The sequence below is a fragment of the Protopterus annectens genome, chromosome 9.part0, assembly GCF_019279795.1.
Source record: "Protopterus annectens isolate FY-2018-M chromosome 9.part0, PAN1.0, whole genome shotgun sequence".
Taxonomy (NCBI): Eukaryota; Metazoa; Chordata; order Ceratodontiformes; family Protopteridae; genus Protopterus; species Protopterus annectens.
Window position 1 is genome coordinate 121239093 of NC_056743.1, and position 72089 is coordinate 121311181.

Sequence of the window (72089 nt, forward strand, 5' to 3'; positions counted from 1 at the left end):
AGTAACAGGGATAAAACAACCCGAATTGAGATCTTTAGAAAAAGGTAGGAGCAAATTACATAGGAAAAAGGGGAATTGTGAGAACAATACATAAAGGGGAGGAATGAGGTTTAAAGGAAGGCAAGACTTAAATGAACTATTATGTCTGACTGAAAACAATTGAGTAGATTATAAGTGACATATAATGTTTGCAACTGGGAGTGTCAGTATGGTTTGTGATATAAAATGCTTGCATCTAGGACTTTGTCGGTGTGGTTTGTTTTCATTTATATAAATGTGTGACTGCTTATGTCGTAAGACATGATTTAATAAAGACGTTTCTTGTTTAAAAAAAAAAAAAGCAGGAATTAAATAATTTATGTAATGTTGCTTAGGTTATATGATATATAGCAATATATGTGAAGAATAATGTTTGTTAATTTTAATTTAATACAGTTTGATTATTTTATATAAATGTAAATGTGCCTGTGTCACAAGTGATACTTCAGTAAAGGTGTTTAAAAAGAAAAAAAAAGAACTAGTCTGGCAAATTCGGCTTGATGATTCTACTTTACCTAGACATCTTTCTATTCAGCCTGTTTTGAGAATGAGGGTTACTAAATTATGATTTTTTAATCACCCTGTTTTAAATATTGATTTAAATGCTATTAATCTCCTTAACTGATGTTTTTAATACTTTCATTATTGGTTTTATGAATGCTTGACAAACCATAATATTTCTCAATAGGAATGTTACTGAAAATGTTTTTATGACCAATTTGTTTTGCCTGTTTAGATGTTTTTTAGTTAACTGGTTGATTGATTAATTATTTCATTAAATGCAATTTGTATTTAAACCACAGATATGGATGTTAGAGTGTTGTGAGGAAGTCCCAAACAGAAGGGATGAAAGTGCCTAACTTTATTTTGAATAAACATATGGATTAATTTTATTTGAGTTTGTGCTCACTTTGGTATTTATCCAGAATTCTTTTTTTCCATCCTGTGTTTTTTGGGACTAGGTGGACCTTTTTCTATGGTTACTGATGTTTCCGTTTTAAGCATTATTGTTCACTCCAACAATACATAAATTACTTGATTCCTGCCTTCCCTTAAATATCATTCCACCCCCTGAGCATTATTATGCATATATTGTTCTCACAAATTCCATTTATTTCTATACAACTTGCCTTTTCCCTTTTCTAAAGATCGCACTTCCAATTCTTTTGATTCCTTTACAATATTCAGTTAATTCAGATTTTGATTTCCATTTTCTAGTAATTGCTTTTCTGGCCGCCAGTAACATTAAAATTAGTAAGGCCTTACTATGTCTGGGCAATTCAGACTCTCTATCCCAGCACAAAAGAATCATATCTTTAGTTAGTTATTTACTCTCCCAACATTTCTCGCAAAGTACTCTTTAGGTAATTTTTAAAATCTGCCAACTCATTACATTCTCACAAAAAACATGTTCCTAGTTGCCTCTCTTTTGACCTTCACATCTCCAGCATTTACAGTCTACCTGAGGAAACATTCTCTGTTTAGCTGGCTGTGAGTGATTCTCCAAACATATGGACATAAAAAGCTGATATAAGTATACTTTTTTGCACTTGTTCTGCTTCAGTGATAGTTAACGAAACTCTACTGCATGTATTTGTTTCATTGACTATTGATTGAATATTGGTGCTCTCTCTCTCTCTGCAGTTTGTTGTTCCCATCCTCCTGCCCAAGTGGCGGTGTATTTTTAAACATTGTGGCTTTGGAATTGCCCACCCCTGCTGTAAATTTGTCTATGGACACTCCTCCCAGCCACATCTCATTTGATCACTCAACTGAGTACAGTGAGATAATTTAGGAAGGAATAAACACCACCTTGCTTCTTTGATTTTGGACACTCCTACCAGTCCCATCTCATTGGCTCTGTCTACTGTGTACACAGAAAGCATTTGGGAAGGCCAACCCCCTTAGTTTCTGAATCTTGAATTATTTTCTGTTTCCTCCCTCTCCCCCTCTCCACTTTAAAAAAATACCCTTTATTCAGCTGCTCTTACTTCTACCTGGTTTATTCCCGTATTTGCTTTGCTGTTTGCTCTTAAGTGTTCAAGTGCTCTTATTCTGCTGCACTTACTACTGCTTGTTAGTAGCCTAATTAAACTTATCTGCTATTCTAAGCATCTTAGGTTTGGTTTTAGCACTTGTGATTCAGGCCAATTATTTTACATTTTAAAAGGTTTTTGTGGTCTACAAACCCTTATCAAAACCCTCTCTCCATAAGTCCGCCAAGTATTCAGAACAGTATGTCTGGACAACTTCCATCAGTTTCTCCTGGCAGCCTGGTTGACATGGGCATACTGAGACAGTGTAGCAACTGCCTCATGTTTACTGACAGCCCTCTTCTCCTAGCACATAATTTTTCTACTTGTAAGAAATGCATCTGCATCACTAACCTGGAATCCATGCTCTCTCACACCACAGTGAGTACTCCTGACAAAGAGTAGATTGCCAGCACAAATACCACACCACCCACATCACATAGCCAAGCACAACACACACCCACTTACACAGAGGTCCTCAATAAAAACTTACCAAAACTACACAGACCTACAAAACACACTCACAAACATTCCTCACACAGCACCAAACACATCACACACAGCAGACAACACACCAGTGTCTCACAAACACAGCCCATAAAGCATAACAATAAACCAACACAGCCCATAATGCATAACAAACAATAAACCAAGCATACTAGTCATTGGTGACTCAGTTGTGAAACACATCAATGTCCCCCTCACCAAGCTTGATAAGGAGAAGGTTACGGTCAGTTGTCTGTCAGGAGCCAGAATCCTCCACATAACAGACGCAATTAAGTCTCTTTTCAACAGGTACAAGTATGACTGTCATCGTCTATGTAGGTGTGAATTACTTGAGACATACCTCCCTGGACTATATGAAGAGAGACATGACTGAGCTCTCAGAGTATGTGTACCAGGCAGGTATGACCCTAGCCCTAAGCAGCATCCTACCTTCACCAAGAATGATACCACAATACCAACAAAAAATAATTGACTTCAACAATTGGCTTAATTTCTGGTGTCTTTCCAAGGGGATCCAGTATCTGTCTGCCTGGGAAGACATGGTTGACAATTCTCGATGCTTTGCCAGAGATGGCCTCCACCTGTCACCCCTGGGATTCTGGATCAAGGCCAAGGCTCCTGCCTCCCCACTGTGCCTTTTTTAGGCTATGTCCCAAAGACAAATCTTCCAACATAAAAGATCTGTCAGAAAAGCAAATTGAAGGTCATGCTGCTTAATGTTAGGAGCCTTAACCTGAAAATCCACTCACTGGAGGCTCTCCTCACGCTGGAAGATGCCAATGTCTGTGCGGTCACTGAAACTTGGTTCAGGGCTGTGGAGAGCACCCCTGCCTTACTAGGGTATACCTCATTCTTCATATTCTGATCCCAAAATGAAGTCAGGAAGACTAAGCGTGGTGGAGTCTTTATCTTCATTAAGGACAGGCACACCTCCAGACTGGTTTGCCAGCATGATGCTCTGGAATTACTCCAGGTGCAACTGACAGTTGGCAAGACACCCATCCAAGTTATAGCCAGCTATAGACCCTCCTCCATGACTCAGGACACCCACTCCTCCTACCTGGACCTACTTGACTCCATCAACATACCCCCCTAACACCCTGATCCTTGGTGACTTCAACTACCCCACCATAGATGGGGTGAACTACTCCTGCACTAATGCACTCTCCCAATTGTTCCTTGACTTCATTAGTTCTAATGCACTAGACCAGCTCATCTCATCCCCCACAAGGGGAGATAACATTCTGGACGTGGTTCTCACCAACATGGCTGACCACTGCACCACATCTATAGTATGTTCTTCCCTGGTGAGATCAGATCATCGGTCTGTCTCATTTGAAGTTTCTATCCCACCCAATCCCCCCCCCCCCCAGGCGTAACCAGGCTAAAAAACTTCTCAAAAGCTGACTACAACCTCCTAACGGAAGATATTAGTAGCTTCACACCACCACCTCCCTCAGACAATGCAGACAACTATGCTGAACAGTATGCCAGTGCAGTATACAAGCACCTGTACAACTGCATGCACTCAGTCATACCCAACAGAACTAAAACCTGCTCCTCAAAGAAGCACAAACCTGTCTGGTGGTCAGCCTCTATCAACAGGTTTTACAACAAAAGGAAGAAACTGTTGTCCAAGGGTAAAAAGGAACAAGTTCCAAATTGGAAAAACTCCCTCTTCAGCCTCAACAAGCAAATTAGATCACTGGTGAAAACCTCCAGAACCAATTATGAATTGAAGCAGGCCTCCGAAACAAATGGAAACCTCAAGGCCTTCTTCAGTTACGTCAGGGACTTTCATGGCAAAGCCCAGGTTTGTTCCGAATTAGTACTTAATGGTACCACTTACAGTTATCCTGTTGACTTAGCCAACCTGCTGGCAGATAGGGTAAGCTCAAACGTCAAAACAAACGTGAAGCAGAAATGTTTCACAAAGAAAACATACTCCACACCAGAAATTATAGAAAAAAGCTTTACTGGTGCATCCAGTACCTCGGCTTTCGCCTTCAAGGAATAGTCTTACACTAAAACAGCTTAAGCTTTATACACCGTGTAATTGAATAATCTATTACACATTCCCAATTAATCAAACAATCAATTAATTTGTTCAAATCATCAATGTATGCATAAGATTCCCTGCCTCAATTTTACATCTCTTGCACAATATCGGATGTATATAAATACATAAAAAAAATTACAACATGAAAGTACATAATATATAATAAATATGAAATATATTTCCTATCTACTGCATAAATACGTCCCAAAACTTTTATCAATGTAAACATATACTAATACAGAGAAATAACTACAAAAAGCATGACCAACTCCTATATATGTATTCTGATGTAATATAATAATTATTTCCAAAATGTTTAACTAACATTCAAATTAATGTCTAAGTTTAATCCCTTAGGATATAAAGTGCCATAATTAATAATGCTTTTGGTTTCCAGTTGAACCTGTTTATCTACAAAGTCTTCACCCTGACAAAAATAAGGCTTGGCTAACACACTGAAAAAAAGGGAAGAATCAGTGCCTTCATGATATGTGCAAAAATGTTGAGCAACTGGACTCTCCACCCTGCCCCTTCTTATATCACTAAGATGTTCCATAACCCTCTTCTTCACAGCCCTTTTAGTTTGACCAATGTACCACTTTATTATAGAACATCCACACCCCAAGATATATATAACCCCTCTGGTATCACAGTTATAATAATCTTTGGCTCTGTAGGCTTTATTTATTTTTGTTCCATCTAAATTCTTTATTCTGTTACAAACCCTACACTTACCACAGGGGAAACTGCCTATTAGACCCTTCTTCTCTACCAATGTACCCATAGACAATAATTCTCTAAGATTCTTAAACCTACTGTAGGAAAAGGTAACTCTATCCGGAAAAATGTCCCTAAGTTAGACATCATTGATTATTATGGGCCAAAATCTCCACACTAATCCTTTAAGGATTTCAAAAAAAGGAGAGTATTTATTCACAAAAACAACTTGTCTAATTCCCCATCACTTTTCCGTCTGTTACCTTTCCCCATTCCAGTAATTCTTTGTCCACTTCTTACATTGTGTGCCAAACCAAATGTATTTAATACTTTATTTTTAGCTCTACTCAAAATTTCAGGGTCATAACCTCTACTTAAGAGTTTTTGTTCAACTTTCCTCATTTCATAACCCAGCCCATTCAGATCAGAAGTATTATTAGCTATCCTCAAAAATTCCCCATATGGCAAAGCACAAACTTCACCCTCTATCCCCCAAAGGCCCATATGACATCCCTGATACTTGTCCTGCACCTCACATCTCTGTAGATCATGTTAAAGGTCCTATACAAGGCAAAGAACACAGCTTCTAAGTTACCTGATAGTATCCTAAGCTGTATTCTGCACCATCTCCAGCAAGAACCACCTTCGTTATTGAGCACCCTATTCAACCACAGCCCAAGTACTGGCTTCATTCCAGTACAGTGGAGTACTGCCATTGCCATCCCCTTGCACAAAGGTGGTGCCACTACTGACCTGGAAACTATTGCCCCATTAGCTTGACAAGTCTGATGTTTAAAGCCATGGAGCGTATTATTATGGATCTCATAAACAAGGACATAGGAAATCTCCAAGCACTTGACCCCACCCAGTTCGGATTCGTCAAGGGCAAATCTTGCCTGTTGAACTTGGTTGACTTCTTTGAGGCTGTCACCAAGGGCCTGCATGAGGGAAAATCAGTACATACAGCTTACCTTGAGTTGGCCAAGGCTTTTGACACAATCGTCCACTTGGGCATCATTGTAAAGCTAACACAACTTGGTGTAAATCCCTATCTCATTGGATGTGTGGCCAATTGGCTCACCAATAGGAACCACAAGGTCAAAATAGATGCCTGCAACTCTGACAGCAGACCTGTCACTATTGGTGTTCCACAGGGATCTGTCCTGGGACCCTTACTGTTTGGCAATTACTTCTCAGAGGTCCAGGCAAAGACAAAAAGCCTGTAGCTGACCAAGTTTGTGGATGACTGCAAGTTGGGTGCTGTCATTGACTCTCCATATGATGTTAACATACTGCGAGAAGGACTCACAGCAACAAATTACAGGTGCCAAAGTCATGGCCTTAAGTTAAATGCAAAGCAAAAAAAATGTATTATCATACCATTCAGAAAAAATATGGCCCCTACTGATTACTACATCAGTGGCAACTCCCTAAGTACACAACCTGTGGTGAGAGACCTGGGTACTCAGGTTGACAACAGTCTCACATTCGACCATCGTGTAGCGGCAGTGGTCAGAAAAGCCTTTTACTTAGTTCATCCCATAAGTAAAGAGATTGCATCCAGGAAAAAATGAGGTTATTACCTCTCTGTACTCCTCCCTCATTAGACCAACATTTGAGTATAATGCCCCATTTGGTATGTACCTGTCCAAACACTTGCACCAACTGGAAAGGCCACAGAAATACCTCAAAAAGAGAATCCATGGCCTCCAACACTTGTCCTATGTGGACAGGCTCAAATCACTATCACTCTACTCAGTATTGTACATATTGCTCAGAGGTGATCTGTGTCTTGCCTACAGGGCAATATCAGACCCTGCCCTACTAGAGATACTCCATATCCATAAGTTTAACTCCTCGCATATTACCCACTCGAAAGGCTAAGTCTAATATACGACATCAACAAAACCTGCTGGAGAGACAGGTTTGTCTCCCATAGGCTACCCCCATCTCTGGAATAGACCAAGATCCAGCCAGTATATCAAAGCCTTTACAAACTAGAATCATATTATATTAGATGTATGCTCCCTGCAAAGGTGTAGGGCATAAAGGTGATGTACAAATGCTCCCAACCCAGAACTTCATTGCCACCAGACCGAACACCATTGTCAAATGTCAGTCTGATTGCCCTTCACTGTGCTGGTTACACTGAGCCTACTCTTTCAGATAAGTACCCCGTTGGGATTCCCTTTTTTTAATACTAATTTATAGTGGGTTACATGCCATCCAAGAAAGGAAAATGTCAGTGTGGGAGACAGATTCCCCATTGGAACCACCACACTAGGTGCCTGTTTTGCTTAGGTGTGTCTAATGACCATGCTCAGTGTTCCATCTGTCAAGTTTTTGTGCCAAAGACTTTGCATAGCCATCTTTTCTCCCTTTTAGTTTATCTTGAGAACCAACTTTTCAGGTTGTAGGCCCAAGGTACCTTGGCAGAATCTGCTCACCCTAAGATACAGGCACCATTTAAAAGAAAGGCTAAGAAATCTAGGCACGAGCCTGCTGCTGCTGTTCATCCTTCACCAGATAACTCTCTTGATGTAGATAAGAACCTATTTGTTTGGCACTGCCGTGGCAGAGCTCTTTAAGACTTTGCAGGATTAGGGTAAGGTCATGAAAGATTTGAAGCACATATTTGTCTCTCCCATTCTCAAATTTCAGAGGAACTATCTTACTAATACTGCCTTTTTGTGTACACTGCCTAGACAGTCTTTCAAGGGTAAAACAGCTCCTAGATGCATTTTTTCTTATAGGTCTACTCAAATGCCTAGGCCCCAAAAGTCATCCTTTCCTAATGTCTCCAGCCATCTGACTTTCTGCCCTCCCTTCCTCTTGGCCAGGCTCTTCTTTCCCTCAGGCTTGCATTGTCTCTCCTAGTCTGGCAAAACCCACCACAGACTCTTGGATCCTGTCTGCTATCAGGCAGGGTTACTTTATGGCCTGGAAAACCCTTCCTTCATTCTCCAGTATCCCTCAACCTCCTACAGAACATCTTCTTCATTTTCCAGGATGTTGCAGGGTCTGTTGGATCAGAGTACCATTCATCTGTTTCCAAAGACCGAAATGGGTTCACAGTTTTACTCCAGGATTTCTCTTGTCCCCAAGATGAAGGGATCTTGTAGGACTGTCTTGTATCTTTCATTTCTGAGCACTTTTCTCAAAGTGCCATCTTTCCAAATGCTTTCTCTTCAGATTGAGTTTCCTCTAATGCTCCTCCAGGCTTTTCTAGTTTCCGTGAATCTAATGAATGTCTGCCTTCATATCCGTATCCATCCTCTTTTCAGGAAATGTTTGTGTTTCTCTGTTTCTTCCTCTCATTTTTAGTTCTCTGCTTTGCCCTTTGGGCTTTCAGCAGCCCCAAGGGTTTCACAAAATGCCTAGCTCCATTAGTTATTTTTTTGTAGGCTTCAGGGCATTCAGATATTTCCCTATCAGGCCTCATCCCAAGCCACACTATTGCAGGATCTTCGTTGTACCCAGCTTCAATTACACAACCTGGGGTTCACTATCAACCTACAAAAGTCAATGGTGATGCCATCTTGGGATCACATTTTTGTAGGCTTCAGGGTCAGGATGGCTCCAATGCTATCCTCTCTCCCTGCCTCCAGGGTTTTCTCTCTCATAAACTATTTTTTTGCTGCTTCCCGTATCCTGTCTTCCAGCCAGGGAGTTTCCCTGGACGCTAGGGTTCATGGTCTGTACCATCCCCATGCTTTCCTGGTCCAGGCTTCATATGAGGACGTTTCAGTGATATCTAACATCAGTTTGGCTTATTCCTCTGCTCCCGTGTCTCAAACTAGAATTTCACTAGTGGATTCAGCAGACATCTCTTAATCCAGGTGTTCCATTCCAAACACCTCAGCTGTCCCAGGAACCCTTCATGGATGCCTCAGAGCTGGAGTAGGGAGCTGCTTCAGGCACCCTAAAGGTTCAGGGCCTTTGGTTCCCTCAGCAAGGGGCAGGTCACATCAGCATCAACGAAATGAGGCTCTCATTTTGGCTTTTCAAGCTTTCCACTCACTCTGGGTGCCAGATCTCTTAAAGGTTTATACAGACAACACCACATTCATGTGGTACATGAACAAACAAGGGGGCACAAGGTCTTACATTCTTTGCAGACTGGTCTTTCAAGCATGGGAAATAGCCATCAATCTGCAAGTGATGCTACAGGTACTCTGTATACCTTCAGAGTGCAATCTTGTGGCAGATTTTCTCAGCAGGTCAAGGACACAGCCTCATGAATGGATGCTTCACAGATATGTGTTTATGGACATAGTTCATCAATAGGGTATTCCTTGCGTGGATATCTTTGCCACCCTTCTGAAGCAGCAACTCCCTCAGTGCTCTTCCAGAGTCCCAAGTCCTTTGGCTTGGAAAGTGGACATCATGTCTTTAACTTGATAGGGAATGTTCCTTTACGCCTTTCCTCCCCTTCATCTTCTTTACAAGGTCCTTCACAACATCAAGAAGGACTCTCCAAAAATCTTGTTGGTGATTCCATTTTTGGCCCAGACAGCACTCTTTTTCCCACTTATTCCATCTGGCCAGGTGCAATCATCACAAATTACCTCACTGCATGGACCTTTTCACACAGGACGGATCTCTCCTTCACTCTTACCTGTCCACACTTCAGCTGACACTTTGAGTAATAGGGCTTTGATTTCTTTCTGACACCACTTTTCTGTGGACATGCTTAGTGTCCTGCAGGAGGCCAGGAAATCCAGTACCAGAAAATTGTTTATGTCCAAGTAGAAGAGATGTTCTATCTGGTGTCTTAAACACCACCAGGATCCCTTTTCATTGGGGGTCCCCTTAGATCTTTCCTATATGTGTGAACTGCAACATGCTGGCTTGACGTATTCTTCAGTGAAAGCTCACTTGCCAGTAATTTCTGCCTGTCTGCCAATGAATCCTCCTCTGGCCTCCAGATTTGAGGTCAAGCAATTTCTTAAAGGTGTCCTTCATATCAGACCCCCAAGAAAGCCCATTGGGATCTTAACTTTAGACTTAAAAAACTGACCAAGGCTCCTTTTGAGCCTGCCCATTCTTCTTTGTGACATTGCATGTGGATTGGATGCCTTATCCTCCACCAGAAGAGTGTCTAAACACCAGGGCATGATAGTGGTCCTTCCTTTTTTGGTTTTTCATAGGGACATGATGTCTGTCTGTATGAATCCTTCTTTTATGCCCAAGGTGGTTAATGAGTTTTCCCATCATGAGTCTGTTTAGCTTCCTTCTTTTTCCCTTCTCCACAGTCTTTTAGTAAGAAGGGTCTTCATACCTTCACAAAAAGTTTCCTTAGTTATTATCATGCAGTGTATGCATATGTTTTCTTTCAATAATATTCATTCACTCCAACATAACCTAAGTTGATAATCTGCTGCCTTCCCTTAAACTTTACATCTCCTGATAATTATTCTGCAAATATTATTCACACAAATTCCATTTATGTAGATGGCATTTGCTCCTTTTCTTTTTTAAAGATCCCTCCTGCAGTTCTTTTTTGACTTTTCAATATTCAATACAACAGTTACAGCTGGTTTAGATTTTGATTTTCATTTTTTCAGTAACTGCATCTTTTGTCAGCCAGTAGCAAAATAAGGCCTTACTATGGCTAGGCAATTCAGATCTTATATCTATCCATCCATCCACAACCTCTTTTTCCCATTTTTGTATATGATCTGTGTGTCACTTCAGCAGTGACAATCATCTATGCTAGCTCAAAACAATAATTTCCTTAGTTACAACCGCTTGCTTCCCAAACACTTATGTGAAAATATTCTAGATAGATTATACCCCCCCCCAAAAATAAAAAACAAAAAACAAAAAAAAAAACATTGCTAATTAACACTCTCTTCCCCATCATACCTAAAAATTATACTATGTACCTTGTGAAAATTTCTCTAACACCTACTTGGGGTATAAAAATACTTATGTAAACACTTTTATGCAAAACTCTTATTCTTCTGGACTTTGTAGCATACTTGGGATCCTTACTAATTTCTTATAAGTTCATAGGTAAATACTAGGCAAGCTAGCCTAATGGGCCATTTTAGCCTAGCCATTTTCTCTTCTGGTGCTTAATCTGTCCCATTTGGTGTTAGCCTGGCCTTACCCATTATCTATTCCATGGTTAATAATTATTTATAACGCTAGTGAGAATAACTGGGATCATACCATAGATGATTTGAAGGGACTTGTGTATGACAAAGCATTTAGAAGCTGCTTCTGTCCATTAGTAGTACAGGGTGTACAATTTCTATTACCAGCCCATAGATCCAAGTTGCACTTGAGTATGGACAGGGATGAGCTTTGTTATGTGTGGATGAGGAGTCTATTCCAGAGCAGTGATATTCTCTGCTAGATATACCTTTCCCTCCAATTTATTCTGCTTATGTTGTAGCAGAGGTCTAGATACTTAGACAAAGTATTTCTGATGTGCAGTAGGTCCATTAGTATTGGATCAGAGGATGCCATGTAAGTAAGACACACAGGCCACCTCTTAGCAGCTATAGGATACTGGATATAGTGATAAGGCTTTGAGTTGGTCCATCTAGGACATATTGTTTAGGCCTCATATCATTTTAGTAAGGCTTCTCTGTGGGTGTTGTAGTTGGTGCATGTGTCTATACAGATGCACCCCAAAGAAGGCATTTCATTCAATGACTGGCCTAATAAAGGCTGAGTAAAAGGGGGCAATGATAGCCTTAGATCTAGACACAATCCCCTTTGTTTATAAGCTATGCAGTATAGAAGGGCTTTCTTATGACACCGGATACACTTTGGTCAAAAGTTAGGTTACTGTCCATATAAGTTTCCAAATTCCAAACAACTGGGTCAACTCTTAGGGATGTTTGTCAATGTTGTAGTTCCCCAGGGTAGATGACTTCCAAAATAAAAAGGATAAGACAATGCACATTTTGTCATTTAGTTTCAGTTCATGATGTTCACATCAATTATTTATTAAGAACAAACCTTACTGCACAACGGCTCACTCATTTGGAGATTCGGTGACTACTCCTAGCTTGCAGTCATCTGCAAACTTAGTCAGCCAGAGCACTGAGGTCTAGAATTTACTGGAGGAAGCTGGCAAAGAAACAAATGTTTTGGGAACAAATAAATAGAGAAGGAAAGATACTAGAATGGGAAAAGGCCAAGAAGACATTTGGATTGCAGGCTAGTGATTGCCCTCCGTATGAGGGATTGATGTCAAAATATAGACAAAGAGAATGGGATAGGGGAATCCTAAATGAAAGACATGCACTGGTTGAGTTTTTAATTGAATCTAGAACACAAGCTGCTGTTAAAAAGGGATAATTAGTGAGGCATATAAAATATTGCACAGTAAATATAGGAATCAATGTAAAACAATGATCCAGTCCAAAGTTCCAAATACACCACAATAAAAACTGTTTAATAGTTCCACACAGATTTAGTGCTTTTTTCTGGTTATATCCAAAGACTTCCTCAGAATCAAACAAAATTGCTAACATACACCTTTTATCCTATTAGAACAGATCACCTGACCCAACATATTTAAATGCAACTTTCCCCATTATTTAAACAATCCTTTAAAAATTCTTTGAGAATGATAGCTTAAACACCATTTCTTATACAAAACATTTAAATATATAGCACATTCCATAATTAATCACATAAAGAATGTACATAAAAGTAATAGTTAAAAAAATCATCATACATTGTATGATTTTAATTTGAGAATGCAGTTGGTACTTGCATAATCATTTAAACCAGGTGGGCTGCAAGCTGCCAATCTGATTTACCATTTTAGCTCATGGGCTTCCAATAAATCCTGCCAAGGACACCCCCTGGGATTTTTTTCCACAATATCTATTCCACAAAACACAAACTTATGTCCTAAATGTTGACTCGCATGTTTGGCCAAAGCATTGTTACATTTTTGATGTCTAATATCCAACTGATGTTCAAATATGCAATCTCTAAATCGCCTCAGGGTTTTACCTACATAAAATTCCGAACAATCAGTACATAAGGCAACATAGACTAAGCCCTTGGTGTTACAATTGCAATAAAGTTTAGGTTTCAGGGTTTTCCCATCAATACTATGGGTATCTCCCTCTTGAATGTGCATACATTGCGAACATGAGCCACATTTATAAGTGTCAAACTTCCGAGTACATATAGGGGGTTCCATTCCAAACCATCTTTAATGGTTCTACCTCTCCTACTAACTACTTTAGGGGTTGTTCCTAGTTGTTCCACTATTCCATCAAAGCAGGAGAAAATGCCCCAATTCTTTTTTTAAAATTTCAGTTATTCCATAATATTCCACACTAAAGGTGGTGACAAAAGCATGGGAGAACATACCATTATTATTGCCTAGGCGCTCCCTTGGATTCAATTCTATCTCACATCTCATGGTATCCCTCAAAATAGGTTTAAGTACACAGTTCCTTCTCTTTCTTTTATTTCTGAGAAAACATTTTGAACCAAAGATGTGGGATATCCTTTCCTGATGAACATACCTAGTAATTTTTCCCCTTCTAAATTAAAATCGTCTTCCTTGGAAATCATCCGGGCCAAGCGTACATACTGGCCTTTTATAATACCTCTCTTGTTGTGTAGTGGATGACAACCGTCAAAGTGCAACAAGCTGTTAGAGTACGTAGGATTTCTAAAGATGTTGCTCACAAACCTCCTATTAACCATATCCTTACTTATTTCAACATCTAAATAACTAATTGTTTCCACATTAGCAGTGTGGGTAAATCTAAGAAAGGTGGTACTGCTGTTGCAGTAGTCCATAAATTTTCCAATTTCATCATGTGGTCCCTGCCATGCCAAAAAAAAAGTAATTAAGAAAACGACAATACATGGCCCAGTAGTGTACAAATTCGGAACCTAGGAGAAATCTCCTCTCCCATTCTATATAACAATGTTGGAAAAAATGGGAGTGCATGCCGCTCCCATTGCCACACAAGCCTGGTGATAATACTGCCCTTCGAAATAAACATAATTGTTTTTCAATACAGCTTCCTTTAAGGTACTTAGCACATATACATCGTTATTGGAGAATTTTCCAGAATTATACAAAAAGTCCTGAAACCATTCAAGGCCAATTTTGTGATGACTGACACTAAATAAATTGACTACATCAGTGGTGAGAAATGTTAAATCTTCCCTAAATGTCAGATTGGTCCGGATGATTTCCAGGGAAGATGATTTTAATTTAGAAGGGAAAAAATTACTAGTTATGTTCATCAGGTGAGAATATCCCACATCTTTGGTTCAAAATGTTTTCTCAGAAATAAAAGAAAAGAGAAGGAACTGTGTACTTAAACCTATTTTGAGGGATACCATGAGATGTGAGATAGAATTGAATCCAAGGGACAGCCCAGGCAATAATAATGGTATGTTCTCCCATGCTTTTGTCGAGTCTATATTATAACATCGAAGTCTAAAAACATCGTATGTTATAATATCGAACCCATTCAATCGAAACACCAGAAAACCGAACAGTCAGAATAGTGAATTTTTTCCCAGGGAAACTTTTTGCTGTTCCGACAAACATATACACAACTCAAGCACACCAAAATAAATAATCCACACACATACACTTCACAAAACCCTACACTAAACCAGACATACACCACTAGCTATCCACTTACCTTAACCCAACCCTAACCCTAAGGTTCCTATCGCACACTCACCTTACCTGCTCCCTAACCCTAACTCACCTAACCCACCCTAACCCTCATGTCCACACAATTGCACATTTACCTGACCCGCGCCCTCACCCAAACTCACCTAACCCATGCCCAATCGCACACTCACCTTCATTCACATACTTACCTTAACTCGGTCCGTAACCTTCGCTCCACAGTTGAGGAAATAGTGAAGCTGCAGAAATGGCCCACTGAATACTTTCCCTAGGATAGTATTCGGTGTTCTGCAGCTTCACTATTTCAAGCATTTGCTCTACTGGGTTCGATATTATAACATTCGAAGTTTTAAGACTATGACGTTATAATATAGACCCCCTTTTGTCACCACCTTTAGTGTGGAATATTATGGAATAACTGAAATTTTAAAAAAGAATTGGGGCATTTTCTCCTGATTTGATGGAATAGTGGAACAAATAGGAGCAACCCGTAAAGTAGTTTGTAGGAGGGGTGGAACCATTAAAGATTGTTTGGAATGGAACCCCCTACATGTACTTAGAAGTTTGGCACTTATACATTTGTCTCATGTTCACAATGTATGCACATTAAAGAGGGAGATACCCAGAGTATTAATGGGAAAACCCTGAAACCTAAACCTTATTGCAATTGTAACACCAAGGGCTTAGTCTATGTTGCCTTATGTACTGATTGTTCGGGATTTTATGCAGGTAAAACCCAGAGGCAATTTAGAGATCGCATATATGAACATCAGTTGGATATTAGACATCAAAAAGGTACCAATGCTTTGGCCAAACATGTGAGTCAACATTTAGGACATAAGTTTGTGTTTTGTGGAATAGATATTATGGAAAAAAATCCCAGGGGGGGTCCTTGGCAGGATTTATTGGAAGCCCATGAGCTAAAATGGCAAATCAGATTGGCAGCTTGCAGCCCACCTGGTTTAAATGATTATGCAAGTATCAACTGCATTCTCAAATTAACATCATACAATGTATGATGATTTTTTTTTTAACTATTACTTTTAGGTACATTCTTTAAGTGATTAATTGTGGACTGCGTTATATATTTAAATGTTTTGTATAAGAAATGGTGTTTTAAACTATCGTTGTTCTCAAAGAATTTTTAAGGGATTGTTTAAATAATGGAGGACGTTACATTTAAATATGTTGGGTCCGGTGATCTGTTCTAATAGGATAAAAGGTGTATGTTAGCAATTTTGTTTGATTCTGAGGAAGTCTTTGGATATAACCAGATGAAAGCGCTAAATCTGTGTGGAACTATTAAACAGTTTTTATTGTGGTGCATTTGGATATTTGTGGTTTCATTTGGAACTTTGGACTGGATCATTGTTTTATGTTTGTCTCGCTGGTTCTCAGTTTATGAAATATAGGAATCAATTAGAAGAGATCAAAGAAGATTGTGAAGAGAGATTAGATATGCATGTCACAAAGAATCAATGGGAGGACATATGTAATGCTCCCAAATATGCAACAAAGTCAAGAAGATTTAGGATTTTTGTCTGAAAGTGTGTGCATAAGTATTTTTATACACCAAGGAATATTTCCTCAGATAGATGGCAAAGGGTAGAGGTGTGATGGGGAAGAAAGAGGTAACTGGAAACATATGTTTTAGGAGTGTAATTACTTGGCAGATTATAAACATTTCCCAAAGAGTACTCTGTCAGGAATACTGGGTGAGCACAGGAGTGTAACTAAGGATTTTTTTTTTGAGCTGGGATGCAGAATCTGAATTGCCTAGACACAGTGAGGCATTGTTAAATTTAATTCTGATGGCTGCCAAAAAAGCAATTACTAAAAAATGGAAATCAAAATCTAAACCAACTATACTTGAAGTAGTGAATATTGTAACAGAGATAAAAGAACAGGAAGTGGGATCTTTAGAAAAAGGTAGGAGTAAATTACATAGAAATAAATGGACATTGTGGGAATGATGCATGGAGAAGAATGTGTTGGAGGAGGAATCATGTTTAAAAGAAGACAGGAACTGAGTCATTTATGTAATGTTGCTTAGATTATACATCAAATATATCCTTATATGTCCTGTAGTGTTTGTAAATGTGAACTTTTTAATATGATTTGATTACTTTTATATAAATATATGTTTCCCTGTGTTACAAGTGATAATTAAATAAAGGTGTTTAAAAACTCTGACAGTGTTGGTATTTCATGTAGGACTCTCCCTATTCCTTTTCTTTGCCTATATTCTGATATCAGTCCTTGACAGGGAAAGTGATCTCTAGCCTGCAGCAGTCCAAATATTTTCTTGGCGTGTTCCCATTCTATTACCTTTCTCTCTCTAATTATTTGCTCCCAATATCTTGGTTCCTTTGCCTGTTTCCTCCAGTAAATTCCATCTGCCTCTTGCCTGTTCTCTGTACCCCTAATTGCAGTTATCCCTATCAGTAGAATCTTCTTTCTCCATTCCAGTGTTGTCTTAGTTCTTAGAATACTTTCTGCTATTGTTGGAATATAATATTCTGTATGATTTTCTGGTTTTATCAGGTACAAAATAATATCATCTGCAAATAAAGCCAACTTTTTCTTGATTACCACACCATTTATATTCTTGAATTTTTGAGTCCCTTATTTTCTTTGCCAATGATTCTACATTTAACTCAAATAACAAAGGGGAAAGAGGACACCCCATGCTTTCAAACAGAACTTATCAGAGAGGAAAACCCAACTTTAATTTTCACCTCTGAGGCCTCATATATCCTCCTAATTAACTATATTACTGTGTTAGGGAATGCAAATGTGACTATTACCTTATTTATAAAATCCAAGCTTACTCTATTGAACTATTTCTCTGCATCAAGACCCATTAACAACACTGATATTTTTCTTACATTTTTCTTCCCTCTGGAACATCATTGTATTATTGTTGTCAAATGTTTTCCTCCCATTCACAAGACCACATTGATCCATATGTATCAATTATCAGTTTTGGCATCACCTTTGCCATTCTTTTTGCCATTATAGACATAACCAATTTAAAAGCATGGTTTAGAATCAAAATGGATCTGTATGAAGGTGGATCTGATAGGTATTTACCATCTTAAGTTATTACAGCCACCACAGCTTTCTTCCAGGATGTTGGTGCTTCTCCCCCTTTTAAAATACTGTTAAACAAAACCTTCCAGATCTTTATCACTTTCTTCCCTCTTAACTTCCTGACCTCCATAGGAATACCATCTCTTAGGTTCATAGGTAAGTACTAGGCTATCTGCCCAAGGGCATTTATAAGCCTAGCCAGAATGTGTTGGCTTTCACCACCCCCTTAGATTAGTTCCCTGTGCCTCTGTCAGCAGAGCCATTAGTTCCCTGCGCCACTGTCCAGCAGAGCCACTGCAGTGATCCCCGGGGTAAATTTTCTGTTTCCCATCCACCCTTCAAGGTTTCTCTTGAAGAGTGTTAGTGAGGGGCTCTGCCTGATGTATATTGGAATCCTGTTTCAAAGCATGGGGAATCTCTGGGATAGGAATCTATCCCTCCAGCATGTCCTGTTTATCGTTGTGGTGAGGTTTATATCTCTAGCACGTGTGGCTCTCCGGGATTTGTTTTTTTTTTTAGGTGGAGCATGTCCATCAATTCTGGGTTGGACGTGGCCTTGTATGTCAGGCAGTGATCACCTCTGAGTAAGCGGTATGCAACCGAGTACAGCTGGAGTTTCTTGAGTCGGGCTGCATAGTACATCTGTTTGAGGCCAGTAATCCTCTTGGTGAGGTACTTTTGTGGTCTTTCCAGCTGTTGCAGGTGTCTTGCAAGGTACATCCCAAATGGGGCATTGTATTCTATGATGGGTCTAATGAGTGAAGAGTAGAGAGGCACAATAACCTCTTTTGTTCTAGATGCGAACCCTTTTGTGATTAGGTGGGCCACATAGTAGGATTTTCTAACCACCTTGGCAGTATGATTATCAAAGGAGAGATTACTATCTACTTGGGTCCCCAGATCCCTTATTACATTTTCTGTATTTAGGGGACTACCACGTATGTGTTAGTTCGCGGGTACTCTGTCTTTTCCAAAGGGGACGACTATTTTTGGCATTTAGCTTGAGGCCATGATTTTGACACCAGGTATCCGTCTCAGTCAGACCCATCTGGGGGTGTCTGTATCAGCCGGAGAATCAATTATGGCCCCTAGTTTGCAGTCGTCTGCGAATTTGGTCAGCTATAGTCCTCCTATGCTTGCCTGTACCTCTGAGAAGTATATACCGAACAGGAGGGGTCCTAGGACTGAGCCCTGGGGGACACCACTTGTAACCAGTTTAGAGTCGGACGTAGAGCCTGCAACTCTCACCATGTGGGTTCTATCCATGAGACAGTTGGCAACCCATCTCGTGACGTAGGGGGTTATGTTCAATCTGGTGAGCTTGTCTATAATACTAGAATGGGGAATGGTGTCAAAAGCCTTTACGAGGTCTAGGTAGGCTGTGTGGACCTCCTTTCCCTCATCTAATGCCTTGGTAACTGAATCAAAGAAGTCCACCAGGTTTAGGAGACATGATCTGCCCTTAACAAAGCCAAACTGGGTAGGGTCCAAGGTTTGGAGGTTCCCAATGTCTCTGGTTAATGAGTTCCATGATGATGCATTCCATAGCCTTGCAGACCAGGCTAGTCAGGATTATAGGGCGATAATTCCCGGGGTCCATTGTGGCTCCACCTTTGTGGAGTGGGATAACTGTTGCTGTGCATCACTCTCTGGGTACGTAGCCTGTAGAGAGGCTGAGTTTGAACAGTGTGTAGGTGAGGGGTTAGTTCATTTTGGAGCTCTTGTAAGACACAGCCTGGGACACCGTCCGGTCCCATTGAAGCTGTGTTTTTGGCTTTGAATAGGGCTGGTTTAATCTGTGTGTTGGTGATTGACGGGGCCCTACATTCTTCTGGTATGGTTATGGGCCCTTTAGGGAATGAGAGGGGATGAAGTTTGCACTAAACCTGTCTGCCAGAATGTTGCCAATATCAGTCGGTTCAGTGTATTTTGTGCCATTCTGCACTAACTCAGAGCAGATCTGAGAGTTTCCACTTAGGTTCTTGACATAGCTAAAGAACACTTTGTGGTTATCTTTGGAGTCATTGGCAATTTTTCTTTCGAAACTAGCCTTGGATGATTTAATGAGGGATTGTAGTTTCTTACTGATCAGGGATGTATTTCCTTCTTGGGATTTTACTCTTTTCTGTACTAGTTTCCTCCTTCTGTTGTATAGCTTGTTTATGGCAGGCGTCCACCAGACTGGTTTCCTTTTCTTGGAGGAGTGTGTCTTGGTTTTACTTGGGATAGCACAATCCATGCATTCCTGCAGATGCTCATAAAGTACCTTTGTAAAGGTTTCAGCAGCTTGGACAGCATTGTCCTTTAGCATGGGGGCTGTGAACCTTTCCACCTCAGTTTTAAGTAACGTGAAGTTTGCTTTTGAAAAGTTTTTCACGGTGGTTTCCTTGATTGGGAGTGGGGGCGGAATGTGGATATCCAGAGTGATTAGTCTATGGTCTGATCTAACCAGCGAGGGGTTGACCTCCAGTGTGGAACACCGGTCGCCCATGTTGGTGATGACCAGGTCCAATATGTTGTTCCCTCTGGTGGGGGTGTTGACCAGTTGATCCAGGGCGTTCGAGTTTATAAATTCTAGAAAGTGTTGGGAAAGGGAGTTAGTACTTGAGTAGTTCTCCCAGTTTATGTTTGGGTAATTGAAATCACCCAGTATTAGGGTGTTTGGTAGGACCTTCATATTTCCCAGTGTCTCCAGAAATACGGAATAGGGGTTCTGGGCCATGGTGGGTGATCTGTAACAAGCTGCAATTTGGATTGCAGTTTTGCCTGTTGTTAGTTGCACATGGATGATCTCTGATGCATTGTGCTGCACCACTAACCTGGAGGTGTGGGTATCTTTGATGAATATGGATACACCCCCCGCCTTTTTCGGTCCTGGTTCTGTGGCCGAAAGGTATGGTATGAGTTATAGCCTAGTAGTGCTGGAGTGCTCTCGGGAGCCTTAAACCAGGTGTTACTGCACAGATGTCGATGTTCTCCATACTGAGGAGTACCTCGAGTGCGTGCATTTTGAGGTTTAGACTTCTGGCGTTGAGTAGCACTACCCTCAGTTTTTGGATACTTGTGCTATTTATGGTGGTGGGTTTGTATTTTGAGCCTTGACTAAAAAAGGCACTATGGGGGTGGCAAGAGCCTTGGCCAGTATTCGAAAGGCTAAGGGTAACAGGTGCAAGACATCTATGGCGAAGCAACATGGCTTGTCGAGCAAGTCATCCGAGGTGGTCAGATACTGGATCCCCTTTGAATGACACCAGAAACTTAGCCAATTGTTGAAATTGATCATTTTTTCTTTATACTGTGGCATCATTCTTGGTGAGGGCAGCATGCTAGTCAGGGTCATACTGCCCTGGGCTACATGATCAGAGAGCTCTTCCATGTCTCTTTTCATGTAGTCCAGGGAGGTACATCTCAGGTCATTCATACCAACATGGACAATGACAGAGTCGTATTTGTATTTGTTCTGGAGTGACGTGAGTGCTTGTGTTATGTGGCAGATCCTGGCACCTGACAGGCAGCTAACTGTAACCTTCTCCTTGTCCAGCCTAGTTAGTGGGATATCAGTGTGCCTGACTATAGAGTCACCTATTACTAGTGTGTTGGGTATGTTATTTTGCGTTAAGGGCTGTGATTGTGTGGCACACTGATTATGTAAAGTATGTGTTTCATGGTTGGTGATGGGGTGTGGAGGTTGCTTGGATGTGTCCTTTGGAGGTCTCTGTTGCTTTTGAAGATTTTTATTTAGAGCCTCCGAGTATGTTTTCATGTATTCATGTGTGTTATCTGCCGGTGTTGGTTTATTAGGTCTATGTGAGACTGGTGGTGTGTTGCAAGTATTACCCTTCTCCTCTTGACTGTCAGTTCCAGTCTTGGGTTGAGAGAGCTTTGCCTCCAGTTTGGCTGTATAATTGCATCTCTCACATATATTAGTGTTTGGTGGTAGGAGGAGTGGGTTTTCTGTGTACATGAGGCAGTTGTAACATTGCCTCAAAATGCCCAGATTCACCAGTTGGACTGGAGAGTACACCGGAAACTGCCCTTTGGACATGTCTGAATTGGTAGAGTAAGCTGGTTTTCTGATTGGCTGGTGGGGATGAATAGAGAGCCTTGTCCTTCTGGACAGTATAGGGGGGGGTCTAGTGCTAGGGTTAATTGGTGCTTGCTATGAGTTTTAAGCAAGTGCTTGACGGTGAAATAAATGGTTTGAGTGCTAAAGTTGAAGGTTTGTCTAGTTCCAAGGGAAAAATTGAAGAGTAGACTTCGTGGAGCCGAGAATACTTTAGCTCTAGCAAAAACACACTGCCCAGTGCGCAAAACTGCACAAATGCGGTTTTTATAGCAGGGAAATGAAATAGATAGAAATTAGCCCAAAATGGCCGATAAACTACTAACTTCTGGACTGAAACCCCCTCCTCCAGGGACAGATAGGCTGCTCAAAGCTCCCCTCTCTCACAGGTGAACAGAGAAACTTCCTTCTATCCAAGTAAGGTATGGGCAACACAGAAACTTGTAACACAGCCCTGGATTCAGCAATAACCTGAAAACTGGACTACAGTAGTTCAGAGAGGCGGGAAAAAGTATATATTTTTGTTTTTTTGTTTTTTTTTTCAGAAAATAGAGCAGATACAATCACAATTAGCCCAAAATGGCCAATAAACTACTAACTTCTGGGCTGAAACCACTCCTCCAGGGACAGATAGGCTGCTCAAAGCTCCCCTCTCTCACAGGTGAACAGAGAAACTTCCTTCTATCCAAGTAAGGTATGGGCAACACAGAAACTTGCAACTCAGCCCTGGATTCAGCAATAACCTGAAAACTGGACTATACTAGTTCAGAAAGGTGGGTAACAAGTATATTTTTTTGTTTCTTTGTTTTTTTTCAGAAAATAGAGTAGATACAATCAAAACAATGCTTTAAATGCACAGAAAAGGCTATTGCACTTTAGTCTGTAGCCTACAACAGTTAAACAGATTATTTAAACACAAAAATAACTTAATTCAAGTGCAGGCAGCAAATAAGTACAATATGTAGCAATAACAAACTTTTTAAATCACAGATTCGCTAAAAAAAAACAGGCATTTTAGGTGGAATTAGTTAAGACAGCAAGAAAAGCAGAAAAATTATACTTAATCACTCCAAAGTCACTCTTTTGTCTCTCTGCTGCTGTAGACTTTGCAGAACTTCTGGAAGGCACTTGCTGAGCGGAATACAAGTGCAAAAACTGCGCAAATGCGTTTTTTATAGCAGGGAAATGAAAGAGATAGAAATTAGCCTAAAATGGCCGATAAACTACTAACTTCTGGGCTGAAACCACTCCTCCAGGGACAGATAGGCTGCTCAAAGCTCCCCTCTCTCACAGGTGAACAGAGAAACTTCCTTCTATCCAAGTAAGGTATGGGCAACACAGAAACTTGGAACACAGCCCTGGATTCAGCAATGACCTGAAAACTGGACTATACTAGTTCAGAAAGGCGGGAAACAAGTTTTTTTTTTTTTTTTTTTCAGAAAATAGAGCAGATACAATCAAAATTAGCCCAAAATGGCCAATAAACTACTAACATATGGAGTGAAACCACTCATCCAGGGACAGATAGACTGCTCAAAGCTCCCCTCTCTCACAGGTGAACAGAGAAACTTTCTTCTATCCAAGTAAGGTATGGGCAACACAAACTTGTAACACAGCCCTGGATTCAGCAGTGACCTGAAAACTGAACTATACTAGTTCAGAAAGGTGGGAAACAAGTATGTGTGTATATATATATATATATATATATATATATATATATTTTTTTTTTTTTCAGAAAAATAGAGCGGATACAATCAAAACAACACTTTACCCAATTAACCAGTTAAAAAGCTCAAAACTGAGCCCTGTTCCAGCAGACTTCAATCAGACAAGTTCTAACTGCACAGTCCTGCCACTAGGGTATAGAGAAACCTTCTCCAAAAAAGACGGCCTGGATCAGTGCACAAGTTATACAAACAAAGCTAGATCCAGCCAGCCTGAATCTAGTCTATGCTACAGCAAACAAGGCGTACCAATTTCAGAAAGAAACAGTTCAAGTAAGCATGCACAATAAGCCTTTAACCAGAAATTACCAGCTCAGAAGGGCAGAATCTGGCCTCTCCTCCCACAAGAGTGCAGACCACAAACCTTCTTAATGTAAAATAACTGGCCTGAAGCTGAAGTGCTTAACCAAGAACTAATACACTTTTAGAATAACAGGCACTGAGCCTTCAATCAGCAGTTCCCAACTTAGAAGGATGTACGCTACCTGTCCTGCCACAACAGTGCAGACCACAAACCTTCTTAATGTAAAACAACTGGTTTGAAGCCCAAGTGCTTAAACCAAGGGCCTTAGAATAACAGTTACAATTTAATCAGGCTACTAACAAGCAGTAATAATGGCAGCAGAATAAATTCAGTTGAGTACTTTTAAGCAGAGGCAAAAGCAAAATAAGGTAATAAAGTAGGAAGAAACACACATACAGTAAAGCAGATGAAGTGCATTTTTTTTGGAGAGGGAGGAAACAGAGCAGATTAAGATACTATAGGGAAATGTCCTTCCCAAGTGCTCTCTCTGTACACCGCAGAGGAGATGGGACTGGTAGGAGTATCTGAAATCAAAATATGATCTCACTGTACTCTGTTGAGTGGGCAAATGAGATGGGTCCAGGAGTGTACAAAATCAGATTTACAGCAGGGGCAGGCAATTCCAAAGTCACCAAGATTAACACCACAACAGGAAACAGGGACGGGGTGGGGAACTAACTGCAGATAAACAGACACATAATATTTACTGAATCAAAGACACAGAATATTTACTGACTCAAATCTTAAATAAGTGCAGAGAAAAGTATACTTAAATCAGCTTGTGTCCAGTTGATATATGCAGACAAGTCTCAGTAGCCAGCAACTCCGATTAAAATGATTACTAACACAGATTTTAATTCTAGCAGAAACCCACAGGCTAACACTAACACAGGAATTTCAAAGCAGTCTCAAAACTTTCAATGAGCCCAGATGGCTACACTTTTTCACACTTCAGGCAACTTAACTGCAGATAGACAGACACACAATATTTACTGACCCAAATCTTAAATAAGTGCAGAAAAAGTATACTTAATTCAGCTTGTGTCCAGTTGATATATGCAGACAAGTCTCAGTAGCCAGCAACTCCTGGAGACTTTCCTGTAGATTGGCTGTACATTACCATTTTATCTCATCTCCTATTATCCTAACTGTTAATAATTGAACCTCATCTACCTCTAACCTTGGCATGTTTAAATCTTCCATAAACACTTCCATTTCTATTTTTTCTTGATTTCTACATTTCTTTGCTTTATACATGTTTTCATAAAAATTTCCAAAATATTGCTAATACCTCTACAGGATCTCCGGTTATTTTGTTTGTTATAGGCTCCCTAACCTTAGCAAAACCCTTTCTACTTTTTGTTGCCTGAGCTACTGTGCTAAAAGCTTTTGTGCTCTGGGCTTATCAATAAACAGTTGTTTAACATCAGCCTAAACTGATGAATAGTATCAAGGTAGCCCCCTATATTCTCTTTAGAACTTTGCAGTTGCGCCTCTTCCTGTTCTGTGAGATCCTCCTTATCTGCAATACTTTAACCCTTGTTAGTCCCTCTAAATAATTTTGTTACTTCTTAACCACATCTCTTTTTCTTTTATTTCTACCTTATTTTTGAACTCCACTTTCATTGTATCCCATTCCCCAGGTATATTATCTGAAGAAATTTCTATCTTCCTTAATAACTTCTGAATAATTTCCACTACCCATTCTTTAAATTCCTCTGTTTAACAGATAGTTGGGGAAGTACCAGTGTCTCATTTTTTATTCCATTACCCTACATATTTATTTTAATTATTATTGGCATGTAATCTGAAATAGTTATATTGGATGTGTATCAAAATTTTTAGTTAAATGCAGATGCTCCTGTGAAGTATAATTTTGTCTAGCCTAGACCAGTTTTTGTACCTCGGGGAATAATATGTAAATTCTCTCTCTGAACTCCTACTGCTGAATTCACATCTTCCATACAAAATATTTTCATAAATGTCTTCAAAAATCGGCCCTCTTTTGTTATATTTTCCATTCTAGGCCCAGATACATTCTTAGTGTTGCGAATCAAATTCCATTCCCCACTATAAGTAATATTCCCCTGCTGAAAACTGATTATTTCTTCCAGACTTTTCTTAAGCTCCATTGTATCAGTTTTAGGTACAATATAAATACCTGCCAGCTTAATCCTCAACCCTTTCCAGTCATTCCCACTACTACAAATCTATCATTATATTTTTCTTTTTCTATCACTATTGGAGGCTGTCTAGCAATTAATACTAGTACTCCCCTTTCCCTTTATCCCTTTGTTTTGTTGAATAACCATCCTGAAATCCTTTCTTTATGAAATTCACATGCTCAGTTCTTTCCAAATGGGTTTTCTCTAACATGTTCATAGATAATATGGAAAGTGTTGCCATTATGATGTTATTTTTCCCACCTGTTATGTATAATAGCTTTCTTTAAAAGTGTCTTCTTTCAGCTTCTGTGTTACATGCATACACTAATGTTTGGCAGGTTGATCTTTTATATACTTGTTTCTCGTCATATCCATTTGAGCCTATGCCACATCTTACAAGAATTTTGTTTTAATGAAAACCCTCAAACAAAAACACACACACACACACACACAGCGTCGTCTTGCACACACACGCACACACACACACACACACACACACACACACACACACACACACACACACACACACACACACACACACACACACACACAGAACACGTCCATAACCTATTAACTTAATACACAAAACTATGTACATCTTCAAATAATGACATTTAACATTCTTAATAGGAACAATTGTCCTAGATTGACAGCTTCACTCACAGGTTTAACTCAAAGTCAAAGTAACCTTTATTTTTGATCAGATATACACAGCAGTGCAAGCTGAATGAAATTACGTTGCTTTGGTCCCCATGCAAGACATAATGTACACATAGTTTGAATGACAGTAAGACTAATGCATATACAGTAATAATTAAAATATTAACACAATAAAATTACCACAATTGGACAGGAAGACATTAGATAGTAGTTAATTAATCTATATTAAATGGTATATGTGCTAACATGCATGGTATAGCCTGCACTTCTACTTATGCTAAGATCCTGTTTCAGTCTTATCTTGATTCTACTCCCAGATCTAGAAAACAAGTTGAATGATTACTTTTTAGCCACTGAAAGAAAATGTACTCTGTATTGCCTTCTTACCAGCTTATCTCCATAGAAACATGAGAACCAGATACACAGTTGCCTACAGCTACAAGCTTCTCATATCGTACTGTGAACATTTATTTGCTTAAGGAAAACTTTTCATTGCATTCAGTGTTTTTCATTTACTTACTTCCACTTAAAACTTGTTTGAGCAACCCAAGGGCTTTAAGTCATCCCCTATACAAAAGTAAAAAAAAAGCATATCAGTTTTACTTATATAATTTGCTGTATACTTTTACAATCCCTCCCTCACCTCAGCAATCTAAGAACACAGCCTATTATCTTAAACATGCTTTTAGCCATGTTTTCTTCTCTTTATACAGTGCAGTGTCTACATTTCTTAAAACTAAACAAGAAGAAAGAAAGAAGGAAAAAGGTTAATTTTTTACTCCAGTATCCCTATAACACACAGAAATAACTGAAAATGCTTTATTATATAACATATAGTGTGTCAGTTACATCTTATCCTTACTCTTCCCTTCTCCTTAATGTTCTTCCAAACATTAATGACAAAAAATAGGGGATAAGCTTTGGAATCCCCTACAAGTTTAACAAAGTCATAAAAAACTCCAATATTTCCAAATGTTCTTGTTCCAACATATTTCACAAATGTAATTCATGTTTTGCAATCCCACATTTATAAAATTAACTACCAGGTTGCTGGTTTTCTTCCTGTTAATCTCCATCCTCCAACTTCAGTCTCTGGTTCATTTCTGACATATTCCTGGTTCTTCTAGTCAACTCCTGTCCTTTTCTCTGTCTCTCAAGCATTTTCCTTTGGAAAAGCTGCATTAAGCTACAAAACAAATTCCATACAGAATCTCTCAACCTCCGGTTCTACCTCTGTGGGTTAAGTGCTTTTGGGTCACGATCTCTTGAAAAGCAGCAAAATCTAACACTTCACATACCTAGAGGGCCAAAGAGGCGTTCTGCTTGACATGCATGGGCAGCCTATTCCAGAGTCTGGGGAGTCTCTGGGTCAGGAACCTATCCCTCCAGCATGTTTTGTTTATTGTGATGACAAGATTTAGATCCCTGGAGCGTATGACTCTGAGGGATTGGGATTTCTTTAAGTGTAGCATGTCCAACAGCTCTGGGTTTGACATGGCCTTGTACGTTAGGCAGAGATTGCCTCGGAGTAGACGATATGCGACAGAGTATAGCTGGAGTTTTTTAAGGTGGTCAGCATAGGGCATCTGCTTTAGGCCTCTGATTCTTTTAGTGAGGTATTTCTGCAGCCTTTCCAGTTGTTGCAGATGTCTTGAGATGTACATACCAAATGGGGCGTTGTATTCTATAATGTGTCTAATGAGGGAAGAGTACAGTGGGACAATGACCTCCTTTTTTCTGGATAAAAAGCCCTTAATGATGAGGTGTGCCACATAGAAGGATTTCCTGACTGTTGTGGCGATATGGTTATTGAAGGTGAGACCACTGTCCACCTGTGTCCCTAAGTCTTTTATCACACTTTCGGTGTTTAGTGTCCTGCCACCTATGTGATAATTCACGGGTACATGTTTTTTCCGAAAGGGAATAACTATATATTTCTTGGCATTGAGCTTGAGCCCATGGCTCTGGCACCAAGCATCTGTTTCTGTAAGTCCCTTTTGTAGAGTATCCACATCATTTGGGGATTCAATAATGCCTCCCAATTTGCAGTCATCTGTGAACTTTGCTAGCCAGAGTCCCTTACTGTTGGCCTGTACTTCAGAGAAGTAGATGCCAAACAAGAGAGGTCCCAGGACTGAACCCTGAGGTACTCCACTTGTCTGGAGCTGGATTTGGAGTCAGCTACTTTTACAGTGTGGGTTCTGTCAGTAAGCCAGTTGGCAACCCATCGAGTGACATAGGGATTAATGCCCAGCTTAGTAAGTTTATCTATGATTCCAGAGTGGGGGATGATGTTAAAGGCCTTGGTGAGGTCCAGATAGGCTGTGTGGACTGCCTTACCCTCGTCCACAGCTCTGGAGACTGATTCAAAGAAGTCAATAAGGTTCAGGAGACAAAATGGCCCTTCATTAACCCAAACTGGGTGGGGTCCAGTGTTTTAAGGTTGCCAATGTCTTTGTTTATAAGTTCCATGATAATACGTTCCATGGCCTAGAAGATCAGGCTCGTCAGACTGATGTGGCGGTAGTTCCCGGGATCCAAGGTGGATCCCCCCTTGTGGAGTGGGATAACTGTAGCTGTACGCCACTCAGTGGGCACGAAGCCTGAAGTGAGGGTATAGTAAACATGACACTTAGGTGAGGTGCCAGTTCATTTTGTAGTTCATGTAGTGCACAGCCTGGGATGTCATCTGGTCCCATGGATGCTGTATTCTTAGCTTTGAAGAGTGAGTTTTTTTACCTGTGTGGCCATTATTACCGGAATTTGGCAATCTTCCAGTATTGAGATGGGCACTTATTTTATTTTATTTTATTTTACATTAGTTGACCAGGCTAGTCTAACTGAATACATGTCCATTTTCAGTAGAGGCCCGGGGAGATAAGCTCCAATGAGAACAATAACAAAATCATATATACAAAATAAATGTAAACAAGGTGTAATGCAGTTACATTAGTGAGACTAATCAAAGAGGTTAGAAGTTCATAACATAGAGCAAAATAAGCTGGTATAAGTAGTATTGAAATGCAGTTTTAATACATAGTATATAGAAGAGAAGGCAGCTGATTATATACACTTTAGTAGTACAAAAGTATTTACATTAATGCAATTCAAGAAGATGTAAGTAATAGTACCTAGAAGTAGAAGGTTAGTTGTTCTTAAGAAAGGGGCTAGATTACTAAGAAGAGGAGGGTAGGCTGAACCTAGTAAGAAGAGCTAATTGATCAGTCAGGTTCAGTACAGGGGCACAACCAGTGTGTTTTGAGGTAAAGCTTCAGTTTGATTTTGAAAAGAAATATATAGGGAAGTGAGGAAAGGTCACTGGGGAGAAAGTTCCAGGATTTTCCTACAGAGTCAGAGAAGAGGGAGTCTCCAGCCCTGTTGTTTGATTTGCAGATATTGACAAGAAGTTTATGGGATGAACGTAAGGTCTTCAGATTGTTGTAGGGGGTGATGAGGGTAGATAGAAAAGGGGTATTTGTTGGATGGTAAAGGGTTTTATGGGCAATGGTCAGTTGGTGGAATTTAAGCTGATTTTGTAATTCAAGCCATCCTAGCTGTTTTAGATTGTAACAGTGGTGGGTTCTGAATGGGTTGCCTGTAGCAAATGTGGCTATGTTATTGTTGGAGGTTTCCATTTTATTAAGGTTGTTTTTGGATATATTAGTAAATATAGGTGAGGCATAGAGAAGAATTGAGATTAGGTGGGTATGAGCAATAGTTATTCTAGCTGCAGGAGAGAGGAAACATTTGATCCTGTAGAGAGAGGCTAGTTTTCTATTAACAGTTTCTATAGTATTGTTAAGTTGAAGTTAAGGTTATCTATGGTGATATCTAGTAGTTTGGTATTTGGATCTGAGGATATGAGAGTACCATTATTGGATGTGACTGTGAAATCTATAGGGGGTGACTTGTGAGTAGGGGTAAAAAGGAGTAGCTTAGGTTTTTTGGGTTCAGAAGGAGACAGCATTGTGTAAACCATAGTTCAACTGTGTTGAACACCTTTTGGGTAAGGGAGTTCTGATATTGATGTGGCTGAGCATATCAGTGTGGAATCATCTGCATATTGTATGCATGTAGCTTGGGGGATTTCTAGGTGAAGGTCATTGATAAATATAGAAAACAGGAGAGGTCCTAGTATGGACCCTTGATGGAAACCAAGGTTAATGGGTAGGTTGGTTGATAAAGTGTTGTGCCAGAGTACAGCCTGTTGTCTTATCTAAATAGGACTGGAACCATTTCATAGCTAGTGGCTCTAGTGACAGAGATTTGAGGATATTTATAAGTATCTGGTGGTTTACCATATCGAAAGCCTTAGAATGATCTATAAACAGTGCAGAGGAAAACATATTGAGGTTACGGTTTTTGTTAATACAGTCAGTAAAGGAAAGGAGGGCAGTAGTAGTGCTGTGGGAAGGTCTGAAACCATGCTGGCAGCTGGAAAGTAAATTATTTTGGATTAGGTGGTCTAGCAATGCTTGTGGATGCATTTTTCCATGAGCTTAGCTAAAGGAGAAAGTAGGGCTACAGAACGGTAATTGGAGAATTCAGTACAGTTTCCACCCTTGTGAAGGGGGATAATATGGGAGACTTTCCAGATTTTAAGGATGTGTCCTTCAGTGATGGTTCTATTAATGAGAATAGAAATGGGATAGGCAATGGATTTGGCTGCTATTTGTAGATATTCAGTGGGTAGTTGGTCTGCTAAAGGACAGCATGGTTTTAGTTGTAGGAGGGTAAGAATATATGTCCTTGGGACTGGTTTGAAGAGAAATGGAGGGGGTGGGATAGTGTTAGATTTGGATAAAGTTAAGTTCTGAGTTGATAACTGACTAGCAAGAGTTTGTATGGCCTCAGTAAAAAAGGTATTAAAGGCATTGGGAGTCTGCTTGGCATTATCCTGGTCTGTGCCTTGTGGGTTTGGTGTGATGGATTGACCTGAGTGCAGTAATTGGTTAATACTTGCCCAGAACTTTTGTGGTTTATTATGGTGATTTTGCTGGAATTATAGGTAGTAGTTTCTTTTGTCAGACAGTATAGCTTTTTTAGTGTTATTTCTCAGTTGTCTGAAGTTTTGTTGGTCTACAGGGTTTTTAGTTAAATGGTATTTAGCCCAATACTTGTTTCTGAGATGGATTTTTTGCTTGGTTTCTTTTGAAAGCCATGGGGCAGATTTAGTTCTCATTCTGATAGGGCGGGTTGGTGAATGGTGGTCTAGTATGGTTAGGAATTTAGAATTAAAGTGATTAACAGCTTTCTCCAATAGGAGGTTTTTCAAGGGGGACCAGTTACATGCTCTAAGTTCTGTTTGGAAGAGATCGGGGTTAAAGTTTTTTTTGGTTCTTATAGTCCTAAAAATAGTTGGAATGGGTAGATTGGTTTTAAGTCTGATGATATAGGTAAGTGAGTGATCACTTACATCATCAGGGAGGGTTCCAGCGTCATACGTTTGAGCATGGTTATTGATGAGTATCCAATCTAAGGTACTTTCCTTCTTATTAGGCTTGTTTATCCTAGTGGGGGAGGTAATGGTTTGCATAAAACCAAATAGGTTAATATGGGTGGTAGGGTGGCTACTACTACAGCTCATTCAATCAATATTAAAATCTCCTAGGATTATGGTTTGTTGGGGTAAGTTCTGAGATAACCAAAAAAGGGTATTTTATACAGTGGTAATGTTGTTACCAGGAGGAAGATAGATACAGATTATATAGATGGATTTGAATGTGTTAAGTTGAAGCTTGGTAATAAGAATTTCAGCATTGGAGTTTTGGGGTGGTTTATAGTCATATGTAGTAATCTGTAATCCTGATTTAAATAGGATAGCTATTCCACCACCCTTTCTGGCTGCTCTGTCAAGTCATAAGATATTATAACCAGGTGGGATGATTTCATTGTCTTTAGTTAGAGGTTTTAACCAAGTTTCTGTTAAGCAGAGTATGTCAACGGACTAGACTTCCAAGACAGCATGAAGTTGTGCAATTTTATTATTTATCCTACGTATATTGAGGTGTGCTAATAAGAATGAGTGTGGAGGTTTGGTAAGGGAGTGAATAGAAGAAGTGCTGGAGTTGAGGAGGTGAGTGGTAGTAGATCTTGTTGGGCCTGGGTTAGGGTGAATGTCTCCATCTTGTAAAGATAGGAGTAGTATTTGTAGACTAGGATTTTGGAATCTGCTATATGGATTGAGGAATTTTCTGGGATTGTCAGAGTTATATCTAATGTGGGTTGTCCTATGTTATTTTGCTCGTAGATAGCTGGGTGTAGATGTAATGTTAAAATGTTTAGTGAAGATAAGTAGAGAAGGAGAGGTAGTTAGCTTATTGGGATAGTGAAGGTGTGGATGTAATGGGTGTTCATAGGAGGTTAGTAAGTAGGCAATTGTTAAAGGTGGTAGAAGTGTGAATATGAGTAACCTCTGTAATTGGGCTGGGGTGTGTAGTTTATACATTTGGGTGGGTAAGTTTTTAGGTTCCTGCTATAGTCATGGAGGTATACTTGGTGTGGAGAGAGATATGTGGTGGGTGAAGATAGGGAGTGGTATGTTAATAAAGGACGTTGGAGTTAGTTGGCCAGTGATGAAGGTCTGTGTGATTGGTGGGAGTGGGAAGGGGTGTGGTTAGGTAGTATAAGAGCAGGAGAACTGGGGTGGGTGAAAATTGGGGGTAGGGGAGCGGAGTGAGCCCGCAGGGCGAACGTAGTGTGTAGACCCAAGGAAAGAAGGCAGCAGGACCGTGTGAAAAACAATCAGTATAGTGAAGGTAAGTACAGAGGGAGGTAAGCAGGCTGGTTAGAGGGATGCTTAGGGAACTGTAATGAGGAAAGGAGTGGAGTGAAAGTCAGAGGTAGGTAGGACTGTTACCAAGCAGTTAAAGAAGAAGAAAGTGAAAAGACTAGATATATGTTATGGTGAGAGAGATGGTATCAGGAAGAGCATTATAGGTGGGTAAAGACTGCCATCTATTGGCCAAATCCAATAATGTGGAGTGAGGAACCACTATAGGAGGTAGAAAGGTATAAGGAGAAAAACAAGTCAGATGAAGGAAAAAGGAGGCTAGGATGAGGCAGGTATGGGGGTTATGGCTGCAGGCTACTCTGGCAGGGATCCTATGCTAGCACCTAGTAAGTGGTAGAGCAATTTTGCATACAAATTAAAGTAGGATTAACACCATATAACATACTTTCTTTAATTCCTTTCCTGTCACTTCTGGGAGAAGGTAGGACTTTCCTGTTGGGGAAAGTTTGTCAGTCAGGGAATAACAGTAATCTGTGACTGGTCTTGGATGTCCAGGAGGGCAGGGCCGGTAGGAAAAACAAAGTAGGTAGAAAGGTTGAAGAGCTGGAGAAAATAATGAGAGAAGATATTTATAAATCAAATAAAGGTATGATAAAACAGAGGTTTGTAGGTTAAGCAGCTGTTGAGGATCATGCACAATTAACAGGTTAAGCAGCAGGGAGTATAGATAAAACAAACACAAATGCTTCAGGTACCAATCCCTACACAAACAGTCATCAAATCACTTCAACATTAGGCTTAATGAATAATGTAACAGTTGCTGTTAGAGTTGCATAATTCTTTAACTGGTTAAGTAGGACTGAGTGTTTCACAGAAGACTTGCTTTTTCACACAGATTAAACCTTAAAAATTAGGCAGGTGGTACAGCAAAAACCCTTCAATCAGTCGGACAGGTTATAGGCAGATATTAAAAACTAAAATAGGGGGCACAGCTCAGTCTATACAAGTGAGCAATTAGCTAGTGTGTCCTTTGCAATACCTAGTACAGTTGAGCTGTGAAAGGGATTATCCGATAAACACGGACAATTGGGGCACATGTGTTTGGGTGAGAGCAGGAGTACCATTATTTTGTAGGTACATTCATGGTTTATTTAATCCATTTAGAGTGAGAGTGGATACATTCCCATGTGTGGTACAGTATAACTAGGGTAGATACGCTCATTTCAAGCTAATGCTGCTGGTGAGGAAAAGACACTAATTGTAGGTAATGCTTTGAATTTTGCAATTCAATTCTGTACATGGCGTTTCCTGCTAATGCAGCTGGTGAGCTTAAGACCAGAATTGTGAATGCAGTCCTGCAAAAAACAATATCTTTATGGAGTTAAAAAGGTAGCAGTACATAACATCCAGAAAGGAGTAGAATGCTAGTTTGCCACTAATGCGGCTGGTAAGCAAGAGAGCAGTAGGTGTAGGTACAGCCTTGTAAGCCACAACTTGGGTTGTAGCTGGGATGGTTATATTACTAGATATTGCTTTCTAAATGGGGACAATCACTCCTAGTAGTAGATGTAAGTACAGCCTTGTAAGCAGCAACTTGGGTTGTAGCTGGGATGGTGTAATTAAATGATATTATGTTCTAAATAAGAACAATCGCTCATTTCTTGCTACAGCAGCTGGTGAGCGAATAAGCCGCAAGTAAGGGTGCATTCGTGGATTCAGCAGCTTAGTTTGGAGCTGGAATAGTACAATTCATAACATTACCTTCTTAAATGTATAGCTCACTCATTTCTCGCTACTGTGGCCGGTGAGCGAAAGAGCAGCAAAAAGAGGGTACCCCCCCTTAAACACCTGTCCCTAGATGATGCAGTTAAGCAATTCAATGAAAACTTTCTTAACAGACTAGCAGTCTGGGTCAAAGCAAAGTATACCACATGGCTAACCAAGGAAACACGAATCCTTTTAAAGCTAAGAGACAAAACTTGGCAAATATGGATCACTAATAAAACCCAACCAAATCACCTAGCATACCAACAAATCAGGATTAAGGTCAGATATCACACTGAAGTAGATAAGCAAAACTACTACACAAAACTGCAATGGAAACATCAAAGAAACCCCCAAACATTCGGGAGTGAAATCAATAACATACTTCATCCTAGTCAAGTTTCAACCCCCTCCTCCTAATTTGCCAGCCAGTACAAACAGCATCGCAGAACAATTTAATAAATTCTTCATAGAAAGCATTCTGGCTCTAACGAAGAATAACCAATCCTATGAATTACCGACATCCAAAACAAAAACATTAATGAAGATATATTCTCATTTCAGACAGTCCCAAGTACCATAGAAAAACTACTAAAAAAAGAAACCCACTTAAATATCTGAAACTAGCAGCAGAAGCCATATCACTCCCAGTATCAATACTAATTAATCAGTAAGTTACTGAACAATATGCTCCAACCATCTGGAAACTCTCTTACTTTATTCCCCTATATAAAGGTGGGATTTCTACTGAACTCACAAACTACAGATCCATAGGTATCCTATCACCACTGTCCAGGCAACCTGAAAGATGTATTCATTCCCAACTTCTCCAACACCTTACAGCAAAAATCCTCCTCGTCAATTCACAACATAGTTTCTGACCCCATTATAGTACTTCTACTGCTCTCCTCAGTTTTACCAACACCATCAGTTAATTTAGAAACAAAGAGAAAATAGTGTCATCAGTCTTTCTCAATATGTCTAAGGCCTTCAATACAGTTTCCCATCCTAAGCTGTTGAGTGCTCTAACCAACTTTAAGATCAGTGCTTTCACTGTCTCCTGGTTTCAGAGTTACCTAACAGGCCACCAGGAAGCAGTTAGATGGCTGCAAGACCTTTTCCCACTACTTTCGGTCACACTTGGAGTCCTACAAGGATCTATCCTAGGCCCCCTTTTTTTACAGCATATTTACAAACGATCTTAATACAGCTTCTCCCCTAGCCTCTATAATCCAATATGGGGATGACTCCACTCTTATATGCACTGCATCCACCATGCAACAACTTCAAAACAGCACCCAAAAGGCCTTTACAGAAAATGAAACTTGCCTAACCAACTCACAGCTTATACTTAATCTCAGTAAAGCCAAACTCATAATCTTTTAACCCTCTAGATCAGACCCCACCCACCTTCTGCATTACCACTAGTAATAATACCAAAATTTATCCTGAATCACAAACAAAACTATTAGGAGTCAAATTCAATAAACTCAGATTCAACTTACATATATCTCAAACAGTTAAGAAGATACACAAAAATGGGAACTCTATGTAGAAACAAAAATTTCCTAACCAATAGTTTTAGAATAGCCATAGCTAGAACCCATCTTCTGTCTACACTCCTCTATGCCTCTCCCATACTTACCAATCTTAAAAAAAACTGATGTAAATAAGCTGGAGACATGCTACAACAAAATCACAAAATTTGCCACTGACTCCAAACATGACACACCATTGTCATACTTTAAAAAAACTTTCCTGGCTAGAGCTTCCACAACTCTTAACCTATAATCAATTAACCATGGCTCACAAACTAATTTATAAAGCTGAGAACATACCAGCTCTTAAAGACTTACTTCGATCCTACTATAATAAACATATACACTTTGCTCAACAAATAAATCATTATTATAGGTCACCAAATCAGCAAATACTTCAGATGATTCTCTATATTCACATCATGTTGAAAAAAGTTGGAGCACTCTCCCACATACCATCAGAACCACTAAAAACCCCATACAATTCAAAAAGCCTCTCAAAACACATTTAGAAGACTCATGGCTGTGCTCATGTAATAGCCCAGGTTAGCTAATATGGTAACTCACTTTTCTAACACACTATTCTGTAACTTTCAAAGTCTTCCTTTACCTACCCCTCACATAGATCAGATACATTTACTCGTTTTACCCATCTCTAAATAACTGCTTCTGCTTACTTGACTTGTGTTGTGATAGTACACTGTTAACCTAATAAGCTTATTGGAATCCACAGAATCTTGCCTACATAGGCTTGCTTGTTTCTATATGTTTGTATAGCTCAATGGTTTGTGTAACATTTGCATTCCAATGTATGTATAATGTTTATTTATTTATTTAGCATTTGTTAACAAGGAAAGTCCAACTTGGAACGAAGCCAATTTTTAGTGGAGGCCCAGGGAGAAATGTTCCAGACACATGTTTTTATAATGTGGGAGGAGCTGGAGCACCCGGAGGAAATCCACACGAATGCAGACTCCTCACAGAAGGCACCCCAGCCGAGAATCGAACAGGAGAACCTCTTGCTGTGAGGTGACAACCCTACCACTGCACCACTGTGCTGTCCAGGTTTATGTTACCATATTGTGGAGCTTTTCTCCCCAGACTTGTGCTGAAAATGGTTCTATCCCAGTCAGACTATCCCGGTAAACAAATGTAAAATAAATAAATAAATAAATAAAATAAAATGAAATAAAATAAATAAAACTGGAAAAGATTTCACCAGCGCAGTCTCTCCTTGAACTTTATTAGCATAGTAAGAAGCAGAGTTCCCTTCTGTCTGATTGCCTACTTTTTTGGACAAACTTTTGTATTTCCTCCTTAGCTTGTTCTGCATCAGAAATGACCTTGACCCTCCAGGGAAAAAATATTCTGAACATAGCTGGATACAGCAGCTTGAATCTCACACATGTTTCTTGATATTGCCTGATTGCTAGAATACATTTATTCTTCTTCTACCTGGTGTACAGTGAGTAATCATTTTCCACAAACACACTACTGTCTCCAACTTTTAGTACTAGGTCCTTCTGCCATGGTTTTGTCAGAATCAACTCTTTCTGCTGGTAGTACTGCATCTTTACTGTTAGAGATCTTGGCTGCTTTCTCATGGCCAGGTTTGGAGCATACATACAATGTGCCCTTACAGTTAACTCCTGCTGTGGAATACCAGCCCAGTTGCTTTTTGTGCTTTCATAAAATTAAAACAGTCCATTCCTTTCAGTTTCTCTGTCATGGCAGAAAATCTCAGATTGTTCCCTATGTGCATTGACCTCTAATTCTACCATTTTTGAAACATCTCTTCTTGCGCAGTCTCATACTCAGCCAGAATTTTCTTTATTTTGATCTCTTAGTTTTGCAGTTTTAGCAGCTCATCTGAATATCTTTTTCCAGCTTTTTGTTATTTATGTTGATATACTCCAATGTTCCATTTATTTTAATAAGCTCTGAGCACATTTGACATATTTTTCTCTAGATTACTGGAAATCATGTCTTGAACCAAAGCTGGAGCTTGAATTCCTTTTGCAGGACAGCTGCAGGATTCTTCCCAGACAGTGTTTTCTCCTCACCTTTTGTGGTTGATTTCCTCTCAGGTTCTTTGAATTTCTTCTTTGCTGGTATCCAGGTAGGAGTTCCTATTATTTAAGTGAATGCCTAAAATTGTGAACGCTGTTTTGTTGAACGTGTTTACGTGAAATGGCAAAATGCCGAAAGCACGGAACAGCAATTTTTTTCCTAGGGGAAAAAACACTGGGCCATTTTCAGGACTTTGCCATTTCCTCTACTGTGTTGAGATCTCGGAGTTGGTATATTTAAGTAGGGGTGTGTGGGGGGCACGGCCCCCTACTTTTTTTTTTTGTGTTTGTGTTTTGTTTTTTAAAGGATCAGCGATTTTTTTTTTCCCTGGGAAAAAAATCGCTGATCCATATGTTCGACATATTGCATTTTCGTAGTGTTTGGGTCAATTATATAGCATTCGCAATTTCAAGTGTCCGCTAATATAATACAGATCCTCCAGGCAGTGCACTTACTTTGTGGACGATCTGCTTATCCCCCTTAACTATTGCCTTCTTCCCCTCCGAAATAAATTCTTTCAGCATTTTACTAATAATTACCTACAGTGTCTCCTCTGGTTGATAAAAATATGAATGACCTGTGTATGGGGACTAAAAACATTTTCATGTAAGACTTAACTGACAAAAACAGTTTTACTGCTTGTATCTCACTATGTCCATAATCATGAACTTTCAGATCTCAGTTTTTGAATGATCTTTTGTTTAATTGCTTCCCACATATCCCTAGCAGGCCATAACAGAATCTGTTTAAATCCATACACATGAGTACTTCATCTTATCATAATTATGTTTATTGCTGAATTAGTTCATGCATGGGTACAGTTTACCATTATAGTTTGTTTTCCTGAAAAGACTTGAAACTGTCTGAAAATGTTCCACAGCACTAAGATGCCCATATATGGATGTATAAAGTACAAAGTAATGTCATCAGCAAGTAAAGATAACTTTTCCACAGTATCTTACCAGTTGTATCGTTGAGTTTGTGAATCCCTTATTTTCTTTGTCAATAGCTTTAAATGTAAACCAAATAACAATAAGGAAAGATAACATCCCTGCTTAGTCCTTCTGTTCAAACAAGCCTGCCAGGAACGAACACCCTCATTTTAATTACTGCCTCAGAAACTTCATATATCCTTCTTACTAACTTTACAATTCTTCCAGTGAATGCATAAAATCCCAGATGACTTTATCGAATGCTTTCTCTACATTAAGACCTATCAACAATAGCAGCGTTTTCTTACACTCTGCTTTCCTTTGTTTCATATTTCTTCTATTAATGTTGTCAAATGTTTGCCTTCGCTACACTAAATTAGATTGTTCCATGTCTATCAACTTTGGTAATACCTTTTCTATTGCCTAAACCAGTATAGAAATAAACACTTAATAGCTACAGTTTAACACAGAAACAGATCTATATGAAGCCAGATCTGAAGAATCTTTATCCTGTTTAGATAATACAGCCATCACAGCTTTCTTCTAAGATACTGTTACACCCCCACCCCCCGTTTCAACTTCTGTTAAACCAAACTTCCCATATATCTATCACTTTCTTCTCTTATTTTCACATTTCAGTAGAAATACAAGCTGATCCTGAGAGAGACTTCTTTGTTGATTATGTGTCACCCTTTTTATCCTATCTCAGTTCTTCCCGTCTCAGCTATTAATCGATGAGCCTACTCTTCCTCTAACTTTGGCATAATCAAGCCTTCTGTATTTTCATTGTCTTTTCTCAGTTTCCTCTTTCATATGCTTTATACATATTTTCATAACATTTCCAAAATATCTCTAGTACCTCTGTAGAAGGCTGGTTTATTCTTTTTATTGTCATAGGCTCCCTAAATTTGCTGTAACACTTTCTTTCAATTGCCTTCACTGTGCCAACAGGGTTATCAGAAATATTCTCTTATCAGCAACACTTCTAAACTCATGCATACTTATCCAATTACTCCCTTATTTTCCCATTATTACACTGTAGTTACTCTCTTTCTTGTTCAGTAAGATTGCCATGCTTCTGTAATACTTTAACCTTTGCCAACCTTTCTAAATAATCTTTCTCATCTCTCTCTTATTTCTACCACGTTATCTTATCCCACTCAGTAACTATCCCTTCTGATGTAATTTCTTTCTTCCCCAATAATGCTTGAATCATATCCACTACACATTCCTTAGATTCCTCTTTTAAAAACAGGTAAGTAGGATACCTTCAGTGTCTTATTTTTACATCAATACACTACGTCTTTATCTTAGTTTGCAGTGGTGCATGATCTGATAAAGTTATTGGGTGTGTGTTAAAGCATTCAAGTAAGTACACATGATCCTACAAAATATCATTTCTATCCAGTCTAGCACAGTTATTGTATTTTGGTGAATAATATGCAAATTGTGCCCAAGTTCTTGATACTAAATTCACATCATCCTTAACAAATACTCTCATATACTTATTTAAAAATTTAACCTTGTTTGTTATATTTCCCTTCTAGGTCCTGCTAATACATCATAGGTATTACAATTCAGGTTTCACTCCCCACCCATAAATCATATTCCTTGCTGAAAGCTTATTTCTCCCCAAATTCTCACAAACTCCATAATAGTAGTTTTAAGAGAATATGAATAGATGCTAGCATAATCCTTGTCTCCTGCTAGTAGCCCTGTGCTTTCCGAAATCTACCATTATTGTCTTTTTCCTCTTCCATCACCGTCAGGTACCTCCTCCCATAATCAGTGTTATTACTACCCTTTCTTTTGTTGCTAATAATCTGCTGAATGTCCATTCTGAAATCCTTTCCTTGTCAAATTCACACGCCCATTTCTATTTATTTTACATTTGCTGACCGGGAGTAGTCTGACTGAACTGCAAATAGCCCTTTTTCAGCAGAGGCCCGGGGAGAAAAGCTTCACAGAAAGGTACAACACAAAAAAGCAACTACAGAGATACTTACAATATTTGCTGGTATTAACAACATTGTACAAGTTACAAATATTTAAAGGTAATAATTTCTAATGCAGGTAATGTGAGATATAATTATATTCTTACAGTAAATATAATGTTAGTTCAATAAATACATTAGTTACTTACTAGAGCTGATTGAGGGGAAGTTTGTAGGAGTTAAGCTAAGGGACAGGAAAAGGTAAGGTAGATGGAACGTGATAGGCAAGGTAAGGAAATACGTGATTAAAGCTGAACAGAGTGAAAGCCAAAGTAAGGGATAATGGTCAATGAAGGGGCAGATTATATGGAGAAGGACAGTTTATGGAGGATGTGTGCAGAGGCAGGACCAGAGTATTAAGTATTCCTTTGCAGCTGATTTGAATTTTTTGGGTTGAGTTATTTGTCTGATTTGGAGTGGAAGCTTGTTCCAGGTAATGGTAGGATGATAGCTATAAAGGTTACTACCCATTTCAGTCCTAGGTTTGTGCATAAATACTAAGTCTTGTTCAGAGCTGCAAAGCAATAGAGTGGGGGAATAGTGAGATATACAGGAGGATAGGCTAGGGCAGTAGAAAGGTTGATATAATATAGAATGTATAATCTGGAAGTGAGAGAGAAGAAGCAGATTGGGTAGTTCCAGTCAGTTTAAGTGAGACACAGTGATGAGTTTTATAAGTATCTTGGGCAGAGAATCTAGATATCTTGTTAAGAGTTGAGTGAAGTTTTGCTAGGAGTGTGGTGTTGAGGTTTGTGAGTTTTTGGCAGCCATAAAGAAGACTGGGTAAAAGATAGGTATGAGATAGGGTTACTTTAGATTTGTTGGTGAGAAACTTTCTATTTCTGTAAAGGAGGCCTAATTTTTGATGGGTCTTCCTGGTGCATCTATCAATGTGCAAGTCAAATTTAAATTGATCATCTATAGTGACACCTAAGAGTTTGGTACTGGTTTCAGCTGCTATTGGAGTTTTATTGAGAGACATAATAGTAAAAGTAGATTTGAGATGGGTAGTTCGGGGGAGAAAGCGGAGTTTTTTTTTTGTTAGGATTTGGGATAAGTTGGTTGGTGGTAAGCCAGGATTCCACTGATGTGAAAGCAACTTGAGTCTGAGAGAAGAGGTCACAGCGGGAGTCAGAGATAATAATCACTGTGGAGTCATCTACATATTGTATACGACATGATGGAGCAAGAAGTATAGAGTAGATTTGTAAAAATATTAAATAACAGTGGACCAAGGAGAGAGCCTTGGTGGTACACCCATTGTTATAGGGAGAGAAGGGGATAGTGCTGAGAGCCACTTCACTAATTGTGATCGATCAGTGAGATAGCTGGAAAACCAGGTGACAGTATCAGAGGAGAAATTAAGATTAGCTAGGCTAGTCAGAAGTAGAGAATGTGAAACAGTATTGAAGGCTTTAGAAAGGTCACAGAATAGGCAGGACACAAGCTTGTTGCTATCACGAGCAAGGGATATAGTGTTAGTAAAGGAGATCAATGTTTTGGGCGGAATCCATGCTGAGTAGGAGTAAGTAGAATTTATTGTAGTAAATATTGTTAAGTGTCTGCTTGTGTATGCATTTTTCAAGTATTATTGAGAGGGGAGACAGGATGGCTATAGGTCTAAAGTTAGAGATTTCATGTCAGTTTCCTCCTTTGTGGATAGGTAGTGAGTAGAACTCTTTCCAGATAGATGGAACTTCAGACTCAGTAATAGAGCAGTTAAAGAGGATAGATACAGGAAAGGCAAGAGTATCAGCGGCTAGTTGGAGATAGGAAGGAATATTATCCGCAGAAGTGGAGCATGGTTTTAATTTGGAAAGTAAGGATTTAATATATGAAGTAGATACAGGTTGGAAAGAAAAAGGCTTAAAGAAGTTGGGACTTGAAGGTAGGAAAGAAAAGGGTTTAAAGAAGTTGGGACTTGAAGGTAGGAAAGAATGATTGGAGTCTTTAGCTAAGAGGGGATCTGTCTTGACCATCTTAGTAACAGTTTCTATAAAAAATGTATTAAAGATAGTGGCAGTGTCTTCAGGTGTGTTATTTGGCTAGGGATTGGGATAGGAAAGGTTACCAGGGTAGAATATTTGGTTGATTGAATTCCAGAATTATTTGGGATTAGATCTTAGAGCTGTAGGAGGGTTGAAATAAAATTCCTTTTTATCCTTAGCAATTTGTTTTTTGTGTGGTTTCTAAGTTCTCTATACTTTTGCCACTCAGCAGGGAGTTTATACTTTACACAGGTATTCCACAGCCTGTCCCTATTTCTCATTAGGGAGCAGGTTGTCTTAGACAGCCAAGGAGATATTTTGGATTTTATTCTAAAGAGGTACAAGGGAGTTTAATATATCAAGAAAGATAGTGGTAAAAGATTGGACTGCTTCATCTAGAGTAAGTTCTTTAAGGTGGCTCCAGTTAATTCTGGAGAGAAGGGTGTTAAAAGTTTCAGGGGAGAAGTTGGATAATTTTTGACAGTAATGTATCTACAAGGTCTGGTGAAGTGAGGGGTGAATCTAGTAATTTTATAAGAGAGTGATCACTAAGGAAGTTGGATAAGGTTTCAGGGTTGTGATATATGGTAGGGTCAGAGACTAGTATCCAATTAATTAGAGTACTGTGAATCTGAGAGTTGTTAGTGTGTGTAGGTTCTGATATAATTTGTGTAAAGCCATGTAAGTTAGTGTGAAAGTTAGAGTTAGGGTCGTTTAGAGCTAGCCAATTTATATTTACATAACCAAAGAGGATAATTTCATTTGAGCAGTATTCTGTGAGATGAGAGTAAAATTTTCTAGTAGAGGAGTATTCTCCCCTGGAAGAATATAAATGGCTACTACAGTGATAGTAGTGAAGTTGTATAGTTTAAAGTTAGCTGCCATGATTTCTGCAGGAGAGAAAGATGGGATGGGTTCATTAAGATAAGTGAAGGTTAGATGGTTAGAGTAGATAAGAGCAACACTCCCCCCCCCCTTTTTGGGGGCGATGAAGGTGAAGTATATTGTACCCTTGGGGAAGAATGTCTCTATCTGGGATAGAAAGTTTCAGCCAGGTTTTGGTCAGGGCAATGACATCAGGGATATGGTTAGCAACCCAGCCATGAAAATCACTTGTTTTATTGAGTATACTTCTGATATTCATTGAGAAAAATTAGATGTGTTTTTTGGGTGTGATGGAAACATGTTGCTTTGGAGGGATAGATGTTTTGGGGAGGGAGGGTGTGACAGGACCAGGACTGGGATGAATATCTCCTGATAGGAGGAGGTATAAAGGGAGACTTTAGTTTGTACAGATAGCAACAGAGGTATTTGACTTTGTATTTAGTATGTATAATACTGGAAGGAGATATTTTGATCCTTGGAAGAGGAGTATCTAGGGTGAGTATAGATACAGTAATATCTATAGATTTTTCCAGAGAACAGATGGCATAACCCTGAGAATATGTAGGGTTATTGAAGACTGGTGTTAAATAAGGATGGAAGGCAGTCAAACTTAAGAAGAGAAATAAAAAAGGCAGATAGAAAATGATAAATATGAGACAGTCATTTTGGAAGTTAAAAGAAGTCAGTAGCAGTTTGGTTAGTTAGTTAGTATATAATAAAGATTACAATGTAGGGTTTAGGTTAGGCAGTAGGGGGAGTTGAAGAGAGTATAAAGAGAATTGGGATCTAATAAGAGATACAGGTGAAAGTAGTGAGAGTGAGGAGGGCAGTAAGTGATTTGCTGACAGAACAGGAAGGGGTGTGTCTGGGGATAAGTATAAAGGGAATGATATGAGGGGTGGATGGGTAGGGGAGTGAAGTGGGGCTAGTCCCAAGCCTTGAGCTATAATGGCAAAGTAGTCAATCAGTCATTAGTGAAGAAAGAACAGCAGAGAGCGGAGGGGATCAGGCTGGGAGGATATATGGTTGCCACCCCTCCGTTTTTTTTTTTTGGACTATCCAGAAATCAAACTGATTCTCCGGTAGTCTGGAAACACTGTACAAACTCTGGTGTTCTGTTTCAAAAAAGGAAACAGACTATTGGAGTTTGTAAATTGGCGGATTTACTGTGCTTTTCTGTAAAAAAGCATAGTAAATCAGCTGAAAACATGCAGCAGGAATGGGAAAAGAGAGCGTTTCTCACTAAGTGATGTCACCACGATGTCACAAAATGGGCAGAATATGGTCAGGAGAGGGGGTGGGGTGGGCAGGGTTACTGGTGATGAGAGGGGTGTGGCTTTACTCCAGTTTTAGCCACAACAAAAGGTGGCAACCCTAGGAGGATAGCTTATTGAAGGTTAAAAGAAAGAAGGAGCAAGAATAGTAGCTACAAGTCACCAAGAAAGTCAGAGGTAGCAAAGAGAAAGGAGAAGGAGATTCATTACCATCCAGGACAAAACGTAGACAGAAAGCTGAGATGTTAAGTCAGAGGGAGGAAGGAATATTATGGAAGGTCCCCAGAGACATGGAAAGGAATTAGTTGTAAGGACCTTGCAACTAGGAATAGGGACAGTGAAGGGACAGGTATAGAGTAAGGGCAAAGAGTAGGGGGTTGATGTTTGGCTGCTGGTGACCCTGTTGGAACGGATGCTAACCAAAGGTAATAGAAGTAATGTATTAAAGAGTAGCATCAACTACACATGTTTTAATTCTTTCCATTTTATTATTAAGGTAAGTTGGTGAGGTTTTGTTCCAGGTCTGCGTTGGAGAACAGAGGCTCAGGAGGTATAACACTTCCAGATAGGCAGCTTCAGTGGCTGATTTAAGCAGTAGGTAGAAAAGGCTATGATGATACAGAATGAGGGTAATTAATGGTAGAATAGTACAGGGAAAGGTACATTCAAGCAGTATCACAACCACAATTTAGGTTATGAGTTATGTAGCAAATATCAGGACAATGTGCATGCACTATTTTGTAACAGTTATAAAAGCAAAACAAGCAGAAAATATTTCCTAGAAATAGTTGCAGCAGTTATATTAATATATAGATAGCCTGTGTGGTATTATTACAGCTGCATTTTACCATAAGTCACATACAAACATACAGTATCGGGTGAAACCTCAATAAAACAAGGCTTATTTCCCACACAGGTAAATTTATCGTTCTCAGTAAAAAACTAGCTATAGGGATTCTCTGCCGTAGCTCATTACTATGTTTAGAGATTATTCACGTCAGTAATATGTAGTTAGATAAACTCAATCACAGCTATTTTCTGTTATTTGTAAAATGCCATGCCAAAGATACATGTCAGAGAACACACACAAACATTACGGCAGGATGGATAACCTAATATTCAGTGTGCTATCAAACAAGATTGGCATTAAAAATAGTTATGTGACCAATGTTAGAGATTCAGCAGACACATACAGGTTTAACACATGAACCAGCACAATAAAATACTGTTTTATCACCTGAGACAGTACTACAATGCCATTTTCAATAATTATAGTCAGTAAAAGCAATATTTGAACAATTATGTCTCTTATAAAATTACTATTTGCATCCTATATTTCATAATGTAATTCAATACTATCTACGTTTTCTATACCTACAAGGCCATTTACATTCCATGTTAATATCGGCAAAGCAGCCATTCTGCTGAAAAGCTATTACTTCCTCATATTATACATGATGGTTCTTTTGAATATATGTTTCCAACTTGCATGTTACATGCATGTACTAATATTTGTCAGGATGATCTTGTATGTAGTTTCTTCTTTTCTGAAACCTATATCACATTTTCTTTGACTTTTCCTTCAGTGGAAGCATACAAGAAGCAAAAAATAAAATACATTTTAGACATCAAAACTTTTTTAACTCAGAGGAAACCCACACAATTAGATACATTTTCAAAAAGGTATTGTACCCCTTCCTATATGAGCAGTTGTCCTAAATCAACAGCTGCATCCACAGGCACTACCTATTCTACAGTTAGGATTAACCAGCTGAAGTGCATGTTAGAGTCTGTGTTCCCACTTACACAGATAATTAATGCATTAAAGTAATAAGGCTGTTGAAGATGCTACTACTTATACAAATATTAATGTCCCAGAGCTTCAAACTTTATTGTTACTGAACTGTTGCCAGTTCCCCTTTAACATTGTACTTTGTACATTTCACCCAGAACACACTGTTCAGTTATTTCCTGATTAATTGGTTGCACCTGTAGTCTCATCTCCAAAAGTTAGTAGCTTTTCACATAAACAAAAGAACTCTTGTAGATTTTACTTAGATCACACTGGTCAGATGTTTCATGGTTAATGTCTTGCACATGTTTCCTTCTTGCTTCAGCTAAAGCAGGTGCTAATGGATAATAAACACTTAATAACTTTGCAGATGCAAGGAAAATAATATTTTTTATGTTTTTCAAAACTTGTGTTGCTGTTTAAGCATTTTTTTTAATTAAACATACCCCTTGTGTATAACTTAAAATAAATTAGTCTGGATATCCACAGCTATAAAAAATAAATTATTGTATTTTAATTCTACATGTAATATGGTCATTCCACCTTTACATGCCCCCACAGCTCATGATCATAACATTATATCAGCATTAAAGAGTTTCTTTCCAGTTGCTCTTACCTTGATATGATGTAAAGCCTGGATACATTACAATTAAGAAAAAAATATATTTCCTTATTTTAATATTACTAGCACATACAGCAGTCGCTGATAAAACTCCCCCACCTCACATTTAAAATATGTCTGACTGCATAATATGAACATCTTTTTTCCAGTGTAACAGTATATTACTAGTTGCCTAGATGGAACAAATAAGGGGAAGTATTGGAATGAAAGTCTTATTCAGCAGTGTTTCTGTAATGCCACTCAGGAATGTTTTAGAAATGTTAAAGAAGCACACTGATAGTTGTACGTGAGCACGTATTGTTTGAGAGTATACTTAAATTTACTTTAAAGTTATTTAAAAAAAAAACTTATGTAGCAATATATTTGATCAGTGAGGGTATCCAGTAAGAAAGATAATAGAGGGAACAGAGTATAAAGGATAATGCAATGAATAACCATGGTGTGGACATACACATAAAGAGTTGTAGGTTGAGTAGCACTTGGGTGCCAGCTTAAGGAAATGATTAACTATATTTTATAGGTCACTAATTTCATAAGCTTCTGCCTCACATTATTTCCCTTAGACAGATTGCTCATTGCTGTGTTGCAAATCCACATAATGAAATATCTTAAACTATAAATTAATAGAATACACATTAAAAGCAGTTTGGAATTGTGATTACCATTTCCCTTCAGTTATCTATGTTTCGAGAGAATGGACCAGGTATGATGTACAGCATGCTGTCAGTGGCACTACTTCCATGTTACACTATAATTTACAAAAGCACATAAAATAAATATTTTAATTAGTGTGACAATCTGTAAATAGCTTATGTATTCTGTTCTGTGATGCTTTGTAAACAGTGCTTTATTATATAAGAATTATTTTGTAAGTAATGTTTTTTTACAAACTGGACTGTTTATGTTCACTGGATTGTCCAGCTAGGCAGACCTTACCTTTGGTGGAAACATGAAAAGAAAAGGTTCAGATTATGTATCATTCCAATATGAAGGTGCATATAAAACACAACATACTATATTTGCATTAAACATTCGCAAAACTGTATGTCCAGAATTAAGGTTTGCTTCAGGTCTGCAAAACCACATTCATATGGAATTTTAACGATCAGGTAAACTAAGGCTAGGATTTTAAGACTATTTTACTGAAAACAGATTATTAGAGCTGTATTACTGAAAAGTGATACAACTCAGTTTTCACTTATGTTCAACCTGAGACAGTTTTATATATACATACATATATATATATATATATATATATATATGGGATCACTACTAAATCCCGAATTACGGAATCTCGAGACTCTGAATCTCGAAGACCAGAATATAGAGATTCTGTAATATCGAAAACAAAAAAAAAAATTTGAAAGCATATGCAGGGGGGCAACCTCCCTGCACCCCAACACACCTTGCAACTTAAATATACCAACTCCGAGATCGCACCACAGTGGAGTGAACAGCAAAATAATGCCATGCAGAGTAGAATGGAATTTTTGCCATTTACTCCACTGTAGTGCAATCTTGCAGTTGGTATATTTAAGTGCAGAGGGTGTGGGGGGTGCAGGGGGGCTTGCCTGTCTAACTCTTATTTTTTTTTTACTTTCAAGATTACTGAATCTCGAGATTCTGGTCGTAGGTATTCAGAGTCTTGAGATTCCATACTTCGAGATTTAGTAGTGATCCCATATATATGTATATATATATATATATATATATATATATATATATATATATATATATATATGTGTGTGTGTGTGTGTGTATGCGTATGTATTTTTTTTAGTATTTAGTAGCTGTGGGTGCATAGCCGCCTAGGTAGGAAGGGTGCAGTGGAACAGCTCACCAAAGAAAAGTATGTCATTGCATTTAAAAAGCTACCAGAGTAAAGTATACTTCAGTGTGTTAGCTGCAGGTAGGCTACATTTGACAATCTTTTCCTTGAAATAAACCATACATCACCCTTAAGTCCCCATTGCTTATTTTTTAACATCACATAATTCTCTGTTTGCTTTACTTTTTGTTTGGTCCATAAATATTATTTTGTTCAGCTTCCTGCTACTTATAACCAATTGATTTGGACTGATTTTATATATTATACAGTACTCATAGGTGACATCTGGTAACAGTCTGTCTTGAATCCCTAGACATTCCTACTTAAATGATAATTAAATAAATTCTGCCATAAATAATTTATTTCAAACATCATTACTAAATTCTTACATTGTAGGCATAGCTGCATATAAATAATAGAAAACAATAGCAAACATTTTTCATTTTCACATTTTATACATGTTTTTTAACAGTTATTCACTACAACATTAAATACATTTCTAAGTTCCTGCTTTCACTTAAACCTCACTCCTCCTGAACAATGTTCTGCATATTAGCCATCCATACCGACTATAGTTTATCAAAGTTGGCCCAATGCACAAGTGTTTCAAAGGCACAGCAAGCCTGCAACAAATTCTCACCACCACAAAAGGTAATGCAATTTCATGTAGTAACATTCATGGTCAGTGTGCTACATGGGCTCCCTTGTAGCATATGCTATGTGCTCACTATGGTGTTCTATAGGTTATATATTCACAGGTGTCAGCAACGGTGGGCAACAGGTAGAAAGGGCTGAGGCTTGATGAGGATTTGATGTCAGCACATCTAGTAAATCTGGCGATGATTCCAGTATACATGGACAAGAATCACAGTCAAAGAATACAGTGACAGTGTCTGTCTCACTCTTTGATGGGGGAGCAACCACCCCAGTGCGTGTAAGTATGACTGAACATAATGAGCACCCTTTGGCTGTACTGGCTGAATGCATGCCATCATTTGATTGGGAAGGACCTTCTGAGGTGGAGAACCACTCAGGTGCTCCACTGTGTCTGCTACAGCAGCTTCAGGGGTGTGCGCTAGTCAATCTGTGGGTATCCACATCACTGACCAGCAGCATGGGGTTCCCAATAGCATCACACTTCACAGCTGCCCCTACATGAATGCATGACTGGGGCTACTTCAACACATGTGCAGGACTGTTACCCAGACACTACTGCCATACATCCAGCAATGGATCTGGAAGGGTGGGCAACAGGTAGAAAGGGCTGAGGCTTGATGAGGATTTGATGTCAGCACATCTAGTAAATCTGGCGATGATTCCAGTATACATGGACAAGAATCACAGTCAAAGAATACAGTGACAGTGTCTGTCTCACTCTTTGATGGGGGAGCAACCACCCCAGTGCGTGTAAGTATGACTGAACATAATGAGCACCCTTTGGCTGTACTGGCTGAATGCATGCCATCATTTGATTGGGAAGGACCTTCTGAGGTGGAGAACCACTCAGGTGCTCCACTGTGTCTGCTACAGCAGCTTCAGGGGTGTGCGCTAGTCAATCTGTGGGTATCCACATCACTGACCAGCAACATGGGGTTCCCAATAGCATCACACTTCACAGCTGCCCCTACATGAATGCATGACTGGGGCTACTTCAACACATGTGCAGGACTGTTACCCAGACACTACTGCCATACATCCAGCAATGGATCTGGAAGGTGCATTGTGCAGCATTTATGAGAATGCTGCCTGTCACCAGTGCAATCTCTTTCAACATGTGGAGCACAGACATCAGGAAATGCTCAATCTAATGAGGTCTGTAATGGCACCCAAAAAGTACAGTTGTATATACTTACCATAAATGTAGATGTTCGAGTGCCTTCACTGTTGCAGTCATCACATTTGGGTTATCCCTGCTGGGGTAGCTCTCGGCCAGCCTGAATACCAGAGACTTAGTATGTCTGCATCCGTTGCTGTCACTTGAAGACTGATGTCAGGTTATCAGGGGTATAAAGGAAGGCAACCAATGCCATTACATCAGTTTTTCTTGCCCTAATCGGTCAGGAGCCCCTAAAGTAGGAGGCCAGGATCTGGTGGCAGGACCCCACTAGTGGAAAAAATACCAATATGTCCCTTCTAAGGAAAGGAGAACAACAAGGAAGAAAGATAACAAAAAGAAAAAAAGGGGGAAGGAGGGAGGGAAACCAGGACTGCAACAGTGAAGACACTTGAACATCTGCATTTATGGTAAGTGTACACAACTGTACTATGTTCTTCGTGTTTCACTGTTGCAGTCATCACATTTGGATTCCCAAAGCTGAGGAAATGGGTGGAGGCAGTCAAGGAAGCTAGGGGCTGGCTAGCATGCCCTGCAAGACTGCAGAGGCAAAACCTGCCCTGGATTTAGAGAAGAGAGGCAGGTGGTAATGTTTGGTAAAGGTGCGAACGGATGTCCAGGTGGCAGCCTCCAGGATGTCCCTGGTGGGGACCTCTCTGAGGAATGCTCTGGTGGAGTGTGTCCTAACCCCCTTGGGGGGTGGCTTGCCATGCTGCTTGTAGCAGAAATGGATGCAGTGTACTATCCATTTGGAAATGGTTTGCTTGGAGATGGTTTTGCCCTCTGCCCCTGAAGCAAAGCTAACCAGCAGTTGATCAGATTTTCTGAAGGGTTTAGTCCTGTCCAGATAGTAGCTGAGCTGTTTGTGCACATCTAGAGAGTGCAGCATCCTTTCCCACTTTTTTTGAGGGTTAGAAAAGAAGGTGGCTAATGGATGGCTTGGTTGAGAGCCATGCTGGATACAACCTTGGGCATGAAGGATGGATTAGTTTTGGGGGATACCCTCTCTGCATGGAAGATGATGAAGGGTTCCACTGCCATGAGTGCTTGCAGCTCAGAGACTCTTCTGGCTGAAGTGATGGCCAGGAGGAAGGCTGTCTTCCAGGAGAGAAATTTTAGCTCTGCAGAAGAAGCTGATTCGAATGGAGGCAGGGTGAGCTTTTCCAAGACAAAGTTAAGGTCCCAAGCAAGTGTTGGTGCCCTTCTTGGGGGGGGGGGGGGGCTCAAGTTGTTAGCCCCTCTGAGGAACTGCTTGATCAGAGGTTGTGAAAAACAAGGCTGCTCAGTGGGAAAATGAGCAGAAATAGCAGAGGCATGAATTTTTATATGGAAAAAGAGAGACCACTGTGTAGTAGTTCAGCTAAGTAGTCCAGGATGAGAGGGATGGAGGGCTGTGCCATATTGGCTCCCTTAGCCTGGATCCAGGTGCAGAACCTTTTTCCATTTATCTGCATATGACGTTTTGGTGCTAGTACATCTGGCCTCTCAGATAACATCCAGAACCTGTTTACTGAAAAGGGCAGATTGGACAGGGATCAGGTTATAAGCCAAGCTGCCAAAATGAGTGTCTGCAATTGGGAGTGCATGAATTCCCCTGCCTTCGGGGTTAGGAGGTTGGGAACATGAGGAAGACTCCATGGGGGCAGTGGGGCCAGGCTGGGCAGCAAGGGGTACCAGTGCTGTCTGGGCCAGTCTGGAGCTATGAGAATGGTCCTTGGTTTTTCCTCCATTATTTTGATCAGTACCTTAGGAATGACAGGTAGTGGAGGAAAGGCATAGACCAAGAGGTTTACCCAGGGGAAGGACAGGACATCTACTTTCCATGCCATGCAGTGATGCTCCCTGTTGCAGAATTTGTTGAGCTGATGGTTGGTGTGGGAGGCAAAGAGGTCGACCTCCAGTGTTCCCCATTTCTGTGTTATTAGTAAGAAGGTGTTTCTGTTTAGCTGCCACTCGTGGGGCTCCATTTTTCTGCTTAATTGGTCTGCCAGGAAGTTGAGAGAGCCTGGCAGGTATTGTACTAACAGATGTAGATGCATGGAAGAGGCTGTGAACCAAAGGGTCATTGCCAGCCTGCACAGCGGGTAGGAGTGAGTCCCTCCCTGCTTGTTGATGTACCACATCACTGTGGTGTTGTCTGTTTTGATCAGCAGAACACCTGGAGAGAGAAGGGGTTTGAAAGCTATCAAGGCCTGCTGCACAGCCATTATCTCTTTTAGATTGATGTGCAGGGGGAGTTGCTGGGGGTTCCATTGGCCTTGTATGCACCTGCCATCCAGGTGTGCACCCCAAGTGTAGTCTGATGCATCCGTGGTGAGGGTCTGGGCAGCAGGGTGTGGGGAGAAGGGCAGTCCCTTGTTGTGGGAGCAGGCTGTTGCCCACCAAAGAAATTCCTCCCTCAGGCAAGGAATAATAGATAAAAGAATTTCCAGATCTTGAGAGTGTTGACACCAAAGGCTCTTTAGGTACCACTGAAGTTTCCTCATAAGCAGTCTGGCATATGGAATAAAGAGTATGCAAGATGCCATGAACCTCAGGGCTTGCAGGATTTCCCTTGCAGAAAGCTGGGGCCTGGTGGCCAGTTGAGAAGTAAGCTGATAGGAAACTTTGTTTCTCTGGTGTTAGGCATGCCATCTGGGATACTGTGCTCAGACTTGCTCCCAGGAAGGTTATCCTCTTGGTGGGTACCTGTTTGGATTTATTTTTGTTTATTGTGTACCCTAAGGAGGTTAGTAGGTCCTTTATAAAGGCCAGGTCTTTGAGCAGCTTTTCTTGGCTGTCAGCCTGAATAAGGCAGTTGTCTAAGTAGGGATAATTTTGAATATTTCTTTGTCTGCAAAAAGCAATGGCTAGAGCCAGGCATTTTGTGAATACTCTGGGAGCAGTAGATAAGCCAAAAGGAAGTGCAGAGAACTGAAAGTGGTGAGATCCTGCCCTGAAGCAAATATATTTTCTGCAGGACTCCCTGATGGGAATGTGGAGGTAGGCCTCTTTTAGGTCCAGGGTGACTAGCCAAGTGTCTTTGGGCAGCATGGGTAGTAGCTGCTGGAGGGTGAGCATTTTGAATTTTGGGATCACCAGGAAGGTTTAGAATGGACAGATTGAGGATGGGGTGCCAGGTGCCCTCTTTTCTGGATAGCAGAAAAAGTTTGGAGTAGAAGCCTTGGCCTATCTGCTCTGCAGGAACTTGTTCTACTGCTCCCAAGGAGAGCAGGGTATGGATTTGCTTTTGAGCCTCTGCCCACTGATTTGGTGGTAGATCTGGGAACACTTTGGGGGTTGGAAGGGTGTGGAAGGAGAATTTGTACCCCTGAGACACAATGTTAAGAACCCATTGGTCCTTGGTAATGAAGGCCCAGGTGCTAGAGTGAAAGGAGAGTCTTCCTCCTAAGGGTATGTGATGGTGGGCAGAGGCGATGTAGGGAGGGGGTTAGTCATTGTGAGTTTTTGCCAAAAGGGTGTGGCTTAGAACTCCCTGGTTTTGAAGTGGAGGCAGTCCACTGCTTAGATCTCTGCAACCCATGGGACTGCTGTCTTGGAGGTCTGTTTCCACGGGGTCTAGGCTGGCCCTGTTTACTAGGTGCAGGAAAGGACCAGTGCTTGGAAGGAAAATGCCTGCTGAACCTAGGGGCTGTATCTGTAAGAAATCTTTAACAGTCTGCATAGATTTTGCTTTTTCTTCCATCTTTTTAACACCTCTTCTGCTTCATTAGCAAATAAGTTATCTTTGTGCAAGGGTGCATCCAACAAATTTGATTTGACATGGTCTAGCAGGGGTTGTTCCTTAAGCCATGCATGTCTTCTAATGACAGATCCAGTGACTGCTGCCCTGCAAGAAGCTTCTAGGGCATCAAAACCACATTGCAAAGTGTGTTTAGTTACTTGACCAGCAGAGTGCATTAAGTCCTGTAAATCTTTAGATTTTGCCCATGCAGGAAAGAAGGCATTTTGTGTTTAAGGAGTTCCAAGGTATGTTGATGATATTTAAGAATATGGAACTGACAACTGAGTGCCCTGAAAGCAAGAGTAGCTGAGGTGTATACTTTTTTACCCCATCTGTCCAGTGCTCTGGAATCCCTGTCTGAGGGGGTGGGATTCTTAGCTGAAGTATCACCATTCTCATCTTGTGACCTTATGGTTGCATAATTTTGTGAACTGACATTGTAATGATCACTAAAATGATACTGAACCTTATAAAATATATGTTGCCTTATCAGGAAACTCAGATAACCAGAAATACTTTGTACTGTTTCTGCCATTAACCTATAAGCACTTATAGCCAGTAGGGCCAGTATCCTGGACTTATCCTGAGAAGTGTGCTGGCAAATATTTGGTACTTCTAAGCCAGCATACATCAGATACTCCGCATTTATTTTCTCCTTGAGTACACATTGCAGTCGCAGGATGATTCTCATGAGCATTCTATTTTATAAGTCATAAAATGTTGCAGATTTGCCCATTAATGTTATTGGCTTTGTTGGAATATAGACAAAGCTTGAACATATATCTCCATCCACAGTGCATAATAATGGAAATAACAGATCCAATGCTGTCTGTTTTTGTCCATTTCAACTGTAGGTTTTTGGATCTGATGTGATTTAACCTTGGCATCAACTAGGAAGACTTTGCTCAAGATATCCTACTCCTCCCCTTCCCATAATCCTCTGCTCCACCTCAAGACCTCAGATCTCATTTGCTGCAGATTTCAGAAGCATCATCAAGAGCTTCATTTCATGTTGGCTTACCAAGCCTACATATCCTTTTCTGCTGCAGCCCTATAGAGACAAAGTGTATTCTTTTTTAAATAAAAAATAGTTGTTCCTACAGTTAGTTAAAGTTTTTGGACTTAATAACAAGTAGATTGCTTAGATAAGATAGGTTCATTACTAGGGTTTTTACATTTACACTCTCTTTATAGGTAGTTTTGATCATTATTTTGTAATATTTAGGTAGTGTTTTTCTAATAAATGTCTTAAATTATTGTCATTAGTGTGTTTGATATTTTGTCAACAGGGTCTGATATGTCTGAGACCCTATACACACACACACACACATATATATATATATATATATATATATATATATATATATGTTTCTTGAATAGCATGAAGCATGATTGGGATATGCCACTAACAACAAAATTCCCTCATCCTCAACACAAGCTTTGTGCCAAGTAAGTATAGAACAGCAACAGTCATTCCCTGCACAGGGGAGGCCCCTCAACTGATCCAGGCAATTACAGGCCCATAAGTCTGAACAGTCTCATATGTAAAGCCATGGAGAATGTTATTGTGGAGACTCCTTGATGGAGTTAACCAATAAGGACACAATCCAACCATTGGATCTGCTTCAGCTCAGATTCACCAAAGGCAGGTCAGGCTTACTCAGCCTGAATGCTTACTCAGCCTGGTGGACTTCTTTGGAAGAGTTACCAAGACAATGAATGAAGGCAAATAATTCACAATGCCTACTTCAACCTGGCCATGGCTTTTGGCATAGTTCCTCACTCAAGTGTAGTGCAAACGTTAAGCAAACTAGGAATAAATTTCCTATATCACCCACTGGATCACCAACTGACTAATGGATAGAATGCAAAAGATCAGTGGAGTCTCACAGGGATAGCACCACTCCTGTTTGGCATCTATTTCTCAAAAGGTAAAGCCAATTCTAAAGGACTTTGGCTCACTAAGTTTGCAGATGAGTGCAAGTTGGGTACAGGTATAGAATCCTCAAAATACTTACATAAAAATCATAAAATGGTACATCCAGAACCACTTTTGCCCCAAACAAATAAATTGGTGCTGGAATCATGGGCTAAAGCTAAATGCTAAAAAATGCATTACCATATCATTTGGTGAGTTGGCTTCCACAGGAAACTACCACATTGAGAGTACACCGCTAAGAGATGACTTAGTCGTTCAGGATTGGGAACTTATGTAGACAATAACCTAACTGTCGACCAACATGTGTTCACTGTGGTAAGGAAATCATTCTGTACTGTACAGCATATTAACAAATGGATTGTTTCTAAGTTCAGGGATGCCATTGACCCCCCCTCTTTTCAGCCCTCATGATGCCAATCATTGAGTGCAATGCCCTCTTTTGCATTTATCTGTCCAGAAATATGCAACAGCTAGAATGTCTACAAAGATACTTTCAAAAATGTTACCTTGCTTAAACAATTTTCTGTACATGAATAGTCATAAAACCTAATTGCTATACTCTCTGTCTCTCTTACAGACTGCTAAGAAGTGAACTGTGTCTGGCATACAAGACATCCTCTGACCCAGGCGTAATTGGCCTAATACACATCAGTAAATCAAACAGCACTAGAAATACTTGGTCCAAGGATCTAAACATCCTCTGCAATCCCAGTAGAAGTGTGTAAAGAGATAGGTATATCTTGCAGGCGATACTGCTGCTCTGGAACAGACTTCCCAACCATGTAAAAGAAAGCTCTTGCCTTTCCCTATTCAAGCATGACTGGGATCTATGGATGGGAAATTTACTCCAAGGCTGCCCACTAATCTACTAATGGACAAGAGGCAGCTACTGAATGATATATATCATGCCTGGGGCATTAAAATATCTATGTTATCATCCCAGTTATTATCACTATGTGTAATATAATCTAGATCTGAAGGGATAGGGGTAAGTGAAAGGGTAATCTAAACGCTATAAGGGATGAAAAATTTAGCTAGGCTTAGAATGGCCTGTAATGGTAGATAGCCTAGTACTAAACAATGAACCAAAAAAAAGTAGCTTTAACCCCTTTTGGACCCTGAGTAATAACCTCAGGGTCGACTGTTGGGTTTTTAAAAGAGACATTTGTGAGAGTCAGGGACTCTGTAGTACCTGTCTGGCTTTCTGGGAGCAGGAGGGAGGGCATCTGGAGTCAAGCTGGATTCAAGGAAGACATCATCTACCACATCTAGGACTGTGGGGATGGCTAAGGCCTGTGCTGTGGAAGGTCCAGGAACTCTGTGAGTCTCTTTTTAGACTGTGGGTAGTATTGACTCTCCCATTGGAAATGCTCCCTTAGAGTATGCAGGGTTTCCCCAAAGGAAAAATCCTCTGGGGGAGAGGCTGAAGGAATAGATTCCTCTGAATCAGAATCCTCATATGTAGAGAGGGGCTGCATGTCTTCATAGTCAGATGCATCAGATTCATCTGACTCTTGTTCAGAGAAAACTTCTGGACACAGATCTCTTTTTTTCTTTTTGAGGGAGTGGCTTAGCTTCCCCTAATCAGCATGATAAGGTCCTCTGCCATGCTAAGCATTTGTGACTGAGGCAAGGGAGCAGGTGCCAAAGATTGGCTGGAAGGCAGTTTCTTGGAGGTGGTTCTACCCCTGGGTCTAAGGAACTCTGTTGGCTTAGAAAGAATGGTAGCCGTGAAAGAAGGCATCAGTTTATGTTTGGATTCGGTGTTGCAAAGGACTTCCTTAGAAGCCGGTGCCTACACAGCGGCTCTAGACCCTTCCAAGGTAGAGACGACTGCAGGATCCTTAGATGAAGAAGAGTTCTGCGGCATACCAGACTCCAAAAGGGTCTTGGTATAGGCCTGTGAATTAAATGAAGTGGGCATCAGGGGCAGTGAAAGTGCCTCACTGAATTCCAGAGAACTGAAGACCAGCTTGGCGGAAGCGTTGTCGGAAGGTTTAGTCCTGTGTGGTCTGTCTCTGTCTTTATCTTTACATTTTTTCAGAAGGTCTGCAGTCGGATGGCTTACAGAATTCGAGGACTGTAAACAGAAATATCTGGCTACACTAAGGGCTCGATGATGAATAGTTCTGGCATTTAACAAAGCACATAACCGACAATGAGGGACGTCGTGGTCTGGGCCTAGACAAGTGGAAGTCCAGGTGTGGTATCTGCTTTCCACAGGCGAGACAATTATTAACTTTATCTGACATTGGTTAGTGCAAGAAAAAAGGATCCCCAATGTGGTACTTAGCTTTTGAAGACTTCAACTTAAATTTGGAAATGAAACTCGGATAGCATCCGACCAGCACTCGTGCAAACTGCTTCTGCTTTGGGCTCCATGGCAAGAAAGACTGATGTAATGGCATCGGCTGCCTTCCTTTATACCCCCGATGACCTGACATCAGTCTTCAAGCGACAGCAACTACACAGAAATCCTAAGTCTCTGGTATTCAGGCCGGCCGAGGGCTACCCCAGCAGGGAAAACCCAAATGTGATGACTGCAACAGTGAAACACAAAGAACATCTGAAATAAACACCTCCATACACAGGAATGGTAGTTTCATCATGATTGTCCACACTGGCATGCTATACATGGCTGGGGGGTACATTATACACATTGGATGAATGTGCATACGGGCCTTTGCTGGGGACAAATCTATCAGCTGTATCTGTAGTTATCAGAAGACCACCCACCTCTTGTCATAGTTGGTGGTAACTAGCTAAATTCAGCCCTGGGATAAGAAAGCTCTATTTAGATCTAGTTCACAAAGTAGCAAACATCCCTCCCACAGGAGGTCTCAAGCCCTGTCACCTCTTACAAATGAAGCAACACCAGATCAAGGTACTCAGTAGCACTCTATCCCTGTCACGAGAGGAAATGATCCTCAACACCATTTCAGAATCTGGTGAACATATCTCCCATATGGGGCTTATGCAACATGTTCCCCCACTCAGCTTGTGTTGGCAGTCTGGTGTTAGCTTGTTTTTTGTGCAAATGACAGCACACTTATGATGGCAGTACAGAAGATTAAGGTTATGAAATGCTAACAAGGTTTGATTCCCTCAACCTTCATTTGCCTACTGTGCGACTCTGAGCAATTCGCTTAACCAGACAGTGCTCTTGGATAATTGGAGTACTGGGCTAGGCTTTTCAGTGGTCTCTTGGACCATATGCCTACTAATTAGTTACAACTTTATACCCTCCTTTCTGTATTGTATTGGGGTGATGTCAGATACACAGTTTGACCTGCCCAGCAGAGCCTGATAATACAGCTGTGTGTATCATGTTTAGTTAATGTGACAGTTACAATATGGACGTCATGGCACATAGTTGTCAATTAGACCTTGACACTTTGCCAGTGCTGCCATTTACTGCACCCATCACTGCATAGGAGGGCCCTTTGTATGTAACATCCTGTTCCAGAGTGCTGTAATCTCTGTCTGTCAGTGGGTGAAGGTTTAATTTCACCACAAACTGGAGGTGACAGGCTTGTTTCTGCAGAATTATATTATGAAACATTGCACATACAACAAACACCCTGCTGGCTGTCTTACAGAAGTACTGTAAAGTCTTACTGGATGTGTCAAGGAATCTCAGTCATGCCTTCAGCAAACCAAATACATATTTTGTTTTGTCCTTGCATGTGCAGTGCTATACTACATCTCTGCCATGGCGTTTGTATGGTGAACAGGGTCATGACCTAACAAATCGACATATTTGCTAAAGAGACCACATGAGTAGCCTATGTATCTTGTGGCATATATTTTACATACTGTTCCAGCAATTACCAACCAGATGGCCTTACGGGAAATAATTTTGTTGAAAGTGGAGAAACAGGTCAAACATACACCATGTGTGGAAATCACGTGCAATGCCAAGGTGCTGCACAGACTGCACTGCAGATTACTCAGTCTTTCCTGCTCATAAATTTGTCTATTCATTCATACATTTAATAACCAGCTAAGCACACTGGTCCAAATACTTTTTTCAAATGCAACCTCTGCCAAGAAGGCTAACAATAACAAATTGAACAGTATCCAAGAACAGACTGCCAAGATAGTTAAATACAAAAATTGTGGTGGAATTAATTATCACACCATAAAACATGTGAGTAACAAACATTCTAAGACCAAATGGGACCTTTATTGCCATGTGTGCAATCTATGCTACCTAGTACCTCAGGGAATAAGGCAGTGTCATATAAAACATACATAGTATTGACTTTCTTCTCTGCTGTCCCAGGGAACCAGATATGCTCATTCACATGCAGAAGTATGTCAAGGAACTTAAGTATTCATAAGGCAAATCCCTGTAAAATAACTAATGCGCCCTAAGTTGCTGAAAAGGCCTGGTAGCTATGATGCTAATGGCTGTGGATACCTAGGTGTTGAGATGAAGTAGATACCATGGTAACTGGAGATTCTTATAACAAGTATTAAACACCAACACAACAGCTTCAGTGCCAGAAACACTTTAATCCAAAGCAAAGCTTCTGGGTAAAACACCCTTCTTCAGTGCTAATACTCCATATACAAGGTATTCACTTTAAATAAGAACAAGGTTAAAATCATATGATCACAGTCAGCCTATCACATATTCCTATACCTATGTGTTCACAGGTATAGGAAGACCATAAATTCCCAATGATTCAAGCATTTGGGTGATATGTTTAACTCAACTCCATATTTTTTCCGATCTACCTGAAAACAATCCATTTGCTCATCTGTAAGGTTGTGATTCACTGCCTGTAGCATCTCCGTTTTCATGGTCTGCAACAAAGTGCTACTTGGCTAGTTTGGCTACAGCAAGAATAATAAGGTGCTGCTGAACATAAACTGCCTCTACTCCAAGCATTATCATAGACTATAATACCAATATTCCCCTTGTGCTGAGTTTTTTTCTAAATACTCATAGAAATATACGTGAATAGAGCTCTGCCTATGAATTCTGACATTTTTTCATTCCTTTCATTTGCATATTATTATTCATTGGCATGCACTGCATCATTAGTATCTATTTAAACCGTTGTCTTTATACAGACTGCATCATAATGTGCACATCATAATGTGCAGTGTGGGCTGCTATATTGTAGCTCAGCATGTGTCTTCAAATCAGATCCACCTTGCATGTTGCTGTTTACCGATGAAAACTCCCACTATGTAGTATGCATCTTGTTTATGAATTCTACCCTGTATCACAACTAATAAGAAGCACAATTAGAAATCTGGTGAAAAGCATGCATGGTAGCTTAAGCTTAACTTCCAGACTCTCAAGGTTTAAATTTGCCTTCTGATCACTGTATGTGAGGAGTTAGCATGTTTTACATTTAGCTATACGGGTTTCTCCACAAAATATGCTGGCTAACTAACTACATTATAATGTCTACATAGCTTGTTAAACCTGACAATTTGAACTGCTGGTATACAAAATTAATTTTATGAAAAAAATGGTGATGCCACAAATCACAGAGTTACTGATTCTATAGTGCAAGATATTTCATTTAACATATAAACCAGACCATCACAAATTCCATTTATCCATTTTTTTTCTTAGATTAGTATTTCCAATTTATTTCAATGGAGTAATTAATTGCATAAATTTCTGCTGAATAAGGCTTTATGTGTCTTGCATAGTTTTACACATACATATGAATTACATCACAGCACAATTTTTCATTCATAGCTATTATATTGTTATAGAACATCATGTTACAGCTGATAATACATCTATTTTCAACATATCCATGCTGATATATGGTTTCATATCCCAACCCATTGAGTTCTGACAATAACTTATCCAATATTACCTTCTCCATTATTTTCCACAACATGAAAGTAGACTTAAGGATCTATATGACTCTGGGTTTGTCCTATTCTCCTTTCCCCTGAAAGACAAGTTTAATAAGTGCATGTCTCCAATCTTGAGGAATATTCCCATATTTATATGACCTAATGAATAATAGATATAATGGTACTGTAAGTTCTTGCTGAAGTATTCTCCGGTCATTATTAATTCTGTCTCCTCCGTGTTCTTTGTTTGGATCCCAGTTTGCGCAGTTCTTTTTCAGTCTAATCTAATTTGATTTCAGTATCTGTTACCTGGATGTCAGTAGAACAACTTATCACCCCCTTTCTAGAGCCAAGCTGTTTAGCAAAAGATTTGTAAATATATCTATCTATATATATATATATATATATATATATATATATATATATATAAAATCTGTTGTGTCTGAGAATACATTTTAGAATCTGCACACAATTTATATGTCTTTATTACATTCATATCTTATGTATCTATAAATGTTTCCTATTATGCCCAATATCTTTATATAAATTTTCTTCAAAATTTTCTTGATCTTGTCTCACATTATGCTTAATTTGTGTCCAGCTATTTTATTTCAATTTTCAAACATGTAGTTTGACCTCTCTTCCATTTATTATATTTTTTGCCTCTCATTTTAATCAGGTATCTTGTTTTTATGGAAATGTATTCCCCTGACATTGTATGCCTAGATCCTGATGTTAAGGAAACAACCAAAAACACTGAGAAACATGTAAAGCTCAGTAAACACAGTTTATTCCATTACTAGTAAAAATTTACACAAGGCTTCTTCAGGTGATCTATTTACAGTGATAGTGAATAATTTAAATACCATCAGTTACATTCACATGATCAGCATATCACTTGAAATTAAACAGTCACATGATAAAGGTAAAAATACATACATAACTTGAATGATTTAAATAAATGTAACAGTTATATAATATATATATATATATATATATATATATATATATATGTATGTAAGTATATAAATGTATGTAGCTAACTAATTTAAAAACATTAAATTTAGAATTTTATATAAAAATCTTTAAGTAACGGTTTTAGAGAAATAATTCCATTTAATCCAGGAGATACATGTGCTCTCAACCTAAATATCCACAAAAATTAATTCATCTCTCAGTGTTGTGTATTATATTTCCACCACATAGTGGTTCATACAGTACCTGCAGTATACAAAATTTAAACTCATGTTCATGGCCCTTATCTGCTTTATGTCAGTACAGAGCATTAGCAATGACTTGCCTCTTAATCTAGAGAGATGGCTGCCAATATACTGTTTAAGTTTTTGGTTAGTCTTGCCCATGTAGTATGACTTGCAGTGTTCACACAAAGACAGATAATCTATATTTTTTGCATCACAATTCTTTGACACCCTTTACTCAAACTGTTGGCCATTAATAGGATGTACAAATGTCTTGTTCATATAGATATACTTATAATATATTTTCCACATCTAAAAGTGCCCTTCCTAATAGCCCTGAGGTGCATTGTAGGCTTAGGTTGTCCTTTATAACAAAGTAACTGCTTGAAGTTATGGCATCTCTTATAGCTAAAAGATGGTTTGTTAGAAATTATAGATTTTAACTCAGGTGTTCCAGTGTTTATCAATAATATGTTTAACTTAATTTGTGTTCTTATTTATGTTAGCATGCATCTATGGGTTTTGGAAAGAGGATTCAAGTTTTTATCAGTGCAATGGTATTTGGTAAGAAAAGTAGGGCTAGCTAAAGTTGAACGTAATTGTCTAACTCATCACATATATCATCCACAGTTTGCTTAGCATAGTCCTTATTCTTAAAGTCATTGGCCATACTATCCAACTGACTATTCATAACTAGGCCAGATGTATTGAGTCTAGCTAATCTTATTTGATTCTTTACAACATTATTGAACATAAAGTGCGGATGCATACTAATCCTATGCAAGTATGAGTTATGTTTAACTGGTTTCTCATACAGTGTGGTAGCAAGGGTATCATAATGTTTCTACAGATGGTAATATCAAGAAAGGCAATGCTGTTAAAGATAAAGTTCTGTCTAAATTTAAGAAAATCAAGTGTGTTTGAAATGTAACCAAAAAATTCATTGAATATTTCAACACTGCCCTTCCAAATGAACAAATCATCCACAAAGTGACAATGAAATACAATGTGGTCAATAAAAGGGTTCTCTGAAGACAATATATATCTATGCTCCCATATGTATATGACAATATTAGCATAGGATATCGACGTTGACGGGTATACCCATCGCTAAACCTCAAACCAGCTTAAACAGTTTCTTCTGAAACAAAAAACACTGTCAGAACTAGCATAAGCAGCTGGCAAAAGGTGTTAATATACGTCTGAGTATATTCAGTAAAGTCTAGGAGGTATTCTTTCACAAACAGTACACCTACATTTTATTTTACATTTGTTTACCGGGCTAGTCCGACTGGATACATGTCCATTTTCAGTGGAGGCCCAGGGAGAAAAGCTCCACATAGACAAACTTACATAGATTATACAGAAGTTAGCAAACAATTATAAAAACAAAGTGATTATATACAATGCCTTAGTAGTGTTCCTTAGTAGGGACTCACAATTCTCATGGACAGACACAATTAAAAGAGACATCAGATTGGAAGCAGAGCTTGGTGATGTAGTTACAAATTATGATAATTACAGAATATGTTTTTAGTTTATAACTTAATCAAGGTTGGTACATGGGCATAGCCAATTCACTTTGAGATACTGTTTGAGGTTTTTTTGAAGAGACTTTAGGAGGATTGTAGGGTTATATAGTTTGGCAACGAATTCCAGGTTTTGCCAATGAAGTTGGCAAACAGGGATTCACCAACAGAGTTATTAGCTTTGTGGGTTTGAACCAGGAGTTTATTGGCTGACCGTAGGGATCTTAGATTGCTATATGGCTTAATAATATTTTTAAGTGAGGGGGTATCCTCAGGGTGGTACAAAATTTTGCGCGCTATTAAGAGTTGATTGAATTGAATTAAGCTGTGCAGTTCTAGCCACTCTAGTTGTTTAAGGTTCTGGCAGTGGTAGGTTCTATAGGTGGAGCCAGTGGCGAATCTGGCAATATGATTGTTGCTATGGGACAGCTTACCTAGTTCGGATTTGTTGAGGTTTGAGACTATAGGCGAGGCATATAAAGAGTAGAGAGTAGGTGTGATCGGGCGATTGCAGTCCTAGCCAGTGGAGTTAAAATGTCTTGTTTCTATACAGTGATCCAAGCTTTTTCTTGATGGTCTATATGGTTTTGTTGACCTAATTACATAATTAGTTATCACAGTAAAAAGGGAATCAACATCAAGTGTTACAAAGTAATGATTATTCAACTTCCTTGAACATGACCATTCATGTAGCTGTGATAAAAAGTCAGCTGTATCCCTAATGATGGTGCCAGTTTAATCAAAACCTAACTTAAGCTGTGTTTCTAAATATTTAGAGACTGGTTCAGTTATCCAACCTATAGCTTACACATTTGGTCTCAGAGGAGAGTTAGATAAAGATTTTCTTATGAAAGTCTAAATTTAATGTTTTTAAATTACACACACACACATATATATATTTATAGTTGTTACATACTTTGACTCATTTCTAATACATTCAATATTTACATGAAATTTTAACTGTACCATGTGACTTTACATCTTGTGACTGTAACTGATGGTTGATTCACTATCACTGTGTAAATAGATTGCCTGTAAAAGCCTTGTGTAGGCAAAAGTTTTTACTACCAATGGAATAAACTGTGTGTTTACTGAGTTTTGTGTTTCTCAGTGTTGTTTCATTATTTATTTACTTGATACTACTGCATTCATTGCTGTCTTGACTGCTTTTGCTTTTTTAGATTGTGATGTTAAACTTTTTTTGCACTCATACAATTTATCTTTCAAAACTTTCCACATTCTGTTTTCAGTTTTTCCACTGAACACATCACTTCAGTTAGTTTTACATCGTGACTACTGATTAAGATTTCAGTTTGGCAGAATTATCTGTCTTGACTGTTTTTGCTGTTTTAGATCGTGATGCTAAACTTTTTTTTGCACTCATACAAATTATTTTTCAAAACTTTCCACTGAACACATCACTCCAGTTAGTTTTACATAGTGAGTAGTGGTTAAGATTTCAGTTTGGCAGAATTATCTAGCAACATATTAAACTTTATAACCCCATGATCCCTGTACATCAACGGTGGGAAAGCTTGACTTGAAGCAACAATACTTTCTTTAGGAACACAAACAATGTCTAGTATGTTCTGTTCCCTGGTAGGTTTTTTACAATCTGAAGTAATTCTTGTTCCTGACTATATGCTGTGAATAATTTCCTTACTAATGTTGCTGAATCAATATTACTGCAGTCTTTTTCTGGTAAATTTAAGTCCCCAGCTAATATTATTCTTCCCTCTTGTGTTTCATGCAAGAAATACATGAATTCCTCCAGGTCATGTGCACTTGACTTTGGTGGTCTACACACTCCAACAATTGTTATATGCTCCAGGGTTGTCTTTATTGCTACAGTTAGAGAGTCTATAGTATTGGTGTTATCACTGAACATGTAATAATCACGTCTCATAACTATCTTTAATTCCTTTCATAACACATCCACCTGATTTTTGTTTGTTAGAATGTCTGTAAAGTAAAAACATTTATACCCTGACAGAATTGCTTTCCAGTCATTGTTCTTTAACCATGTTTCACGAACAATAACAACATCAATACTGTGGGAACATAGCAAATTTTACAATTAAAAAGAACATTATTATTAATGCTCCTAGCATTAACAACCATCAGAGATGCATCAAATGTTGCTATTGGTGAACTATTAAATTTTCGACCTGGCAAAAATCCTGCCTACTGTTTGTCAAATATTGTATTTTCGCCGTTGTACAGCGGTAGCATTGTTGCCTCACAGCAAGAGGTTCTCCCATTTGATTCTCAGCTGGAGTGCCTTCTGTGTGGAATCTGCATGTCCTCCCTGCGGTTGGGTGGGTGTTCGAAAGACATGCGTAAATGGGCGTGTCTTCATTGAAGGTTGGACATCGAGCTGGCACCTAAGCGTTCGTGAAAATCTACTGCCAACCATTAGCGGACCGGAGTTCCACTGTGGCGACCCCTAACCAGGAAAAGCTGAAAGACAACAACTGTTTGTCAAATATTGCAACATATCCAATGCAAAAATTTTCTTCCCTGATCTTGACAAATGCAAGACATCCTGTCTGAACACGTGTGTCCAAAATTAAGCTTGGATGCTGTACACATTTTCACTTTTTCTTTTCATTTGCAGTGATCTGACTATCCTTTCTATATGTGATTTGTGAAAAATATGTCCTAACACCAGTGCAAGCTATACTAAGAGGGATGTAAGTTCCCTAATAACAGTCAGAGAGTCCTTGCAGATGAGATCATTTGTACTGATATGAATAAAAACAGATCCATACTTCCTTTCATTAAGGCATTCCAAGGCTTGTCTCATATATTCTATTTTTTATTCCTGGCAAGCATAACACTATTTGATATTCATTAATCTTCTCTGCAAATATAAGTATCAGTCCCTCTAATAGTTGAATATCCAATTATAAGAATATCTTTTCGGACCAGATCTGAAGAAACATCAACTTTTAATACACTGTCTAGTCCATCAATTATTACAAAAGCATGATCTTCATCATTATCTTATTAAGACCACTGTTTTCATTGCGTATTAAATTCTCATCCAGCTGGCTTTGTACATCTACAGCTCGAGCCATGTAGTCAACATCTGTCTTTGTCTTCTTTATTTCTTACAGTAAATGTTCTTCAGTCCTTCTGCTTTCATTTCTGATTTCTTCCTTTTCACCTGCCCCTTTTGTCTAACTTCTGTTTTGGAAAAATGATGCCTTTTCTGTAGACTATATATTTTCTGATAGAAAAATGTTATTCCCTGTAACCTGTATTTTACATAACAAAGCAGTGTCCTTTTTAGTATGTATTCTCTTTACAGACATTGATCAGTTTCTTTTTCTTCCTTGTCATTTTTGTTGTGAATTTCTTCCTTCCTTTCTTTTTTGTTTCCTTCTAAACACTCTGAATCCTCAGATTGCTGAATACTTGCATCCAGAATTCCAAAGTTGTTGGGGCATTGTCTTATTTCATAGGGGTTGAATGATCTTTACAGATAGCAGACACAATTTCCTAAATGTGTTCTTGTAATGAAAGGAGGTGCCAGCACAGCTAGCTGAAAGTTTGTAATTATGTCATTTTTATATAAGATGCTTGTGTTACAAATGTTTTAGAACTGTATGTCATGTGTATATCAAACTGCTTTGAACAGACGTTTGTGTTGAAAAGGTATTTGTAAAGTGCTGTGTTTAAAATGTGTCCACAGTGCACCCTACTGGAAGAGAACAGAAATGTACTTGCACTATTGTAACTGTTTAAATTTATATGTTAACAGAGGAAACTGAAGGGTTAACCTCAGTCCAGCAAACTTTATAAAAATATTTAAGTTGAATTACTTTACAGGCTAGGCCATAAAAGAGGCTGACAGGTTTCAGTGCAGCTAGACACACAAAGTCTGTACTGTCTTTAGGTTGAACTAATTGCTACTTTGGAAGCATGAAGGAATGTAATTGTTTTTATGACTTCCAGCATCTGCCAAAGATCTGAGCAAAAGCCCTTGTAAGAGTATTTTACAGGGTTATGCTAAATAATGCCAGCTTCACCAACGGTGGTTTGCATGAGAACTAGAAGTCAAATGACCAGAAATGATGTCATTCTGCAAGCTATCCCAGCAGTAATATTTTAGATAGTATTTTGAGAAATCATTCTGCATTATGTCTTGGACCTGACAACAACAAGAACCATTCACCACATCATCTGCCTTGCTCTAATTGTAAGTTACTAGGGAACAGTACAATTCTCTAAGATTCAGTCAGGAATATAGTAAAGCTTAGTTTAGATGTTTTTCTCCACTTGTGTGAGCCTGTACTGCAATGTTATTTTAAATTATTCCTGTAGTTTTGAACTTTGATGTCACTGTGAAAATATACTTAGTATTGTCTCATTCTTTCATTATTTATTTCTAAATATATTTAAACCTTTCATTGTGGCTGATCTGTGTAGAGATATTTAAGTTTTGAGAGTACTTGCAAATTTATTTGATGACACTGTGTGGCCATTCCTAACAGTCTTGCTCTTAGTCAAACTACCATTTGTATTAATGTTACACAGTAAGATTGGACACCCTTTTTTAAGGGCCTTAAGGTAGCTGGCAGTGAAAACTACCTTATAGTCTGGGCAGAAGAGGGCTTTACTAATAAACCAGCATTTCCCAGAGGTGTGTATAAATCAAACCTCAAAGAGTGTATCAGCTATGTGGGCAGGGACATGAAGCACTTTTTGGATAGAGAGGGTGCTGGAGGTCTCGGCTTGGTCACTCAGCTGCGATCTCAACTCTATAGCTGTGCCAGTGGGGAGTCTTATTGGAGATTGGCAGAAACCAGCCCTGGACTGATTGTGGTCTCCGTGTGTTCTTAAGGGAAATTGCACTTGATGCAGACAGCTGTATCTGGAAATACTGTGTGTGTACCTGTTAACCTCTCAGTGAATGTCCCCCACTGTTGCCAGTGGTGAGGACAGAGGCTCCTTGATTACTGGTTGGCAGTGGTGGGTCGTCACAGTTCTATTTTCTCTTTGCCTAACATTATTAATGACTGGACTGGTGAGATAAATATCTGTAAGAATAGTTCTCAAAACTGTGCCAATTGCACAAGTGCAATCATCATTATTAAGTCTAGATTGACTTCTAATAATAGTAAGCACACTATCCAACTTTTGACATGAAGAATACAAATCACCAGTGTTATCAGGTGTCACCTTTAAATATGCATAGGATTTATTACACTTTATATTTGCCCTTTAGCATATCATTAATTGCATACTCATTTAAGGAATCCACATTCTGCTTCAAATGTATAAAATATTATAAAATAAAAGAATAATCAAAATCTATAACCGCAGAATTCAAAGAGAACTTAAATCAACTTCTAAGAAAAAAAAAAAAAATCACACAAGCAATATACAATTAAAGTACAGTGAAGTTTTTCTGACCATACGTGTTCTAAAAGCCAGACAAAAGCTGCCCTTCCTTTACATCACATGTGAATGTGTGCAATAGCTTCTGCTCATAGTCTCACTTCTTTTTAACAGTAAAGATCAATAAATCACAAACCAAGATAGGATTATAAACTCTGGATTGTCCTTTCATTAGTTTATGTAAATGTATACTTGACCA